Source organism: Pezoporus occidentalis, unplaced genomic scaffold (genome assembly GCF_034315485.1).
Source record: "Pezoporus occidentalis ecotype Australia unplaced genomic scaffold, CSIRO_AGI_Poc_V1 ctg151, whole genome shotgun sequence".
NCBI lineage: Eukaryota > Metazoa > Chordata > Aves > Psittaciformes > Psittacidae > Pezoporus > Pezoporus occidentalis.
The window spans coordinates 3,246,754-3,318,842 of record NW_026913328.1 but is presented as its reverse complement, the minus strand read 5'-3'; the positions used below and the strand labels follow the sequence as shown (position 1 = coordinate 3,318,842).

Here is a 72,089-nt window from a genome sequence, read left to right as displayed (position 1 = left end):
GTTGTCCTATCCCTACATACCCTTGTATAAAGTCCCTCTTCAGATATCTTGTAGGTACCCTTTAAGTATTAGAAGGCTGCTGTCAGGCATCCCAGGAGCCTTCTCTTCTCCAGGCTGAATAAACCCAGCTCTCTCACCCTGTCTTCATAGGAGAGGTGCTCCTCTTCTATGAAGCCCTCTTACCATCTTTGCGGCCTCCTCAGGTCTCACTCCAAGAGGCCCACATCATTCTTATGCTGAGGGCCTTGGAGCTGAACCCAGTACTGGGGGAAGGGTCTCACAAGAGCAGAGTAGAGGGGGAGAATCATCTCCCTTGACCTGCTGGTTATGCTCCTTCTAATGCAGCCCAAGACATGGTTGGCTTTCTGGGCTGCAAGCATATACTACTAGGTCATACTGAGCTTCTCATCAATCGACACCCCCAAGTCCTTCTCCAGAGGACTGCTTTCAGTCCGGTCTCTTCCCAACCTGCATCTGTGCTCAGGATTGCACTGACCCAGGTGCAGAACCTTGTACATGGCCTTGTTGAACTTCATTAGGTTCACACAGGCCCACATTTGAAGCCTGTCAAGGTTCCTCTGGATGACATCCCTTCCCTATAGCATGTTGAAATTAGAAATTGGTTCTTATCTGTTGTACCTAATGGAACTGCTCTGCTGCTACTCGTTAATCGGGTCATTAATCTTCGTGGGACTGACAGCAGGGTTATGTGTGATGCTGTGCCAATGAACAAAATAATGTGTTCTGCAGGTTGAGAAGGCTATTGCAAACTAATCATTGGAATCAGAGTTTTCCCTTGATGAATATTTTATGTCTATTTGCTTTGGAAATTCCTTTCATCTTCTGTTTTGTAGAAAATCTCTTTGAAAGCCATGGATTAAATATCATTACAGTGCTAGATTAAGAACACTATTACCTTTTGTCAAATAACAGTTCAAACCAATAATCAATCTCCTTTTTATAGTTATCACCCAAAGAGCCCACTCTGAGAGAGATAGGTTTTGCAGCTGCACAGATTTTTAGCTCTATAGGCCTCTGTTCTAGGTGAAAGATTAAAAATACTGAATTAAAAGTGAAGCATGCCCATTCAAATCAAATGTATTCTCCATCACAGATGTGGAAAGTTGAATCTGATCTTTTCTGTGCCATCAGATTCACACTTAGAATTATTCCATGCCTTCTGAAGAACCTAGGAACTTTTCTTTACTGCTTCCCTAATGGGAACCATCAGCCAATGCTGCTGGACAGGCACCACTTAACATAGTTTATAGGTTATGGTTGATTAACTGGGCTTTTTTGATTCTAGAAGAGGTGTGTTTACAAAAACTCAGCCCCACCATCTGGTTCCATTGGCTGTAGGTCTGCTGTAGATCAATCACAGTAAAGAAATACTTTTCTCATGTGTTAGCCAGCCTTTCTCCACACATAGCTGACTTTTCTAACAACATTAGGCGCTCCTTATTGTGCTTTTTTTACTGCTACTTATGGATTATTTTATTCTTTTAATGGCTCTGCAATGGTTCGTTTGCTGTCTGAAATTATTCTTTAAAGAACTTGTGCAAATGGAGAAAACGGGGTTGATTCCTCCTGCAAGGAGCTGTTGACAGATTCAGAGAAGCTGGTTGATGAGCACTGCTGTAAATATTCACTATCTCAGCTCTGCAGGTTTAACCTCTTTGTAGGGTGTTTGGGAATATCTGATATTGCAGAATATGAAAGCAGAGCAGGGGAGAAGTGCCTTCAGCTTCCAAATGAAAATGACTGTATTTTAATGGCATTGACTCTCCCAGGGACCTTTTCGAAGTTAAGCCAGCAAAGTCCCAAGCAGACTTTATGACCAGGCATATCTATTGGTTGTATAGGCGTGTCTTATTCACTGGTTTCGTGTGAAACTGGTTTCATGGCTTTATAGCTCTCCTTCCATCTTCTCAGCAGTGCTACCAGATGCAGGGTCCGGAGTGACGGGCTGTCTACACTAGTCATGAACCAGCCCAAGCAGGTTTCCTTGACTCAGCCATTCACTAAAGGATCAGTTGGCCTTGTTGTTAGGAGCATGGTGTGATTATCCAGCCTGCCTCCTGGATGCCTGGTCAGGGGAGGAGCCACTGTCACATTTCCAGGAGGGGAAATGAGAGAAGCATCAGGAAAGAAGGCACAGGTATCCCGCGACGGGAGTGTCCTTTTTCCTTTTCCACAGAAGCGCAGCACTGTAGCATATGGTGCTTTCACAGTGCCCTCTGCTGCAGGCTCATGGTTTAAATCACAGCAGATCTCTCCGTCTGCTGTATCTCAGTTGGGAAAGTACGTATATCTCAATGTGTCAGTCCCCAACTCTGAAGTATGTCTATGCACAAAGAAATCCTTGACACAGTAAAGGGGTTGTGAGTTGAGTGAGCTCTGGCATTAGTGTGTATTGAAGAATTTGTATATTTTAAAAACAAAAAGGTTTACCTCCATCTGTCAGAGTATACAAGTACTGGAATTCTTAGCAATATTGGTGGGTTTTCTTGTGACACTGAAACACTGGGGCGCTCACAGTCTGGCAGAAAGCATACCAGATATACATACATAATTAGAGTACACAGCACACTTTCGTTCATTCTTTTATGGTCTGGTAAGAAATAAAAATAAAATAACCCCAAAGAAATTCAGATTAGAATTGGTATAAACAAATAAGATTTCTTTTAAATGAAAGCCTTCCCCCCCCCCCCCCATATATAAAATTATGCATATATGCAAAGTGCTATTCACTCCTTGTTTTCCAGCTGAAGCAATGAGATCCTTGAACTGCAAAACACTTGGTCCAAACTTACCTGGACGCTTGTCAGTGTAAACATGTGAGTGCTTGAAGGGACATTTTGACATACTTCTGTAGCTTTTGAAGGGGTAAAGATACTCAGGTCCAAGATCCGTTTGCAGCACTTGGCTTCATGCTGACTTTTGTCTGGTAGATGAAGGAAACCTGATTTCAGTTTTCTCAGGGAACCTGTGCAGAAGAATGAGTGAATTAGTTGCTCAGCTCAGAGCAGCAGCCACCTCTGAAACCCTTTGGGCATGGAGGGACCGTGGTGTGTATGGGCAGAAAACTCCTGTTTTCTGTCTTGGAGAGAGGCAAGATAAGAGGCTGGGTCCCCTTTCTGATTGTGTCAACAGGGTTATTGACTCCTTTTTACTTTTTCTTCACTAGAAGGGTTGCAGGTTTTAAGTATTTCTCCAGCTTGTTCATTTCCATTTCTGACTGCGTTTTTAGTAAGTGGTGAGTGTGCAAAATTATAGCTCTTTAGTTCATGAGAAAGCTGCTTGCTGCAATCAAAATGAGACAATAAGACTTTGGGGCTTGCACAGAAGACCGGAATAAATGAGAAATGTCAGGAGCGATTCTGACACCATACCCAAAACTTTGGGTGAGTCTTGCCAACTTCAGGCCGGGTGTTTAACCCTCCCATCTTCTTAGGGCATTGCCACTTGTTAATAAAATGTCACCACTTAAATTAAAACCCAAGCTTTATTTACTTATGACTGTGCTAAATGTTATGTCCTGTGCTGAGATGTTTTAGAGGGTTAGTCTGGTCTTAGGAGAGATTGTAGCTGTACTGCCCTCCTCCTTGTAGGGAATAATTGCTCCTTTGCAAAAAAAAATCAAACATCTCTACTACAGTCTCTAATGAAAGCCTCAGCATATTATCGTATTAATAAGAAAAAACAGTGAGCATTGTTCCTTAGTATTAAAATGTTAGCAAAGATAGAAAAAAAAACCCTGTTCAATTCATGAACAAGGACTTATCGAAGTAATTGTTAAAATCTGGTTAATACTCATTGATATTTTTGACTGTGCCACAGCTAGCTTGTATTTCACATAAGGATGTGATCACATGTAGTTCAGAAATAGTAAATATAATTGATTAATTATTAATAGTTACTTTGATAAAAGCAGACCATCATGTTATTTATTACGAAGAGTAAACAGACCAGCAAATCAGTATCAACAATATATATCTGCGTATTCTGGTTTATCTTTATTTACTTTTAGCTCTCTGGAATTTCAGAGAATTTGTGTGTAAAGCATGCTCTTAATATTTTAATTAATTAGTTTATCTAGACCAGTAATATAAAGTAGGACCTTGTGCAATGATTCTGTCTGGCTTATTATCATCCTGCTATCTTTTTGGCAAACAATGCATAAATTTTGCACTGTAAGAACTCCCCTTGGATTTACAAGGAGTAAGAGAAAAAGGAAAGGATGTAGAATAAGAATGCTACGTTTGCAACTTGTGCTCACTTTTTGTCCCCTGTGACAATGTAGGTTTGATGTAATATTTAAATACAAGCAAAGCAAAGTCATTGATACAATTTCTTCCTTGTGGCATGATCTATTTAGGCTGAATTCTGTTGACAGCTGAATAACACTCTTATCTGCCAGTATGATTACAGCAGTGTCCGCCTTCATTTTCAAATCCAATTTGCATTTAACAAAATGAAAGATGAAAGCAAACTTGCTGAAAGTGCATCATCAGCATCAGCTTGCTGAATAATGGATTTGAAAGACTGGAAAGGAGTCACCAAACGAGCTAGAATGTTGGAGTGGATCTAGGGCAGGGAAACTTCAGCATGCCTTATTGCAAGCTGATGACATAAATCATCCAGGAGAGGCCAGTGAAGACCAGCTACTGAGCTTATATATTGTAGAAGAGATTGGCATTAATGAGTTGGAGGAGCAAAACGCATTCATCTGGGATTAAAATATCAGTGTGTCCTTCAAAGTAATGGTGACTATCTAGAAAATGCTATAGCAAGTCTGTCCAGAAAGACCCCTTGCTCCACAACACAGGAGTGTTTCCTGCTGACTGCAATGCCATACCAAGTTATTACATTGCCCCTCTGCCCAGCATCAGGAAAAACAAGAGCTGGAAGTGGTCTAGCTGGGATAGCATGGGCTAATCCATTGCACTGACAAGGTGAACGGCCTCGTTTGTAGAGTGGGAATGGGGCGGGGGGATGTGAATGCTAGAGCTATTGCTTCTACAACTTGTCTTTCCTGGGTTCAGCTGACATTACCTATTTTATCCTATCTCTGACTGCATTTCTATAGTGCTCCCTGGGTGTGAGGGTTGTGGGGAGAAGTGTGTGGCAGTATTGCTTACAGATTGTAGTAAATAAAAGATCAGTCTCTAGTAAAAAATGCTGGGTATCTGTCACTGTGATTCTTCTTTTTGGTTGCACAGAGAAAATATTTCAGCTTTGGTTCATGCAGGTTGAATTATTGCTGTTTGCTGCCTTTGAGCAGAGCGGTTTGTGGGTTTGGGACTAAGTCTTCATTGAAGTCTTGCTTCTCCTCTGGAGGATAAATATTCAGTACTCAGTTGGACTGGGATATTTTCCAGTACAGTTCTGTTTTCAGCTGTGATTTCTGCTTAGCTTCCATTTCTAAATAAAAAACCCTTGCAATGATGGTTCTGGATGCAAAAAATAAAAGGAAATAGTAGAGTTAGATTGTGGGGGACTAGATGTAAGGCACCTTCCCTGATGATGTACTTATGTTATTTTATTTCCTTTATCTGCTGTACTTGTAAGGTCTGTTACCTACCTGTAATTTTCCTGGCTGGATTTCCTGTTTTCTGTTCTTGTCCTGCGGTATTTATTTCTTTTCTGTCTACAGCTGGTGTTCGTGAGTGTCTTAATTCCACTTTTCCTTGACATCTTCCTGTGATGCTTTATTTCATAAAAGGACACCTGGCAGGGAAGCCTTGTTTAGCCCATCAGTTCTCAAGACCATGTATTGAATCAAAAAACTTCCTGATGTTTCTGAAGGAGTAAATGAGTTTGGCTACATTTAACATTCAGAGTTGTAAGTTATTTCAGTGGATGTCTTTTGCAGGAAATGATAATTATGCACTATTATTTCTTTCAAGTTTTAGTATCACATGGATTTCAAAGCAATGGGGGAAACACTTTGGTTTCAAAAGCCTATGTATCTTAAAAGGGATATGACTTTGGGTATTACTGCTGGCATGGTCACTATAACATTTGTCATTTTGACAAACTGAAGTAAATATCTAAAAGGTAAGCTATATAAAACATGCTTCTAAAGCAAGGAAGGAGGACTTGAATATACCAAACCAGTAAAGATGAGAAAAAAACTGTATAAATCTTACTCTGGGAGCTGATGTAACTAGAATCAGAATATCAAAACTTTCAAGAGCCTGACAGCTACCAGCAGGACCTTAAGTCAGAGGAAGCTTTTGTTCAATGGAGCTGATGAACAGCACGTTGATGTTAATAGGATATTTTCCATGAACTTCGAATTTTTGGACTTTGAATTAGGTCTAACATTCTCACTGAATGTGTGATATTGAACTCTGTTGTTACAAGAATGACACCTTCTTCAGAAGAGATTATTTTCTTTAGAAAGGGAGGGACCCATGAAGGAAATAATTGATAGTCTTAAATCCTGTACTTTGGAAATTCAAGTTCTTTTTTATAATCCTTACAGAATAGGAAAAATGGCTAGCAACTTCACAATACTTAAAGCACACCTGATAATGGAGTAATTATTTTACAGAAGAGCACATTCTTTATTGCAAAGATGAGCATTTAGTTGTATCTATACACAGCTTTGTAATAAGGGTAATAATTTCCACCAGAACACGTATGATTAACTGAGAAACTCAGTATAGAGTTGTCAATCTTGAATGTTCTGGTAGCAAGGAAAGAACAAGGACATCTTGTCTCTGATTATTGTTATTGTGGTGGGGGTGGGCAGAAAGATCTTATGAATAGTGTCTCAACTCACCTTAGGTGTATCCTTTATATCCATAAAAACAGAATATGACTGAGAATGAGGGGTAAGGGGAATAAAGAAGCTAAAATGACTGCCTGCTTGCTGCTGAACAAAGCTATCCCTTGGAAAATCAAACTTGAAGTAAAAGCAAAAGATGGGAGAAATGCATGATCTGTACCTGAGAAAAAAAAATATAGATGTACAGAGAGAAAAATTAGCACAAATTCAAGTTTAGGAGAGTAACATTATCTAAACTAAAATTATAGTGCCTTGAACTTGAAGACAATAAAAATATTTTAAACCATAGTTTTCTCTATTTTGAAGCTGTTGTTTTGTTCTCCCTCTCCTCCTTCCTCCCTTTAAATTAGTGAGAAGCAAAAAAAGTGAAGTTCTAAGTGATTTTGTTAAAAGATGCAAGACACAATGTTATTCTTTCTAACCAGATGTTTCTTAGTACCGTTTTTTTTTAGTGATGAAATTTAGTTTTTTCTTATACAACCTGAGAAGATTTGCTAGGGACATCATTTATTATAACATGATTAGGCAAATAATATTAATCACTATTGAAAGAACCCAAGCTATGCAATAGTACTGTAAAAGAATCAGTGCAAACATTTAGTCACCCTCCCATGTTTGTGAAGCCTACAGGTATAGTGAAAGTAGATTCTTATTAGGTTTGAGCCACTGAAACACGATGTTGCCCTCTGTAACGCTTACCATGTTACTAATCTGGACAGGGCTGTGTGCAAACAAACATTATCACCCAACTACCAAACTGCTGAATCAGGTTAATGCATCTTTGTTCTTTCTTTGCAACTGATTAACAATGAAAGCCATCTCATTTTGGGAATCTGTTATTCATTCTACTTTTTCAGCTCCTTCAATCTGCTGGTGTTTCCCTTTCCCTATTGACAGGACACTTTCAGATCATAGAGGAGTCCATGCCAGACCCTAGCATTCACTGACCCACTCCTGTTCATTCAAAGGTATAGGTAAGTGCTATAAAAATTTAGGGTTTAAGTTTTAAAACTACCCTGTGATGAAAATACAACCCCCTGATTGCTTCACAGCCTAAAGCTGCAGACCAGATTGTGAAGGAAGCATCCTTAGAGGTGTATGCTTTGTTTGACAGCGATGGAAGAAAGCAAGTGGTGTCCAGAGGAACCTCACAAACCTCTTTCTAAAGAGGATGTACTAAATGAAATAAGGTATATGTGACAGTAAAGACAAAGTGAATCTCAGCAAACCTGATGTCCTAAAAACAGAAAGGATGAGACATGCCTATATGCTATATAGATGTGGAAAGGGTTGGGTTTAAATTTCATACTGGTAAATCCTCTTATAAATAGAGAAGAATGGGCTCTGAATCCTGGACTTTTGTTGGCTCAAAATCTACTTGTATGTTTTAGCATATATATGTTCATAGAATTGGTGATTGGATCCTTATTGTTACTGCTAATGTTACTTTCAGACATCTCAGGGAGGGATTTTATGCATCCCATTCTCTAATCAGTTAAAATCTTATTGAAATCCCATCCTTTCTCCAGTAATAGTTTCAAGAAGCAATGGAACATAATGAAGCTGATTTTTTAATTTCTCAGTTTGCTCAGAATGGAAAAATACACTTTAGATGCAAATATTGCATGAAGAAACATAATTTTCTAAAAAAATATTCCTTAAAAGGAACATTTTCAAGAAACACACAATGAGGTCTATCATAGAATAGTTTAACCCAATTGTATTTATGAAATCATGTTTGTAGAAGGTGTTTACAGCACCTGGGATGAGCTTGATGTTTTTAATTCTGAGCAGAATTACTGCCTTTTTCTTATTCAAAATAATTCTATTTCTACAGGATTGTAGCAGTGCTATCAAATGCATAATTATAGAGAAAGCTGCTCATTCTGCACTGCAACTGTTTATGAGAAACTATTCTTTTGTGTATTTTTTCCCTATTTTTTTTGTCTTTTGTTTTGCTGACCAGTCGATCCTCTACAATGAAATAACTAAAACTTTGTTTTAATCATCTTAGTGAGAGGGTTGGATAAGAAACCTGCCTAAAGAACTTTGAAAATAATCTCTCTTGCTTTCCAGGGAATAGTTTAGGAGAACTTGTGCATACCTCTCATTAAGCACGAGGCAGGTCTGCACCAGTGCTCATGGATTGGTATCAAAGCATCCCTAAGATACAAATATTTTAATTTCTTTGGTTCAAAATTACAGCAAGGTGGAAAAAAATGTTTTAAAATCGCTCAGGAAGTTACTCAAATTAAGCTAAGACAGTGAGACTTTGAATACATCCCTAACTGAGCACTTCAGTGTCACATCAAAGATACTGAGGGGTGGTTAGTGGTAACAAGACTAGGGGGCCGAGGGAAGATACAATCATCTTGGTATTTGCAAGAGGAATTTCTGCTCCCAGTGAGAGAAATTCTGTTAGCTCCAGTGGAGTCTCTGTCCTCAGTTCAGAGCAGTCACCACTGTAACATAAGGAAAACTTCAACAAGGAGGACATGCTGCTTATCTTGGATTTGTCTGTAAATGTGTTGAATTAATTTTTTTCTCTTTCTTACAGAGTAATTATTCTCTTTAAGAATGCTTTTTTTGGGTGAGAATGTGTATACCAATACTTCTAGCTTATTATCTCTCTTCCTACGTACAAATACATTAATTATTAAAAAGAAAAAGAAAGAAAAATTGTTTGAAGGTGTAGTGTATAAATCCTTTCAAATTTTGTGTAAAAAATCTCTTTATTCTGATGATAGCTTTGTTGGATCAATATTTGTGTTAAAAATTATAAGTGATCAAAAATGGAAAGTGAGATTAAGTTCTTTTTTTTAAAATGCACGTCTCAGCCACCTGACAGGCTTTAGAAATGACAGAAGTGTCAGAGATACTAAGCAGACTTTCAGTGCTGTAGAAACAGTAGGATGATATCAGTCACTAAGCAGAAGAAAATAACTTCGTTTTCTGAATTCCTTCATACCATGGCATCAACACTCAGAAGTTCCTATCAGTTAAGAAGTTCCTGGTCTGACACTATTCTAGTCAATATATGCAGGTATTCAAAACCCTATTCCCAACAGTATGGCTGAGACTAGACTGTGGCTTTGGAAATACTTGTTCAGTTATGCACATGCCATGCTGTTAGTTCATGTGCTGCTTTATCTGTGAGAACCGCAGTGCTGAATTTTCGTTTCAGATGAAGTTTAGGCATGTAACTCTGGGGGGAGCACAGCTAGTGTGTTAACCACAGCCCTCTCTCTCCATCTGCAGGCTAGGTGACAAACTTCCAAATGACTGTAACACAAGAAATTAAAACATTCCCTCGACAGCAGAGACAATAATTCAGTCTTTGTTTCCAGCAGCAAACTCAAATGCTCACTTGCCACTGCAACAGAAGTAGTTTCAAAACAAATGTCAGGGAGCACTCCATGGGCTCCAGTGAACTACAAGTTTATTACCTTTTGTATCTTTTGTATCATTTTTAATCTGATTGGATTCAGATTACCCAGGAAATCTTGGAAAGATTCCTTTAGATTATATGGGACTGAGAGGGGATAATATTTTCCATATTTGAGGCAAATTATGTCCACTGTGCCATATGAAGTTTTATTTTTTAGCATAATTGACAAACTTTTGCCTTATTTACAGGTAGATGACCTAATGATTCAAAGAGACCTTTTGGTAATACAGAATAAGAAATGTGAAAACAGTCTGGCACACTGGTCAGGATGTTGCAGTCTGGGCTAGGCATACCTAACCAAAAAAGGATACTAACCTTGTTTGCAAGCTGTTTTCACATCTGGCTGAACAGCAAAGATTTATTCTGGCAAAGCTGTTGGTATAGTGAAAGGCAAAATGCAGAAGCAGGGTGCAATAGAAAAATAATTCAAGCAAAAAAGGCAATATCTGGTTTGAGTTGGGTCAACCCAAATACCAGTTTGTGACACCCATTCAAAAAGAGGAGAAAGCAAGTTGGCTGGGGAAATGCATGCATAAAATTGATGCTTTTTAAGGGATGTAGTTTTCTGGAATTCCTGAACTGGAGAGGTTTTTGTAGAATACAAAAATGTCAGCGAAATGGTCTGCTTTATGATTAGGCTCTATATAAAGTGTTATTTAAAATATGCATATTTAAAATCCCTAAGTAATGCAAAAGAGTAGTGAGGACATGGATATCATTTTGCTTGCGCAGGACTGACTAGACCAATGCTTTTCATGACCTTTACTACGCTTAATACACAGAAAAAAACAGTCACTTCAAAGATGGCAAAGTGCATGAGACTGTACTGATTTATACTTGTTAAAATTTGTCATCTTGTGCTGCTTTTCCTTTATCTGAAAAATGGAGGCAAAAGCAATTTTCTTCTACTTGTGTTTGTCTTGTTCTGGCTCTGTTCCTTGATGACAAGGACCATCACTTCTATTCAAGCAGCTCTCTGACCTCAGTAGCCCTGACCTCAGGCTAGTGTTTCCAAGCACCACAGTTAAAACTATAATAATATTATTATTACCAATAATAGGCATGGCATCTGATAAAGGAATAGACCTTGTAAGTATTTTTTCTCACTTTCCCTTTCAAAAGAGAAGTATTTTCAAATTACTGGGATGGAATTTTTTATCTCTTCTTTTTAAGAGTAATGTCCATGGTTACCTTGCTGCTGTCAGTCATACCAGGTGTTATTATCAAGGTCTGACTGTTGCAGTCATACATAATAAATGTGATTGTGTTTTTGGAGGTTTTATTAGTCGAAATTATATTTCATCTGAAAGATTTGCTAAAGATGAAATGGAATTTCACTTTGTATTAAACAGGAAAGAGTATGAAGGAAAAAATCCTATTACAATAAGAGACAATGCACTGAGTGTGGGTTTATAAATTTGACCCTAATATTGGAAATGGATCCCTAATCTTGCTGTGCAAGCAATGCATGCCACACAATAATAGCACAGCCCTAACACCAAGTTTTAAAATCTGCACATTCGATGTGGCAGACTTTGTTGGAAATGTCCTCACTTTTGTGGATGGGGAGTCAAAGGCAGGTTAATGTCGAAAAAAGGACGTTTATTGTGGAAACTGTAGTGACCTACTTTAATGTTGCACTACTATCTCTCCTGGCTTTTTGCAAGTGTCTGGCATTTCCACTGAGACAAATTGCATTGTAGTTAACCCTTGCAACAACTGCTCATGGCTGTTGTTGAGCAAGTGGCTTATATTGAGAGCTAACAGAGAAGACTCCTAGGAGGCCATCTAATTGTCTTTGATACTTGAATTTTAGGAACTTCTCCCCATCCCTATGAAATCTGAATGTTTTACAGGCTTAAATGCACCTATGCTGAAACTGCTCATTTAGAAAGGAAATTGTACAGGGTAAAACTGAAAGCTAGTTCTCTAAGAAAATACAAAACATTTTATTCTTAGAGTCTTAACTCTTCGGTGTCTGATACTTCATAGAATCAGTAGGGCTCAAGGGTGAGATTCATGAAAGCTGCTGTGCTCAGAGCCACTTAAACAGGCCAGGTGGAAATGTCCTTTCCATCCCATAGACACTTAACTCTGGGCTGTAGGATGATGGCTTTGTGCACCAAAGGCTTCATCAAGGGAGGAGGAATGAGGCAGTGTCTCTTGCATGTTCCGTGGTTGCAAGTTGCTAACCTGGAAATGAAGCTATCCAGCAAATCTTATCCCCATTGTGGGGAGGATGAGGTGTGTTGATAAATGCAAGGGCAGATGAATTATAACATCTTACTATTCCTTGGCACATTATCTTTAAAATCCTCAAGGATATTTATTCTAAAGATCCTTTAGGGTATTCATTCCTGCGTAGAGGATTCTTAATTTTGCTTTCCTTCTTCTGTGAACTAATTAAATATTACTTGAAAGAGGGGGATGATGCTCCAATTAAATGGATGACTGCTGTAAACATGGAACATCTTTGAAATTAAATGGGAAGGATTCCTGCTCCAGGTGCAGGCAGTACCATGGATACCAAGGATATGTGCAGTTGTAATTTAGACATGAATAATAACAGTGAAGCAGTTGCAGTTACATTAATGTTACTGACTTACGTATAACTTCTCTCTGACCCACGGAACGGTAAGGTACTTTGTACCAAGATGCTTCAATAAAAGAGAAGAAAGCATGTCTGCAGTGTGTCATGGAGGGGCAGTAGAGGGACACATGCCTTGTGGCATTCAAGCTGCTGCAGAACTGAAATAATATAATTGCATCAGCACGTTGCACATAAGGTCTGCCAAGAGGACTGGCATCATTATCTAACCTAGTGATTATGGAGCTCGGCCAAAAGTGCTGTATTCTTGGTCCCAGTCTCTATGTCCTTGATTATTTCTGGCTTGTATTTGTTTTTTAATCCAGATGCCATCTAATGTTAGATGTTTGAACATCCCAGGGAGCAGAAACTGAGTCCTTGGATCCAGGTTTGTGCTTCTTTATAGGCTCTGCCTGGCCCAGTCCCTGCATTTCCCACAGGAGGTGGAAGCCATAGTTTCAGTCCTCCTCAGCAGGGAAAAGCCTGGAATCCAGGTCTACGACTTCCTAAGCAAATACTCTACTCGGGTATTATGCAAAATGCCACGACTGTGAATAAAAACTTGGCATGCATTAAGATTGCTCAAAGCATCCCGAATAAATCAGACTCTTCAGGAGGGACAGCTAGTTTGTAAATCCCAAACAGCCTTTGTTGACAGAGAAGTGCTTAGATTGTCAGCTCAGCTTGGATTTTTCTGAAATCTAGTGCAAAATCCCTTTGTGTCTTCAGTTTTCATTACCCCCTGAGCTGTGAGGCAGAGCATTCGTGTTCGGCATTCAGGATGAGGCATTTTTCAGCTCTTTGCCTGTCCTGTGCACCTACAGCAGCTGGGCCTCAGAGAGCCCCTTCTCTGTAGAAGGTTTTGTGCCCAGGAAGCAGGAGCAAAGTGACGGCAGGAGCAGTGCTAGCACTGTTTGAGGACACAAGCCTGGCAGTGTGTGTGGACCTGGTCAATCAGGATTCAGCACAGGAGGCTGGTGAATGTTTCAACAGGGAAAACACAAACAGGTCCCCAGTGTACTTGCACATTCAAAAGCTGCTTCTGAAAGAAAAGGAGAAAAGAGGTTATCAATAAAATAGTTAATTTTAAAAGAACAGTATGAGCACAAATGGGTGGTTTGAATTCAGCTCTGAATGGAAAGGCTATTGCCTTATAATACATACCTCAGCAGTTAATGTCTGAACTTTACTAATTTGCTGAAAAGCAGTGCTTATTGGTTCCAAACTGAATGCTCAGAGCAACTGTCCAGAGGCAGTGGTCCATACCCAAGCAGCCAGGTAACTTAATAGCAAGGAATAACAAGTTCTTCTGTGCATCTCTGCTGCACTTGGCTAATTGCTCAGGATGTCCTAGAAAATGATGTCTAATGTCAACAGCATAGGTGAGACATTTGTGTCTTGCTTCTTGTCTCAGAAATGTAAATTGACATAACTGTCCTGCATCCTGTTTACCTCACACAACACAGAAAATTTTACTATGCTTGCATATCTTGTCCTGGACAGTATTAATTCTCCAGATGAGCTACACAATGGGTTACATACGCTAAATTTATTTATGTGTTCACAGTATAAATCTTGCCAGGCCTTATTTGCATTTGTGGTTTATAAAACCTGAACGTGATTTCCTGAATGCATGACACTGCCATATATCCTGTCCTGATACGCTCTGAAAACCAGCCTCCTAATGACTTTTAGTCTATTCCTAAGGCTGCTTACATTATTGTAGTGTTGTTGAGTTACCTCTAACAGAGCCAGCACTCACTACAGAGATTTTATTCCCTTGTGAGATGGCAAAGCAGCTCTCTTTCTCAGCTGCATTAGTTGTCTCACTGCAGATAACTCGGCCCAGATTTGCATAGGTGTTGAAAGTCACAGCGGCATGTCCCAGTGGCTGCAAAAGGCACTGGGGAGTGCTCAGTGCTTTCTGAAAAATGAGACTATTCAGATTTCAAATTTACCACTGCAAATTAGAGGAGTGGAAAATATGAGGCAATGAAGGATGGGATTTATTTGCATTCTCCTGATTCCAGCATACTGGTGTGACTACTAAATATATTTTGAGATCTCCCGAGTCTTTGAGAGCATGTAATATTTTTGTCTTAACAAGGAAAAGAAGAAAATTATAGATGAAATTGGATCATACAAATTTTATTTAAACATTCTGTCATTGATTTGCATTTTATTTCTTGATCCAATTGGAGCAAGAAAATCCTGCATTTTCAGCTCTGCAAGTTCTATGATTACACGCAAACCCCCTGAAGAGCTGATAAAACAAGTGTGACAACTCAAGATAAATAATTGCTTCTGGCTAATTGTTTCCAAACTACAGATGCAGTCATATAGTCAAAAATCATCATGGCCAGTTCATGGAACAGCTGTTTCATGTAGAAATGCTATGATTCATTTTGTATTCCTGTCCGTTATGTGCTCTTGGTGAATTTAGTGCAATTACATGTAGAAAAATATTATTGCTTTTTTTGAGGAAAGCACTGGAAGCTGCCATTTTTCAACAGGGTATTTCTGCACAGTATTATACCCCCCCCCCCCCGACAAAAAGCAGCCAGAAAGCTGTGTCAGAAAGATAGATTTTCTTCAAAAATGTATGAAAGATGGCAGTCTGCTTTCAACACAGTTCTGTGTAATTTATTATTGTTTTCTGTCATGTTAACTGTTAACTGTCCTATTTGGTAAAAATGCATGTTGACAGGAAAAAAATCCAAATGAGAAGTAACAAGATACCCTGATAAAAATTGCTTGAGAGAAATTTTGCTGGGCTGTTCCTTCTAGAGCAACAAATAAACAAACAACCATGGCAATGGAAGAGATTCTGTCCAAATTTGGCTCTCCATTTGTGGGAATGGATGTGGAACCAAAGCTGCATTGATCCTAGCTGTTAATTTTCCTGTTTTTTTTTTTTTTTGCTCTGTTATCTCACTTTCCTCCCTGTAAAATGGGATATTAATCCTTCCTTCTTTCAGTGAATTAATTAGGTTTTGTACAGTCCTTTGGCACAATCAATGAAGGATTTCCTCTGCAATTTAACTTGCTTCTCCCCCTTTGCACAGATACTCTCGACTGCACCAGGAACCTTTCTCTGCAGAGCAAGACTCGTTGTTTTGCATTAGGAGCTGATGAATGTAAAGCTGAGATTTTCCCTGGGAATCTGGAAGAGAAGCTGAAATCACTTCAGTGAAATGTGAGCCAGTGTAGTGAGCCTTATATCCCCAAATTAGCACTGAAAAGAAGGGGAAAACTTAAGAAGTAATTTCACAGTAAAGCCTCAGTATGCTGGTGAGTAGGAACATAAAGTATTGTTCATCCATGAATCATGCTCACTCCTGGGGAGTAGAGATAGATACTTATTGCTCTTGCCATTTACCCTCTAGCCAGCTGTCTGAAGAAGAGTCATGCACCTATAGCCACATGTTGAAATTATCTTATCTGCTTTCTCGAGTTGTTATAATGGTTAGAAGAGAGAGGAACTGTGGAAGACTTCATTATTCTCACCATTTAATTTTGCGGGATGCCCTTTGGTGCTTCTGATCTGCAGTACAGCAGAGTCATCCTGATTGATGTATACATTTGGTGGACACCAAAATAAGGCTACCACTACTAAGAAATACTGACTTTGATGTCATCAATTACAAAAAAAAAAAAACAAAAGGCACTAAGACCACTTAGGAAATGTGAAGTAGCAGTGCTTATTTATTTAGCAGCTATAGCACAGAAGGAGAACACCAAAAAGCAAATAAAAAACCCCTAAAGTATGGGAGTCTAGTGCTAGCAAGCACCAGTTCAGTCTTATCTCCTATGGGTACAGTTGGACGCAGCAGCAGGAGTGTTATTTTCTCCCTGCATGATACGAGTCACTTCCACAGGAGACAATATGCAATCCTAAGAGCTAAGCACTAGGTGTTTCATATTCGCTGAATCTCTTGCTTTGAGTCATTGATTTCTTCGCATCGAATCCCATCTCTGGCCCAGTTAGTGAGCCATTAAGTGAGGAGTCTACTGTGTTGATGAAATAATAATTCTGTTTACAGAGTGCCTTCTCACCAAGGCACTGTAGGTGCAGCACAGTATCTGCTTAATTCACACTCTTTTAATAATTAAAGCTTTTCTACCTAATGTTTTTGTGAAAAACTGAATTCTTGTGCTGTCTTCAACCAGAAACAATTGCTGAAAGGCTGTCTGGGGAGCAGCTCCTAGAAGGTTGCCCATTTGTTTGGCACCAGAGCATCCTTTCCTCTAGAACGAAGAAAATATTTCCTTCCTTTGAGGAGAGTGCTCAGGGCATGTACACATATGAATCAGCTGAGAAGCAGAATGCAGTGGTGCTACATTTCTGACATACTTTTGTCCCATTAAGGACCACCATACTCTGAAAACATAATTCATGTGACACTTCAGTCTTTTTCTCTCCTTCTAAAATTTTAAGGTACACTGGATTTATACATATCCCTTAAAAATAAATTGGCTGATGTTAGCAGAGAAAGATACCAGAAACATAGGAAAAGAAAGGGCTAGGATGACTTGCTGCATGCAGCCAGCTCATCCCAGAATGGCAAGAATTTACCCACACAGCTGAGAATTCCCCTATAGGGGAGAAAATCTTGTTCATACAGTTTCAGACAATCACCTGTTACAGCGTTTATTTATTTATTTATTTAGTCTCTTGTCTAAGTATGGAAAAAAGGAGAAAGGAAGGGAACGAGGTGTGTTAAGCAGCCAATATGCTGTCTTATCCCGTAATACTTGTGCACTGCTGGCTTAACTATGAGCAGTTTCTTGGTGTTCCTCTCATGAATCCATAGGGGCATTTGCAAAGCATGTCTAGAGATTTACTTCCCTGGCCCACCAAAGCACATTTTTTGTATGCTTTGTGAATCTAACTCAGGAAAGAACAAAGGTTAGTTACAAAGGAAAAAAAAAAAAAAAATCCCTTTAACTATAAAGGCTTGGTTCTCCTTTTTTCCCCTCTGTGAACATTCACAAAGTTTTTGTAAAAAAGCTGGATACAGCTCTGAAGTGACCATGAGCAGTGGGATGTGAAAAATGAACCTGTGAAACCAGCTATGAAACATGGTGATTCTCACACCTGGCTGACAGGACTTCCCTTTACCTGCAGAAAAAGCTCCTGGAAACTAGAGCTCTTGTTGCAGGGTTTAAGCTTTAGGTCGCATTACTGCTGGTGTGCAATATGCTTTTGAACAGGCAGAAAGACTAGCAGGGAAAATATGATAGCCTGTGTTGGCAGGAATGAATTCATTTGCCTTTTGTGCTCATGTGAACACTGGCTTCAGGAAGTGGTGTCTGTACCCACTCCCATGGCATGCCCCTTGATAGCTGTCTCAGGAGACTGCTGGCATGCTAGATGAGCTGAAACATCTTGAAAATGTCCAGCTGTCTCTTAATGGGCTTGTATTTCTGTGCACTCTCTTCCTATGTTTGAAAGGCCCCTGGCTAAGGAACAGTGTAGAGATAGATGGTTGTTTCGACAGACATTGCATCATCTCAGATGCTTTTTCTGAAGGTAATAGGCTGTAGCTGTATAGGAATAGTTCTGGTGGCATTGGCCCACTTCTGAGTATGTCCTTTCCTGAAAGCCATAGTGTGACATAGTGGCTGGGTGCTGACAGAAGGCTAGGGCTCATGGGAGAAGGGTCACCAGACATCCAGGACAGGTGGTGGCTGAGAGCAAACCATTGCTATCCAAACTATTCCTGGTGTGAAGGCAAAGGAACAACTAAAACTTGCAATCTCCTCAAACAATGCCTTTGAAAATATTTTCCTAAGATTTTTACTTTGCTTCTGTCACAAAAAGCAAGACTGGAAAATGGTTTGAGAGCTCTTTAAGATAAATCCTTTTGTGCCTTTCCTACAGATGCAGGTAATTGCAGAGAGATTTGGGATCTGTCTAAGTCAGATCCTGCCCATTAAAAAATATATCTCAGGGTTGGATTTGACATGTAGTGTTGACATCCTTCTTTCTATAGTAAGGAATATGATATGTTTAGCAGACAGCTACTTTGACAACTTCCCTTCTGAGGAGCTAAAGGAAAATGCTGAAAATTTCCTGTAGCTTTTGATATTTTATGTGGTTGCTGGGCTAATCTTTACAAAATTTTGGTGCTGCGGGGTTTCACAATTCCCGCTACCAGAGGCAGATGCAACTCCAGACACACAAGTGTAATTGCATCTCATTGCATTTATAAAGCCGGACCTGTCTTTGAAGAAAAATTTTGCCTTGCTTACTTTGAGGGGAGAACAGACAAGCCAGATTCTGAGCTTTGATACCAATTCTGCAGGCAACTGTAGAATCTTTCCAAACCCATCATCTTTTTTCATTAGGAAAAAAACTGCACAAACCTTTCAAGAAATTATCAAAAAATATTACTTCTTCCTCATACTTTAAATTACATCTTGAGTTATTCCCTACACATTTTGTATGTTCTTTACTATTTTCATTTCACTTTGTTACACTAGAAACTACCTCTGTATCCTAACTTTGAATAGCTAAATGCCCATATTATGTGATGACTATCTCCAGAAACAGACCCTTAAGCTGTTATAAAGAGCTATTGAACGAGACTTGAACTGCCAAAGTGCTCATTCAGAATGGAATGAAAGCCAGGCAGGTGCCTTGCAGAGGGAGTCAGTCTAGATATCTCACTTCCTCCTTTAATAGCAGATTCCTGAAGTGGGATCTCAAAATTTTCTTGAAACCTTCTGACTGGTTACTGTGAGTGCATTTTTCAAAAGAATTCTTTTTCACAAGGTGAAATGTATCTGGTTTGTTTTCACTTGTATTGGTTTGAATCATATCAAGATGTTTACCAGATTTTTACTTCTTTGAGAAGAGCGTTTGGCTTGCATATTTATAAAATTCTTAGGGACACATGCAATGAAGTGGCAATGCACGTTGGCGCAGCTACAGCTGTGAACAATTTTAGTGTGTCTGATATTGCTATGCCTGGGGAAAGATACCATTACTGTATCCTTTCTAAAGGTACAGCTAGACAAAGAGGCTTCTTCTCACACAACAACCCTTAATTAAAACTGATTATATATTAATGTGGAGAGATTTCTTCTGTTAAATGGCTTGGTCACGTTTGCCCTCTAGTGGCAGCCAGTTTTGCAAATAATGGACCCCCAGGAGCCAAAGAAGGGCCCTCTACAGACAACACAGCTAATGGATTTTATTTAACTGTTCGGTCTATTTATCAGGGTTTACTGTGAGCATATAACTCTACAGGGAAGTCTTCTCACCTAAAGGTCAGGGTGAAGTGTGAGTAAACCTACTTTCCTGCTGCTCCATTCCCTCAAAGGCAAGGCCATAGAGGAGATCATCAAGTCTCTTATCTAGAGCATAAGCACAGCAGCAGCTGGTAGGAGCAGAGGGGGCTGCAGTTAGTTTTCCTGGGGGTTTGCTGTAGGAGTCTGTTCAGCTTGTTGAGACAAACTTGATTATGTAGTGCTTTCATTGCAACCCTGCTTTCTGCCTAACAAGGGAAAAAGAAGCACTGCAAATAGTATAATGAAGAATTCAGGCAAAAAGAAGAACTTAAAGTAGGAAAGGTCTTCTCATATGAAGGAAATCTTTCTAGGAAGGAAGGAAGTCATGAAACCCAGTAGCTTTGAAACTGCTGTGTGATAACCAAGTAAGCAACCTCTCAGTCTGTCATTCAGAAAAATTATTGCAGTTTTCAGACTTGAGTCTTTGCAATAGTATGGCAGACTATAGCAGGTATGTTATTTTTCATACACTGTTTTAAAAGATCTACCAACATTTTAGCAGGAAAAAAACCTTTATTCCCCCCCCCAGTGTTCATGTTGATGTGGACAAAAATGGTAAGGTTCAATGATTTCAGTGCTTTAGTGCAACTATTGAGGAAATGATTGAAATTCAAGGATGATGTAACATGGAAATTATCAGGTATTTTCCTGACAGGGCCAACCCCGGGTGATTACACTTCATCTTTATTCCAAACGCCCACTGACTCGAGGTCTTTAGGTTTAAAAAATGTACTAGTTTTCACCATTTTATTGTCCTAATGATGAAGTGCTTGTAGAACAGTGGAAATGTAATGAGAGCTTTATTGGATCAAGGATTTGCCGAGCTAAAATATTAAATGCATCTTTTGGCAGCTTGGCTAAACAAATACATTTGCAACTTTCAGTGGTGAAAATCTCACATTGTCTATTGCACAGAGGTTATTGGATGTTATGCAGACAAAAACTGTGGTGGCAGTGCAGTGTTTGTCTCATGTTTGATAGGGATCTGCAGTTAAAAGAGGAGTCACTGACTGGAACAATGGTGAAGAGGTGGACACAGTTAAAGACAATAATTACATTCCCATTATATATGGGGCAGTTCAGGTGTACAGTCCTGATTACCTGATCTCAAAACAAATCAGTTGCATATATAAATAATTGAAAAAAAAACATTTAAATGACACTTTTAAGGAAGCAATGTTGTCCAAAAGAATGCTAATGATAAGGCAAGAGTTCGAGAGGAGCAAAAACGTATACATTTCAACCACGCTTCAGTGCCATGCTGAAGACATGTAGCAGGTGAGTGAAGGTGACATTCAGATATTTGTACTATAAAGGGTTTAGACTTAGAATTGGTGGTAGAAGCTTTGACAGAAATGAGAATCCTTCTCGTATATATTTATATTTATATTGACATGATATAAATCAATACTATAGTCTGAGCTATGACTCTGCCTTGGCTAGGCCCTAATTCTCTCTGTAAGTGTTCATGTAAAGCTTCAGATTTGATAGGACTGAGTAGCACACAGAGGACAGAGCTTTGACTGTGCCCGTAGCCTAAACCTCGACCGTTAATTCAGCTAGTCTCAGCCTACCCATAGAGAGAAAGCTGGAATGGGATGCTGGACAATGGACAAAACGTTAGTGCTTTAGGCTTCAGATCCCTTAAAAAATATAAATGAAGTAACTTCATTACAGCACACCTGAAAACCTCCACTGTCCTCTGCATGAGTGAAGAAAGTGAGGCAGAGAACAGCCTGTATACGCTGCAAAAAGGAACCACATCTCACTGAAGTTTCAGGCTGTCACAGTGCTTTTCACTCTGTGCATGAGGGAGATGTCGGCATCCCAGCATTTCTCATGAGTGGAGCAATCCATTTTGTTGATCCACCAGCTGGCCAAAAGGTATGGGGAGTGCCAGGTTCCCTGTCTGCCTGGTGCTAACCAGCTGGCCCTCGCCATGCCTGGGAGCCTGCAGAGCCAAGCTGAAGGCAGGAGGCAGAGTGGGGGAGCTGGCTGGTTGCTGGACTTGGAGCTGTCAACCTTACCCAGCCCAGGGAGCTGTGTAATCTGCACGGATGCAGCTGGGGATCTGAGGACTTGGCAAAGGGGGAAACCTGCCTGCCAGATTTATTTTGGTCTGTCAGGCAAGGTCACCAATTAATTCCTCTGGAGCATTTCAGTTTGGTTGAATCAGTATTTTCCAATGTAAAGCTGTAGCACTGTAGAGACTGATGCCCAGCTTCACAGAAGAAAGTAAAAGACTTATATGCAATGTGATTGCTTATACTTAAGATTGAAATCCTTAATACTTCCTTCTGTACCTTTAAACAGGAAAGTCTATTTGTGCCTAATTTATGCCATCTGTGCAGCTCTCCAGCATCCCAAAGAACAGGCTTGTCTCTACTCAGAAATGCTGGAAAAGCGGTGTGTCTCAACCCCTTCTCACACATAAGGCATGAAAAGCCTTACACAAGATGTTCTCTCTACATCCCTTTATCTCTATAGGTGAGCCCCACAAAAAGCACAGTATCTGTGATCATGCTCATTCAAAGATACAATTGTGGTTCCCACCTATTTTTAAACAATGATTTAATGGTTTGAACAGTCACCTGAAAATTGAGACTTCTCCACCTCCCCATCATCCCCCACTTGTATTTCAGAAGGGGCAATGTAGCTGTCAGAACCTAGAAGATGATTTCAGGTATGGAAACTTATACTAGGGGGGCTGGAGCCTAGGGAAATGCTATGTGTATGTTGATCTCTTCAGCATTTCCTATTGAGTAGCTTAAGTAGCTATTAGTCTGGAGGGACAGTCCCAATTACAGTGATTAACTCCTCTTAGTATACAAAATTATATATTCTATAATATAAAATTCTATATATAACTTTATAATAGAATATAATATATAAATGTAATATATATATCAATTATATATTATATATTATACTTTGGGCAGAAGATTGGCTTCAGACACATACAAGTCGGGTCTTGTAATGCAGCAAATTGTAATGTCAGAGACAAAGGGGAATTGCGACTCACGGTGTAGACATGTTCAAGTTAGTATCAATTGGAAGTGGTATATCCACATTTCACAAAGGTGGAACACCATTCAAAGATACCAAGGTATCTGCATTAAGTCTGAAATAATGTAGACAGGTTATTAGCTCAGTGAGATAAACATTCGTCTGCCGGTTCTAGACAGAGCCTGAGACTGTCAATCTCTTGCACTCACAGTGAATCTAATCTGTATATCATCCTCCAAGATAGTTTTGTTTTGACCACATAAGCAGGAACTTAAGTAGAATTCTAGCATGTTAGCTTATTCAGCCCAAATTCTTGGCTCTATTTCTTTTTCTATAATTATCTTTTTATCAGCTGGCAAGAAAACAAAGCATTGGAGCAGCTCTAGCTAGAGTAAATTCTCAACCACATGAGAGACAGATATGACCACTATTAAACAAGGCACTTAAATATTGCTTCATATAATGCCTATAAAGAATGTTGAGTTACATCTATTTGCAAAGGTTAAGAGGATGCATGGAGAAAATAATGTAAAAAAGTAATGGAGATAGGTTTTAGGGGAGCTAGTCACATTTGTTTGTCGCCACTTACTATATTCTGAAATTCATTTCATTACTGAGAAGATTTTAAGAGTCACAAAAGTGCCCTGAAGCTTCAGAATGTAAGACAAGACAAAGATGTGGCAAAAGTCTGAAGGCCGTTATTTCAGCACCCTAGTTCAGCACACTGTGTTTGTTAAAGCGACCCTCACAGAGTTCATTCAGGACTTGGGGTTTGGTGATGCAAGTCTCCAATTAGTATTTTTCCTCCAAAGTGCTCACAATTTGCCTAAAGGCAAAATGCATCAAAGATGCTGGAGAACGTAGCTGTGCAGTCACAGGACCCAGGTTTACTTGCACTAGCAGTGGGCACAACCTGATGAATTCCAGGTAGCTTTTACTGTAAAGATTTTGAATTAATTTTGCCTTTATTTTACAGATGGCAATTGGAGTAGTCCAGGATATTTCACAGAAGACTTGGATGTTCAAACTCTTTCTGGGCTCTGGACTTCAATCTTGGCTAACATCAGCAATCAGTTTATACAAATACTGTATCACACATGTCCCTGGCCCCTAGCCTGTTAGATGAGTGAAAGATAATGCAGAAGGAAAGCACAGATGGAAGGGAGAGAGCAACTCTGTAAAGCTCCAAAAGCTTCATCAGGCTGATGTTTTAACATGGGGTGTAATGTGAATTTTGAAGCTGCTGAATAGCCTGTAGATGGGGCATGGTGTACAGCTACAGGGATGCCTGCTTCCCCTGTGAGCTGGGTGAAGGTGTGCTGAGGTGCCTATGTTTGTCCTCTTGAGAGAAGCTGAATAGGCCAGTGGACACAGATAGATATGGAAGGGAAACTGGGACGTCAGGAAGAAAAAGGCTACAGACAATGAAGGGAAGATTTATGATCATATTTATCTATAATATATGCAATATATTATATAAATATAAAGCATAAAATATATATAACATATGCAAGGAAAAAAGAAGGAAAAACAGATTAACAGATTCTTTGACTTTTTATTTTTTATTTTTAACATTAAAGCATTTTCAGGTATGAAAATAACAACCTTCTCACACAGGCTGAGGAAGAACTGTAAGCTTTATTTTCAAACAGCTTTGGATTTTCTTAGTAAACTATTCTCCCAGCCCTGCTTGCAATGTAATTACTGCCTATCCAGCAATAACAGAAATGAGAATGTCTTGGACAATGTCTTTTTCCTCCAGAGACAGTGTGAAATGGTGTTCAGAAAGGTACAGAATTGTAATGGACTTACAGGGAAAAAAATCACATAGTAATCAAGTGTGGAGGTTAGAGGGAAAAAAAAAAAAAACAACACCCCAAACCTTGATTAGAATTTATATAAAACTGCCTGGAATGTATCCGACCTATAAATAAACCTGGAGGAAAAAGATTTAAACGGTTGTTAGTAAGCAAAAAGCCAGTAGATGGCAAGAGAGACCTTGAGATTCAACATAAAGCTCAGATGGCTGCTAATAGCTACTCCCTTCTGCAATTTTCTGTGCTATCTTTGGTTTTAGCCCTAACTACTTTATTTGCTATATTCCTGAGGTTCCTTATTCATCAGCTGCACTTAGATCCACACAGTGCATTTATTTTTAGGGACAACTAAACTTCATTTAATAACTCATTCAAACATGCTGAGTAAAAGCCTGGCTCTGTTGAGGTTAAGCATTGGCTTCAGTTGGGTTAGAATTGTACACGTTATTTTTTTTTTAATGCTCATGCTGCGGAGCAAGCATTTCATTTCCAGAAGGGGTCTGATATTAAGGGTTTTGTCCTTTCCTATCACACTGCAGCTTCTTTCTCCGGAGCAGAATGACCATGCTTCCTAAGGGTCTCTGTCATTTAAAATTAGCGAATCAAAAGGGCCAGGTCTGATGGACAAAAGGTTTGTTGTCTTTGTCTAGGATACAAAAGACTGTGTCTCCAATAGCTTTTTGCCTATCCCGCTGTAATATCAGGATCCAGTTCTAGGCTTTTATGAATAATAATCCACTCAGGTTTAACCAAAGCTGACCATGAACAAATTAAGTATGCTGTTTTGATTTTTTCCAAATGTATAGTTATTTTACAGTTGGATGAATCTGAAAATGAAAACCTTCAACTTAGCAATAAAATATACTCACATGGTTAGGAGATCTAGTGGAAAAATTTGCTTTTCATCTCTAGAATCACTGAAGAACTTGCAAAAAACATATGGGACTTTAAACTCGTAAGCATTTCTGACTCCCAAGTAGGTAAGTAGTCATATCATTCTGATGTGGAAAATGAGGCACAGAAATCCCCAGCCTTATGCAAAATCGCATTACAGGGTTACAAAGGCAGAATTAGGACTCAAACCTGGCCTGTGCTTAGGCCTGCATCTTTTTTTTGACACTCATTTTTTTAAACAATACTGGAGTACTGTAATTGCAAGGTCATATTCCTTGATTACTACAGTTAAGTCCAGAGTTCATTAATTCATATCATTGAGAAGCACTAGGAATGAAAAGTAGACTGAATAAAAACTCAGACTATGAAGTACACATTTTAATACTTGGTAGGCTATATAACTTTGGTTTGCTTTATAGGATAGGACAGGCATGATTTCCAAATGAGGTTTAAATCTGGACTGCAGATATCCTCCCAGATGGATTGAAAATATCTATGTGGTGCACTAGAAACTCCAGAAGGGCTTTTTCACACTTGTACTGCTAATGCACTTAAGTCCTTTGGCAAAATGAGGTGGTTCTAAGTCTTTTGCTCTGCCATGCGCACTGCCAAACTCACACTTTACTAACTTTTGTTATGTTTGAATTTTACAGCTGCAACAAAAAGTGGTCTTTCAGTCAGTCAAAGGCACTCAGCATTCAGCAGAGGGCACTAAAAAGAAACTGCACAGAAATGAAAGCTGCCCCTTCCAAATGTAGATAACACGAGCTGTGTCTCAGCCATGCCCTGCACAGACCAGTGAAGGAAGTGTGCCTGGATTTTGTTAGCCACTGCTTTCCTCTTTGTCTGAGCCTGCATCCCAGCCTGGGCTGTGTTACTGGTAGGGTGATTGTGAGTGAATTCCCTGGCTGTGCTCTGATGCTGTGGGGCATTTTCTCCTTTCTTTCCTTGTGTCTGGGACAATGTGTCAACTAGGAGTTTCTTTAGGACTTCTGGGCTCAAGCAGTCCCATACAGAGTCTTGCTGTTGGGACCTTTATTGCCTGTGAACACCACAGCCAGTGGAAAGTGCTAACAGAGGAGCATGTGTTGGGGGAAAGGCAGACATCTGTGATTTAACATGGGCGGGATACCTTTTTCAAGGCATGCCAATTTAGCAGTAAGAAAGAGACACCTAGCTATTCTGGTGGCTCCCTTTAGCTGTGGCACTGGAGGTGCCTTCTTGCTGCAGGATCCAAAGTAGGGCTTCATCAGGGACAGCTCTGACGTGCCATATTTATTGCTTTTTAATGCTGTACGGTATGTATTATTATATATCGGCATTGTAGAATAAACTAATTTAAGACTGCTGATCAGTGTTTGCCTTCAAGTTCTTTTCCAATGACTGTAACAGTCTGTAATTTTTTTCTAGGAGAAGGCATTTGCCTTTATGAGTTGCTTGTATTTTTTGTACTGTACATCCTAGCTTGATCATTGTTAATTAGTGTCATGCTTCCGTGTAGATGACTGTGTTTTACTACAAGCTGTATTACTTCTCTTACTAATGGCTCTTTGCTGTTACTAAATTCTTGTTCGAGTAGTTGAGCATGAAAGTTCATTTTTCTTCTCTCACTATATCTCTTCTCTACCTTTGTCTTATTTGAAGTGGTTGACTGGCAAAAGTTTCTCTTTTGTAAACAAGAGGATTAAAGGAGAAGGTGTTGGATTAAAGACGACAGTCCAATCCTGTGAATGTCAATGCGTATCTCCCATAAGACACAGTGAAAACAATACTCCAGAAAAGGGCTCTCCAGGTGTAATATAAGTGTGATTTTAAAGGAAAGTGTAATGCAATATTCTTCAACTCTTCTCTTGTTTGGGACTGCCTTTTTGGCAGTGTAGCAATTCTGATGAGTCAGCAAAACACATCTTTTTTACAGGGAACTTGTGGATGCTTTATTACAAATAAAAACAGTGCAAGAATTCATGTTATTAGTCTTAGTTTGAACATAGTTGCATGGAAAAAGCTGTTGAATAGAACACTGGCTATCTGCATATAGATCCAGTACACAAGAACGGTTCTCAAATACAACACATAGACTAAATTAAGGCTGGGGTGACCCCCTTTTAAAGTTTGTTATACTCAGGAGAGATGTTTAAGGGCACCACGCATCAGGGCTTACCCCACTGAGCCCTGGTTTGAACAAACTCCTAATGGTTTACTTTATTCCAGAAATAATGAAGTAAGTAAGTAAGTAAATGCAGTACATTGAGAAAAACTGGGTCTTTTCTTAAAGTCTGTGGTAAGCTGCAACTTGAGAGAAAGGAGTATGATACGTTACTCATATCTCTGCTCTGGGAAATAAAAAAACACTGAGAAATTTTGTTCTGTAATTGTTCAGTTATTTAGTCTTCAATCGTCTTTCTGATAGCTCAGTTTTAGTTATAAAGAAAAGTATTTTCTTTAATGACAGTTTCCTGACAGCATTTGGGCTCAGCAGTGCCTTGCCCATGCTAAGGCTTCTCTTGGAAGAGCATGCTTGCTGCTATTCCCTGTAGTGGAAACCTATCATGGCTCACTGCACAGCTGTTTTGTGTACAAGGTAAAGAGATATTGTGCCATTGTTTGGGGTTAGAGGGTGACACCTATTCCTGGCCTCCTGGGGTGGGAGGGAATTGCCTTTCTGGATAGGCCTAGTGAAAGCTAGCAGATTGACACTTTGCTGGTTAAACACAGTCTAACTGTCCTGCTTGTACTTTATTTTAGCTTTATGATGTTATTGATCTTACATATTTTTCTTAGTATCACTTTTTTTAAGAGAATTCAGGGTGCTACCTGACGTATTATTGTTCCCTGATTTTTTTAAAGGCATCATTTTCATAGGTATACAATAGGAGATGGTAAACAACAAAAAAAGTTCCTATTCATACTTTTAGCTCATGAAGCAACAGCACATCCATTGAAATTTAAATGAAAATGGGGAATGTGTCACACACTATAGCTCTCTGGAAAGCTACAGTGGGAGTCTAGCAGTCCAATCATTCCTTTGTAGAATGTACTAAGGCTAATGGTCTTGCTGGGAGTAAAATGTATTTTTTTGCAGAACAGTTCCAAGAACAGACTTTACTCTTTACCAGAAAACATAAAAGAAAACAAATGCTTACTGTGTCTTTAGTATGCTAAATATGAAATTCTTTGTACAATGGAATGTTAGCAGTAGCCGTAATCATGTTTTCCTTTCATCACCTAGTGAACGTAATTTTAAGAGAGGACTGCTGTAATTATATTGCAGATAAAAGGAAGCAGAATTTCTGGATAATATTATAGTTGGTCTGATTGCTTTGTTGATAGGGAAAAATAAAGAGATGGACCACATGAATACTTATTTAATGAACAACATATTTATTAAGCAGTGCAGACTGTACATAATGCATTTGACTTTGGATGCAATGCAGTAGGCTTATTTTCTGTAAGCACCTTTCTTAATATTTTACTACAGCTATTATGTTCCCTTCTTATCTGCCCAGCTATTCAATTATTTGTATAGTATGTCTATAGCATAACACTGAAGCTTTTAGCTTAACTACAGGAGCCGGTACAGGTACAATCAATGTCAGCATCCACAGACTCCACAACATCCTCAGATGCAGATTTCTTATCGCTGCTTCTCTGCCATTCCAGCAGGCTTACAGCGGTATCTGTCAGAAGAGTGAAGCCATTGTTAACTAACATCAAGCAAATTAACACATTTCAAGGAAATACTGTTTTGATGGCTGCCAACTCCCTCATCAACCAAAGAATGAAATCCTGCCCCCATGACTGACATCTAACTGACTTACTGACTTGGAGCAGGATTTTCATCCATGACATAATTACTATAATACTTCCCTAAACCCAAAATGAATAACATTTCACGAAGCACAAAGACAACAGGCAGGAGGCTGTAAAAGTGATGGAGGTAGCCACTGCAGATGTAAGACCACCACATAGCAATATACATCAGCAATCTCTTTTTATGTTTGTGCTGCATAACACTGCGTATTTCAGCTGACTGTCAAAGTTCATTCTGAAGGATAAGCCCTTTGGAGAATTTTCAGAGGTTCATAAACTTCTAATTAAAGTTTCCCATATATTGTGAAATCTGGCAGAGCATTGTCAGTTGCAGTATTAACCTTACCACACTGCTTTATCAACAGCAGCTTGCATAAGCCATATCCCTTAATGCTGAAATAATCTAAATGGAATAATGATATTCATCCTCCCAATAAATATTCTTAGCTAGTTGGAGGTTTATCATTGCATCTGGAAGAATATTAGGACATCCATTTAGATTAAGTTTGCATAATGAGAATCGGTAAAGCTTTCATAATTTTCCCTCCATTTGTTTTATCCCTTAGTTGGACAGTACATTTATAACATGCCATCTCTCATCACAGGAAAATCTGGAGACTGCTGCATGGGTTCAGTCACTTATGTCCTGAAATGGTAATACTCTCCTTGGCTAAATTACTGCCCAACCTGAAGCACAGGTTTTGCATAGAAAAAATGGATAATAAATGTTTTCCAGAAAGGTGCTGGAGATTCTTTTAACAAATATATAATATTTTCAAGCTGTGAAATGAGAAATACTATGGAATGCCTGATTTATGTTTTTTTTTTTTAATGTACATTAATTCTTTTTATGTTTCTTACTCTTGGGCACACTGTGGGTCTGATCACATTCATATCCATGTAGAAAATAGTTCCCTGGGCAAACAGGCTGAGTAACGACTCTCCCTATGGGTAGGGTTTGTTGCATGTTTGAAATGTAAACTAATATGTGGACTTAAGTTTGGATTGATGTCTGCCTCAGTCAAGATCCTAAGACTACAGTCTCACTGATTTGAGGACAACGGGAAATTCTGCATCCTTGTACTTCATTTTATCCTTGCTCCACTGGTGACAGTGATGGGGTCTCTCTCTTTTGAAATGCAGACTAGCAGGTCTGAGTTCTCATACAAATTGCTAAGAAAAGGTCTTTGTGCAGTGTATGAAAATGTTCTCAGCTTGAGAAAGATAAGGATTTTGTTTCTACTACTTCTCCAAGTTATCAAAGAAAGAAAGGAAAAGTTTTTAAGGTCTGGTGTTGTATCCCTGTTGATCTTTAGCCTGAGAAAAAGCAGTGACCTTGCTAAAAAAGCCACAAATGGTGCCTTTTCCCTTCCTCCTTCTCCTTTTCCCTCTACTCCTCTTCCTTCTGCTCAGGTTAAATAAAAAAACCCAAAAAACTCTTGATTAGAAGTGCTGCTAGCAGACTTCCCAGTCTCTGGTTCAGTAAATGAAGCAGTGAAGGCTGCAGTTGATGTTAAAACAACACTAGCTCTGACAACTAATATATCTTTTTTTTTTTTTTCTGTTTTTTTTTTTCCTGATTTTCCTCTTTACTCAAACATTTCTGTGAGAGAATGAGACAGCTTTATTATAGCCAAATATTCTGAGGCAGTGAGTGCCCTGGGGTAACAACATTTCAGAGATACAGACATGGATACACAAAAGAAATCTGTGGAACATGAATATGGCGAGACTTTGGAAGGTTTGTTGTTTTTTTTTTTTTGTTGAGGGTGGGTTTTTCTTTTCATAAAAGGATGCATAAATTCACATCTCAAGGAGCTGTCATAAAACTATTAGCAGTCTGTGCTACTTGTTGAATAGGTTGTTGTAGATGGTTGACTATTATAGAAAGATATTTATTACTTTATGGGCTGATTCAGCACATATTGCAGATATTAATAACGTGAGAAAAGTGAGAAGTTCTACACAGCTGTTGTTTAAAATCAGACACAAAATATTCTGTTCCTCTCCACTATTACTCAACAGAGGGATTCACTGACTTCAGAAAATCCACACTGGATTATCCCAGCCAGCAATTGATTTGGCCAACAATGGTTAACACAGAGAAGAGACTACATCATTAGATACTCCCTAATGGTAGGCTTCCCTCTAAGGTATACATGTACTGTGTAATTCACTAAAAGATTGAGGAAGGAAATATCTGTTCCAGGCTGGATTCTCCTCTCATGCTTATATAACTTCAGTGTGAATCTGAGTTAGACAATGCATCGTATCCGTAGCAAATTGGTATAAGTGAAAGGGGAAAAAGAACTAGTATTTTTAAAAATCTGGGGCATGAGTGTGTGTGTGTAAAATATGCTCAAAACCAGACTGCTTTTTGGAACAATCTAGAGAACATTTCAGCAATGTGTTTTTTGCTGATGTATTGCACAGTGGCATAGCATGGCAGCCTAATCACAGCAGTCATGTCACACTGCTTCACTGACTTTCAATTGCCTTGCTTGCCCTGGTCTACACACAATTGCAGACTGTAATGTACATAAAAGGACTCGGTGTTCCTTATCTTAACTTTATGGAGATCCTGAAAATGTGAAAAAAAATGTATTGATCACAGCTGCCCCTTTTTCCACCTAAAATGTTTTTCTCAGATGATGCTACCTGCCATCATCTAAACTAGCTTTTAGCTGGCCAGTACTGTCAGTGGTTATAGCAAATACTAATGGGATTAAAAACAACAGCTCAGAGAGGAGCCGAAGCAATACAGGTCTGTGCGTGGCTGTGCTGTGTTTTGTTCTTTTGAATGCTCTGACAGATCTCCTACAGTACATGACACACAGAGAGAAAAATATCGTACCTTTTCGGAAGCAGTGGAAGCCAACCTTAACTGAAGTTTTTTTGATTGGAGTACAGTCTTTCATACATCTCAGTACTGGGTCAACAGAGTAGCACATAGATTCCTCTCCATCAATAGTAGGATTTCGATTCAGCTTCACATAACTGCGCTGCAGCTTGCACCCTAAGAGAAAAAGGAAAGGTACTTAAAATTGTAGAAATAAATCCCAATCGATCCTTACAGTAATAAAGGTCCATATTTTCTCTTCAGCTTTTATTAAAACACAGGTGTCTGACAAACCGTTTTCACAGTAGTGAGGTTATCGAGATAGGGTGATAATAAGTTGGGGGATAGAAGACAGACTCTGAAAGGGGAGCTATTTTTAATATCTAATTGCACAATATAACCCAGATGGAATCATGTATACCCAGTTTTTTAGAACTACATAATACACAGAAAATAACCTCTCATGTCTGAAAGTTATTAAGAAGAGATATTGCAAGCACAATGGCTACTTCATTGCATTAGGAAAAATGTCAACTGTAGTGAATGGATTAAAAAAAATAAAAGCAGCATCTATATAATAACATCAAGGATAATTTTTGTATTGGATGATTTTTATAATGCTGCAATTATCTCACTAGAAAGGTATAATGTAACTTAACAGGATCCCAGACATAACTCTGTTTCATGGCACACAGATAAGTACAATTCTGCTGCCACTGAAGTCAAGGACAAAACAACCGTTAACTTCAATGAGGTTATCTCAGGTCCCAGGTAAATGCAGACCTCCAGAACAAAACTGTACTGATGTTATGGAAGGCCATCATTAGTTGTCCAGTTATATGTGAGAGTAAACTCTGTTACAGTAACAGTATTTCTAAATATTTCTCTGAGATCACACCCTCTGATGGTGCAGAGCAAAAGTGAAATTTTGTGCACTCTGAACATATACATAAACTTCAGATCTGACACTACATTCATAGTCTGCAACTGGTTTGATTAAATTAAGTCTGCAGACAACAGCTGAAACTGCTTTGATTCAGTGGTGAAAATCACACTTCTTTCAATAGGGGCAAGATTAGGCCTGATTTTGCCTCTCCAAGAAAAAAGCTACTCTGTAAGAAATTACAGTAGAATCAATTATTTAACATTGAACTCTTCAAGAAACAAAGACTTTTGCTGTATTATGTATTCTCTATATTCACGGGTAGTGTTTTAATCAGACAGTAGTTAATGAAGTTAAAACGGATATATATTACTATTGTCTTTTCTTACTAAAAAAGATATCTGCTACTTTAAAAAAAAATGTTTTCTAGCTATTGGCAGAGGAAAAGTGGAATTGTTTTCTCTGGAAACATAAAGTGTTTTCAGTTCTACTCACCACTAGAGCAGGATTCTTCTAGCAATACCCATGAATGAACAAATGTAGAACAGCTGTGTGCCAGCTTACGATTTGGCATTAGGAGTTCGTTGTGTTTTTCTCTGTCATTATTTCCACAGATTCCGCAGGTCTTTCCTCTCATCCATGAAGCAACAGTAACCTATAAAACAGCACATCTTTGTAGTGAATACTGAAGTGTTGGTCTGTTACATTGCCAAGGTACTAAACTGAAAGAAAGTAGTAACCTTGAAAGTAAGCCAAATACCTTAAGGATCACACCATCAAAAGTCACTTTCTTCAGCCCATGTGTTGGAGCTTCCACGCTAACTGTTGTGTCATTTTTTGAAATTTTAACATTGTCTGTAAAAAGATAGTGAATCATAAGGTGATCTGTTTAATTTCAGATTAATGGAGAAACTGAGCACAAAATACACCCTAATGCATTTCCTTCACGATGATAATTTTGCTGCTACAGTGGGATTTTTTTTTGAGAGAAAGCAAAAATAAGATAAATTATCTCTTTATGTGTAAAAATATTCTACTGCTGTTACCTATAGTTGAATCTGACTTTTGTATCTAGTCTGCTAAATCTCGAAATGATAATGACATTGCTGGTGCTCCAGCTAAGTATCTGAAATAAAGCATCTAACTGTGATGTTTTTTTTCTAACCAACCACCAACCTGGACATACCACATGAATAAGAAGGGGCTTTATTTACCTGCCAGCTGTGGTGGAGTGAGGTAAAAGTGTATATACTGTAGGAAACAGGAATGTAAGTCAGTACAAATCTTAAGAAAGTCAAGCCTAGATTTTATTTTATTTAATCCCACTTGTATTTTCCTTACACTGAGATATTTCCGTGGAATTTGTCAAAAACATCTTTAACATATTTAGCTTCTGGGTACGTTAAGTCCTGCAAAAGTGAGTATCACAGCTTACATTTTTCATACTTGGAAACTCCACTGCGTGATAGAACTGGTTCTTCATTGCATGTCACAAGAAGAGATGAATTTGCAGCAGGATAGATTGCGATGTTCCTTCGGAGAAATAAAAATAAATTAAAAAGAAAACCAAACAAACCCACAAACCAAAACAAAAAACTAGTGGTTAATTTAAAATATGAAAAGTAGAGATATGTGTGACCAAAGCTAGCAGAGAACCAACTTGAGTATCTGATCTTTGAATGAAAATTCAGTGGAACTTTGGGTTTTGAGATTCAACCTTTAAAGAAAAGACAGCATGGGGACATAATAAGCACATTATCAGATAATGGCATCTGTGAAATAGAAGACAAGAGCAGCTAAACAAAAAGTCTCAGATGATTATTCCTTCTGGAAATCCTTTTTTTCTCCAAATATCTAATTGCAAACCAGTTTTACCTAGGAGCTACAGGTTTCCCACCCCCAGACTAACTCCCTAAAACTTTATACCTCATTTCTGAGCCCTGAGTATAAATCACACTTACGCTGAGGATGTATTTATGTGAACCTCTCTTGAGAAAGACTGAGGATCAACATTTCTCGTAGTAATAATGAATTTTGGGCGCTCAGTACAGTCTTGGGACACTATCAGGTTGCAGCTTTTATTGAAAGAATATGTATGGCTCACATGGTCGAATGTTTTGAAATCTCCTTCTCTGACTTCACATGTGGCTGTAAAACAAAGCCAGAAAAGAAACTGCAGATGTGACAGTGGTGTATGTGTTGCTTCAAAGTATTGAAAGCCACCTCTATGAAACTGAAATACCCAGCAACGGGAAAGAAACTTCATCATTTCCTTGGCAGGAACTTTCAGTGCTGCCAGAGTGTGTAAGGACAGGATAGCACTGCAGAATAATGACCAGATACAGATATACTTGTACTGATTTTCATTACATGCTTAAATTCACAAAACCACGAAATTCAAGGTAACAGGAACTAAATCATAGCAAATTCTTGACAAACTAGAAATCATAACTAAATATGACAAAAATTAGTTCATAGTTCCCACAGAAGTGCTAGGCACCTACCAGCTAGAGACTCATATGACTCCTTTTTGAAAAAAATAGAGGGCAGAAAATACATGATCTGTCCTGTACCATCACCTGATGCCTCTCAATGCAGAGATGGCACCTTCTTAAAGGGGCAAAAAGAGAATCCCTTGTCCTCGAAGACAGGAGTGATTCGTGAACTCTGAATACTTATATCAGTTTGGAGTCTCTTCATACATCTGCCAACAAACTTACTTCTAAGTGAAGGAATGGGCTATTGAGAAAGCAGAGCTAGAGATGCCATGCTTCCCTGTAAGACCACTACAAGGAAAGGCAAGGCCCAGTCATGGCAGAGGGTGGATCTACAAACATTGCTTATTCATGAGACAAGCATATAAATAATATTTACATTGATCTTCTTGTGCTATTTGTGAAGCTATTTCAGGAAAGAAATTCCAGGCAGTGATATCTCGAGTCTCATAAGTTGGAGATGGGCCTAAGGGCAGAGTGAATGGCATTCGGAGTGCCTGATAGTAAAGTGTTACCTGAAAAAGCAGAAATAAAAATACATCAAGATAAATTGAACCATATTGCTCAGGATACGACTGCAAACAAATAAGTCTCTTATCTTGAAAAAAACATCTTGAAGATGCATGTATACAATTGCACTTGTGCTAGTCTCGCTAGGATGCACCCAAACCTGTGTTTTGTGAGGAACCATTGTCTTCTGTTCTAGTCATACTTTTAGAGAAATTGCTAAGGACATTGGAAAGTAACAGATATAGATGAAATTTAAGTGATATTGAATTGACTTCTTAAAAAATAAGGTATCAAATTAAGTAACTGAATAAGTTGATGGATGTGTCTGGAAAAGTGAACAGCATCTATTACAGGCTGAAAATTGGCATGATGAGCAGGCGAGTGTTGGGGTAAGATCCCTCACTGTAGCTGCAAGTCACATTTACCAAAACAAGCAAATTAATGCCTACTGTGCCTGTGTCTTCATTATCATATATTAAAGATCCTGTAGCACTAAACCACCATGGAAGGTTAAAGACACACTAATTTCTCTATGTGTGAATAGCTAGCTGTTACTAATTTGCCAGGGATCCATAGGGAAAATTTTTCAAAGCAGTGCAGAGGGATTTGGTGGAGAAGGACCAATTAATCGTGGGATTCTGCAGATCCAGCCTGTGCAAGCTGCTCTGACAGTGTAACTAACTGCTCCAGTTTGGTTAAGGCAGAGTTGTATTTGTGGCTGTTATAACTTGCTCAGACCTGTCTCATCAAGCATGGTTACTGCAGATGTGGGACTTGAATACCAACACAAATAGATGCTGCATATGGTTGCGACAGAGTGCAAAGCATTCTCAAGGCCTCTGTTATCTGCTCTGGGACCCTCACACATCGCACAGAACTAGTCATATTGGGTAAAATGAATAAAGGTGTGAGTGCAGTACAGTCATACATGGAACAATTTGGGCCTAAGTGCTGTTCTCAGCATGGAAACAAAGCATCTGACTGCAGAGCCTGATTTTCAGCTTATTGATACATTGCGCAAAAGCAACACAAAATCAGAAGTACTCTTGTATATATTTCAAACTCATGTAATGTAGTCAGGCATATAGCAGCTCGTCTAAAATGAAATGTTTTGGTTTTTTTTCTTTACATTAAATGTTGAAATATTATTAGTTGAAAATCCATTCAAGGTAGGGAAAAGGAAAATAAAAATTGACATGTACCCCAGGAGCTTTAATTACTGCATCAATTGTGCGTGGAGATGTTGCAGCCGCCCTTACTATAACTTCACGAGATGGATTTCTCTGATGTGCTTCTGAAAAGCCCAACACAAGTGCTGCACCAGGAACGTATTTCATGAATCTAGAGGTAAACAAGATGTGACAAACTCAGGTACTCGAGGAAATGCAGATGTGGGAGAATGAGGACTACCTGCAGTTCTGAAAAATTAGGGAAACAATGGACAAATTGAAAAGTCAAAGAAATAATACTTTGGGTCAAATTAAATGGTTGATTTTTACCTGGAGGAAACACATTGGTTTTATTCTGCTCATTTTAACTGGTTATTTTTTGCAATTGAATAGAGAACATTTCAAAGTAAAAAGACATTTTGAACTGGAATATCAAATAATTTAATGTGGAAAATAAAACTAACCATGTAAAGCTTTTAAATATTTGAGGTATTTCTGGATTTTCATGTGGAGAAATTAGAACACATTCAAAAAACACTTTCGTGGAACTGAAATTCTTTTTTCCATCCAGAAAAAAACACCAAACATGTTTGGGTTGAAAAAATTTATGAAATTCTTTCAGTGTTTTCATAAAGCCAACTAGCGTAAGGAAAGCAAAATAATAACTTAGGAAAGAACAAATTACATACGCCGAGCTTGTCTTTTTTAACCATGATGGAAGACTTCGCCATTGCACCTTCAGCTGCATAGCTGGCTTCCTTGCCAGTTTGCCTGTGGTAGCTGTAGCCGCTATCCTGTAGTCCTGGCACTCCTTGCCCCATCTCAGTCTGGCCTTTACAAACAGGGAAACAGTCACCCAAATTTCATAAAAGAATCACAGAACCACCCTTGGCCATTTCAAGATGCAAGTTTTAGTTCTTTCCTGAAACTTTATGCTGATCCTTAATGTTTCCAAGTCTTTCTTTTGCTATAAGTAAGCTCACAGAGAATTTTTGACTACATCTGGAAAAAGCTGTGGCATAGTGGAATAAGTTTGCTAGGTTGTGCAGAACTACATATATATATTCCTGTCTTAAAGCAGCTCATAAAACATTGGGTTTCTCATCATTTCAAGATTTCTTTAGACTTGGTAATTTCAGAATCAATATGCAATTTTTCTTTTTAGAAGACTGCCCTATAATTTTCAGTAGCCTTCCCCAATACTTCTTGATATATCCTGAATGTCGGTATCTTGTTTTTTTGCAGATTTTGAAGTGGCTAGGTTTTTTTCTTTTTTATTTTTAATGCAAAAAACATAGTGAAAGAGAGGAACATTTTCTGAAATTTCACAAACTTTGTGAAACATTTCAAAATATGTATGTTTTTCCTGTCTAGTTTTCCTAATCATCAGGTGCTCTGTACTTAAAAAATCACTGGGCTTTTAGATGTCAGTCTGGGCAAAGCTGCCTGTGTGCTTACCTGTGCTTTCAGAGGCAGTATTACAGCATCAGCACATGCTTTCCAATTGGTTTCAGCCAGCTGAACCACAACTAGTTGCACATCAACTTTGGCAGCATCAGAACGAACATATGCTGTAGCTTGATAACCTTGATTTCTGTTGTCATTCCTTACTGCCTGTGCCACAATTGTAATGCCAGGTGGAATTACGTCTCCCAGGAAGTTGCACTGAAAAAGAGCCCCCAACCATCTGTGTTTAAATATTTCTGTGTATACACTGGAGATCCTACAGTCCAGTTTAAGTGTGCTGATAACAGGAAGCAGCTCTCATCCTTCATCTGTTTAGTTTGAAGTATGTGTTTCTATAACCCCAATATTTAAGGATAAATTTGGTTGGACTCTTAATTATTTCATTACCACCAGGAATTTTTAAAGACATGGTTGTTTTGATGAGGGATCCAAGACTCTTCCAAACTATCTCTATGCACATAGTAAGATTTTGTTCAATATTTTAAATAGTTGCATAAATACGTACTAGGTATCTTCATAACAGTATACACATTGACAGCGCATTTTACTATACTGCAGCTCTTTCAAGCCAGTTGATTATTTTGAAAACCTTCTCAGTAGCAGAGTTCCCATAGACATTACCTGCATTTGCAGAGCTATTTGTTCTATTATTGTGTATATACCTTTTCTTAGTACAATTATAGAATACGAAGTGTGTAATAAGATAAAGATGACCTGGGCTTAATGGAACATTTACCAATCAGTAATGACAATGAAGAATCTGATTTCAGTTATGCACTTCATGTACTCATGACCTCAGGTCTACATCTAAATTAGGTGGACTTAAGTTTAAAAAAAAATCTTTAAATAAAACCTATTTTTCCCTCCCCATTTTTACCTTGATGCAATTTATTTTTCATTTGGGCTTTCATAAGAAAATTATTTCCCTTTTAACTTACAACCCCATTCCCTTCAAGTTGCATGATCTCCAAATACAAGGTTTCACATACACAAATACCTTTAGAAATTAAGGAAAACCCAAGAAATCAGCAAACAAAACCCTGAAACTAAGGGAATTTGGAAAAAAATATTTTCATTGGGAGAAAATATCTCAACGGACTTCAACTTTGAATTTACAAAGTTGACTTCAGAGTACTTTCCGAGCCTAAATGTTAGCTGTTCAAGTGCTCGTTTGAGCTCTATCTCAGCTGGTTCGAGTGCCACCACATCTAAAGTTCCTGCTCTGCACCCAGCAAAGCCCAGCTGCTTGTTTGTACCAAGCAGGTAGTAGCAATACCTCGCGTGTCAGGCTGCATCCTCGGCTGCGGTGGCTGCTGTCTCCTCTGCTCGCGTACTTCCTCTTTGAGCTGTGGTCAGTATTTTCTTCATGGTGGTGGCTGCTGCTGCTGCTGCTGTTGCTGTGGCTGCTTTCCAGCTTAGAGGAAGATGACGATGAGCTGCTTGATATCTTACGATCTGGATGCTAAGAAACATGGTTAAAAAACTATGACATGGCCTCTAGTTTTACAAGTATAGACATCAACAACAGAGATATTAGCCTCCCTCTGTAGGTAACATAGACATATCTAGAGTGTTATTTTTATTATCATATGCAGACATGAAATATGTTGGATAGGAATACGCCTTGGATCCATCTGCATCTCTGCTTGATAGGAAGGCTGCATAGACAGTGACTGCAAAGAGCAACATCACACTGCCCATGAAAACTGACACTTTAGAAATATGAAAGAGATCAGAGATTAGTGAAAAACACTGTAAATCATCCTGTTTCACAAGCAGCATACATAATAATTTTAAGGATAACACCTACAAAAACCAGTATGTTGTCATCCTAAAATATACTTAAAATACCTCTATGACATAATGCATACTGAATCTTGTTTCTGATACAGTCCACATACCTGATGATTTTTTTCCATGATTGCCTAAAAACATTGGACATGGTTATTCCCATTGGAAGATCCTGCTGTTTTATAGTCGCCCCCCCCCCCAGTCTTTGTTAACTTTAATTTTGACTGCATTGTACAGCATCTATCCCAAAGACCCAAATTTAAGGATTGCAAGTGCTGCAACAACAGAAGGATATAGTATAATAGTATTTTAGTAATAAATGTTCTTATTTTGGCTATTGTCAACGTTTTAGTGGACAGCATGGCATTCTCAACTGAAATGAAACAAAGTCCTTCAGTAATATGCTTGATCATATCAAACATAGCCATCATGAGAACATACATTTGAATTAGGGACTTACCCAATGGACTTTAGCAGACCTGAAGCGGAGCTGGTATACTTTTGGAAGGTGGTATTCCTGCAAAATTCCAAAAGAAGTTATTACCTACAGCTCAGTAAAGATCACCTCCCAGCAGAAGTCAAAGCATTAGAAAATTTTACCCATTCTGTAGAAACATCATTACTGTGACTGTTAAACTGGGACTTGACATGTTTCATCTCAGCTTGTCTGTCATATTTGCTATGGTGGTGGAAAACACCAGTGCTTTCACTGCTGCTGCTGATGCCACTGCTGGTGCTTCTGCTGCTACTGCTGCTACTCTGTGTTTTAGGCTTCCGTTCATGGACTCTTCTCTCTTCTTCAGGAGCACTGACAAGTGGAAATGGTGTGGTCTTGGACTGCTTCTTAGCCTTCGGCTTTATACCAGATGCTTTGCTACTGCTGCTGCTAGGTCTACTGCTACTGCTGCTGCTTTTGCTGCTGCTACTACTGCTTCTGCTGCTGCTGCTCCCCTTGCTACTGCTACTCGGCCTTTTGCTGCTGCTACTGCTGCTCTTGCTGCTGCTGCTGCTACTGCTGCTGCTTTTGCTGCTACTGCTCTTGCTGGGGCTATTACTGCTGCTGCTACTACTACTGCTTTTGCTGCTGCTACTACTGCTGCTGCTTTTGCTACTACTACTGCTGCTTTTGCTGCTGCTGCTGCTACTACTTCTGCTTTTGCTGCTACTCCTGCTACTACTACTGCTACTGCTGCTACTACTGCCACTACTGCCGCTACTGCTGCTACTACTGCTTTTGCTGCTGCTGCTACTGCTGCCACCACTGTCCCCAAAAGGGTAGAATTTCTTTTCTTTGGCTTTGGACTGTCTTCTTTTCAGATTTATCTGGGTGGCTGCCTGTGACACTCTGTTGTCAGAGTCGCTGCTGGAGGGGCTACTTGCTGCACTTTCAGCACTTCCACTGGCACTGCTCGCACTGGACGATGAGCTTCTGGCTTTTATTATCCCCTGGTTAATGGTATCATGGGAAAAAACAAAATTATTTTTCTGTGCTGCTGCAGAAAACTGTAAGTAAAATCAGATACAGAGAGCTACAAGTCTCTCTGCTGCCTTAGGAGACAAGATGTATGCCTGATAGCATTCTTGCAATACATCACAAGCAGGCAAATTTATAATAACATGTTAAAACTACACAGAAGAATACATCAAACACTTCTGTGATATGCAACATGTGTAGAAATAGTTGATCATGCAGTTACATGGAACATGTAATAACATTACCATAGCTGTTACATCTCAGGGCAAGTTGTCTAGGTAGGCATCATTCCTTTTTGCTCCAGTTACAGTGCTGGAAGGAATGGATTACCTTTTTGAGCACATAACTATTTTGTGTCTTCCAAGAGATTTTCAGAAACACCTAGAAAACCAGCCTGCTCTTTCTAATGTTCTTCACATGCAGAAGAGATGAATGCAAGCAAAAGACCTGCAGAAAGACTGTCTTTATTTTCCAACTTTTTTGTACTATCTAAGCAAAGGAAGATAAAGAAATACAAATAACTAAGTTTTGTGTAATGTCTCCCACAAATCTAGAAGTGGATTTTTATGGTAGTACCTGGTCATTAGTATCATCAAGGATTTTCTTCACTCTTTTAAGTGTTTCTTTTCTGGAAGGTACTTGTTCCTCTGGATCTTCAAATGTTACTAAACGTACCATTTTTGTAGGAGCTTGGTCTCCTGCTTGAATTGTGACTTGTAGTTTTTCAATAGGCGCCTCTGTATAAACTGAAATTACGCAGCAATTAGTGTTACTGTTACTATCAGCAACTGGATGATGGCATAAGCCATTTTTGGCTATAATTTTTTTTTAGCCATTCTTCCCCAGATGAAAAAGTACATGGTCACTGATTATTTTTGGTATTCAGAAACTTTGTTACAAAATTTCTGTAACAGCTAAAGCACATACTGGCAGTAACCGAGTTTTTAAATATTAGCATGATACTAGATTATTTTCAAGTCAATAAACAGTATGGTCAGCAGATTTAAGTCAAGTGCTTAACTACATAATGTAGTAGGGGATAGTGAATTAGACATCATGGAGGAGTTGGGGCTCAACTCTTGAACAGTAAAGAATGACCCAATGGTTAGGCCATTCATTTTGATACTTAGGAAATCTAGATTTGGCAGCCTGCCGTGCTTTCACTTCTTATGGACATGGATTAAGACATTAAGGACTAGATCCTGGCAGGGTTAATCCGTAATTCCCTTTAAAAGTCTACTTTTTACAGTGTAGCTACAGGACACTGCATCAGATCTCTTGCCCATGTCCAATTGCTCTGTGCCTGAATCCCAAATCCAATCATTCAGGACACATCAGACACGCTCTGCAGGCACAGATCAGCTCTGCTTGATGCCAGCCTTGCTGAGCGGCATTGCTGGGAGAGGTGAGGAATCACTGCTCAGATGAGTAGGGGAGAAATGGATTCCTGCTACAAGCATACTCTGTTGCCAATACCAGCAGGGGTGGTAGGTCTAATGGTAGTTTTAGTGGTACTTAAGATACAAAAGATATGTATATCTACAAATATGCATGTACATATACACGCCCTTACTTATACACCCATTATGGTTGTATTTACCTGGCTTGAAGCTCATTCTAAGGGCATGCTCTCCAAATAGGTAATAAAGAGGCACATTTTTTATAAACGCTGCATGTATGCTTTTCCTTTCAATGCACACTTGAACCCCAAATGTACTTGCATTGAAGCACATAGATTGAACAAATGGCTGTTTTCGGGAAGAAGAGCGTCCAAAGTAAATTCCCAGTGAAGCATCTTCTGCAGACTGCCTGTCCTATTAGATAATACAGATGTCAGGTTAAACTGGACAACAGTTTAATCTGTTGTAAGACAAATATTTGAGTATTATGATTCATATTGTTTTGGTAATAGTTACTTATGTTCTGCAGGAGGAATTAATCAGTTTATTGAGATAGCAATGCTGTGACGTAGGATAACTTGCCTTTCAACTGGACAAAATTACTAGTTGAATGGCTCGATTAGACTATCTAGTGTAAAAAGAGCTTCAGGTTATAAGAATGGAAAATCATATCGCATAGTAATTCTAAATATCTAATTTTGTTTTCCTGAAGTATTAGACAGTGTTAACAGGTTATTGATGAATCTGAGAGTGCTCTAGACTGACTGGAGTTCTTTCCTTTGATTTTTGATTGGGTCAAACAACAGAATCTTCATCTGTGTGCATAAAAGTTCTGTCTCGGTTGAGGTCTGACATGAATATGAGACTACATTAACTAGATGGTCAAAGAATATCAGATGTTCGAAATTTCTGCTCAAAACTATGGAATTATACATGTGCTACGTAATGCTTGCAGAAAAATTATGATTAATTAAAACTGGAATCAAATCCATGAAATGAAAACTATGACTTCCTGGAGCAACAAAACAAGTAGCTAAAGACCCATAATCATAAGCTTTCATTTCACATGTAATACGGGTTTGGAATTAATTTTTTACTCAGTTTACCATGTTTCACAAGATTCCAAACTTGTATGAATCCCACTGAAAAACAAATTAAAAACTGGAGTTTCAATGCTATTTGCTTTCCAAAGGAAATTCTAATGATACTGTGGAATGCTTCAGTAAATGCCATTTTTCAATTGCAGTTTATTTAAGAATAATTGCAGAGTGCTGAGTTTTCAGAAGGGCAGCACAGAGGCATGAAGCAGAACTTTACTTGTTCCAGTATATTAGAAACTTCTGCCACTGAAAGTATATTTGCCTATTGACTTCTCCATAGGAAAGTGCCGTACTCATCCTCTGTTCATTTCTCATTTTATGTGAAGAGCCTTCAGAGCTGCAGGACAACAATGAAACCAGAACAGGACGGTGTATCCCACATCTCTGTCAGTCTTTCACTGAATGGATTATTATGGTGATGCTTTCACAACTCTGCCCATCATAGAAAGCCTGTACTGGCTGCTATGGAAAACTGCAGCTCAGGAAGCCATTTGACTTGACGCACAAACTGCCATTCATCCGTGAATCAGGATGTTTAAAGCATTAAATCTGGTTCTATAAGTTGAGCAATGGAGTGTCTTCTGGAATGTCAGTGGCTGCCGTGGGAGCGTGATGCTTGCATAATAGTTGCAAAGTATTTTAAAGATTGTGGGCCTATCCTGTAGATGGCAGTGTAAAATTAATTAATAAAGAAAATGTTTCTACTTTTGAAAAAGTGTGGCAAATCTGATGTATTACGCTATATATTTTAAAATAATATTACTATAGGGCTATTTGTGTTATTAGTTTGTACCTGACTTATTTTGAGATACTTATTTGGTCAGAGGTGCATTATACATTTTTCTATGGAGAAAATAAATGGCCTCCACTGATTTAAAGCCCCCAAAAGAATAGTTGGACACTACATCACTTACCCTGATGTTATCAGTCTCGCCGGATGCAGAATCTGAATCAAAGGACATCTTCATTATGTCAGGCACTGCTTCAGGTAGAAGAACCGGAGTCATCTTACTAGCATCCAAATCCCCAATATTTCTTGTAACAGCAAATGTCTTAGACCTGCAGAAAAAACATTAGAGGAAACCTGTATTGATAGAGCACTGCTGAGGAAAAGACCTGAATAATGCCTTGTAGCATGTACTCGGCAACAAGTGTCATACCTTGCAAATTGCTTTACAGATATTTACAGCATCTTTCCTGCTGTATTTTCAAGGGCTGCTAAGACTGAATAAAGGCACAGACCAATCTCAGAGGCAGATAGCTCAGTTAGGCTTTTAGAATCACATGCACAGATTAAAAGCACTGCGGTTGATGGGATGCCTGTATGCCTAACACCTTGAAGAGCAGACCACTTACTTAGAAGCATGTCTGTCAATTATTGAATTTTTTGAGTCTTCTATTTTGATCTTCTGGACTTTTAAATTTTTAAACTCATCTTCTGTGCGTTCACTGCTAAACTTACTTATTTTTCATTTTCTTTGACATTATATTTGGGAAAATACTGACGTAACTTCAAAAAACAACCTGTGGGACAGGTGGCTACAGAAAGCTGCTTCCTATGCAACTTTTGTTAAAGCAAAATTAAAGAAAGGAGCCTGAAATGATCAAATAAAGTGTCTCCAGCTTGATTTAAATGCACTGGCCATGTCTTGACAAGACATCACAGAGAGATGTGTAGGAAGGTTAAGAGCCTATTTACATAAATGTGCTCAGAACATTGTTTCCAGTATTGTGGACTCTAACAGTATTAGTCAGGACTCAAGAAGGGTGACATAAGGTGCAGCATGAGACTGAGACTCTCACTGCTAAATATCCTGACCCCCCAGCTCCATACCCCATGATCTTCATGGAAGTTGTTATAGTGCTAACTGTGAGTTTTGGTTTGGGTTAGAGAAACATCCTCAACGCTGAACACTTTTGAGAGATGAAAACCTATTTCTCTCAGCTATTAAAGTGCTAACTCTACCTTATTAGCCATTTATCAGTGCTAACATCCAGCTCAAAATTCCCCACGTGCTGTTTCTCAAGTATGAAGTTGATCTGCTTGCCCCGGGGCTTTTGTGGTCTGCCAATGGAGGTGGCCTTTGTGACAGTGAATGGAAAGACGGTCTGCAAAATGGTCTCTATTTTAATACAGTCCACACGGTAGTAGCCTAAGCAATTCCAGTCTAACCTATTTGAAAGATGAATTTGTATTCATTTGATAGCCCTCTCTTCCTCTTGAAGGCTCCTACCGTGCTGTGTGCAGTGTAAAGCACACAATTGCTCTTCTCATGGAACACCTCAATAAAATGTGTGTCACCAGTGGGCTTTGTTTTCTTTGCCATCCCTTTCTTTTTTTAGATAAGGACATGACAGCAACACTCCACGCTGGGTGACAGGAGAACCTTGAAGAATGGAATCTGAAATAAAGTATTCTCCCTAACAAGCTGAGAGGATGAAAGAAAATACAAATCAACTTGTATTTCAGATGGCTCATCTGGGTACAGAGACAAAAAGGAAAATGTTTTTTATTTTAATCCCATTCAATAATTCAAATGACCACTGAACTGCAGGCTGGGTCTCCAAGCAGAAAGCCCTGGGGTTTCTTTACCAATTTTTGTAGTATTTTTTATGCCAATAGTCTACTTCTGCCACCTAATGAAAGTGGAGGATCGATTCCTCCCTGTTGAGTACAGAGAGCCGACAAATGTAGCTGCATCACAGGTGACACATGTCAATGTCTGCAGAATCACACGGCACAGTAAAAATAGGCTACAAGAGCCAGCTCTGGTGCTTTAACAAGAAAAACAGTCACAAAGAAGGCCTAAAGCTATGGTATGAAAGAATCTGTACTCTCTGATCTCACACAAGGGAGAAAAAATAAAAAGGAGATTTTCCAATATGTATTAGTGTATTTTTTGGATGAGAGAAGAAGCTGTGCTATAATATAAGCCAAATTCACTGCAGGGGTAAAGGACAAGCAATTCAGCTGTGTTGGGCCTACTAATGTTTCCATGAGCATGGCCTTACATACATCCTTAACATGGGGACAGAAGAGCTCAATGTCTGTTTAAAAAAACAACAACAACAACAAAAAAAGCCACTCAGCAAAAAAACGTTTTTCCAGGTTTTAAAGCACAGCATGAAATTATACCCAGATAAATGAGGAGCAAGGGACTGTCCTCCAAACAGATCTTTAGCATTCTTTCTGCTCTGGCGAAACAATAATTTCTGCCTTTCCTATGCCTCATCCTTCTGACCTTGGTTGAAAGGTGTTATAAAACCAGCAACTTGGAGTACCAGGCATTTCCCTTCTTGCTCTCCAAACACACCATGCTGCCTTGTGAGCTTACAGTGTTCACTGGCTCTTCTGCATTTTCAGCTACCTGAGTTGTATACATGTTGTACACAGTGCTGTAATTTCATAATTCATCTGATAAAATGCCTATGTGAAGCAATTTGTGCTTATCCTACAGTTAAAACAAGCAAAAAAAGCTCTGTGATACAAACTGTATTCAAGCTTATGTATATACTTCAGTAGCATGTTATTATAAATATATATTTGCAAAGTGCATTTCCTGGCAGCTCTCCATATTTATACTTTAATCACAGGGCTCTAATTTTCCCTGAAATTTATTTGATTTTTACTTCTTCTTGTAAATTTTGTTAAAAAGTATGTTTAAGTAGCCATCTGCTAAATAATTATGTTAAAAGAGCCTTAAAAATAACTATTATTTTTAATTAAATTTAACTTTGATAAGATTGAATTGAAACACGTTATGTATTCTCTCTATGGTATGATTAATTATTTTGCTCTGATTTTTCTATAAAGAAAGTTGAGTTTGTAATGTGCTGATTTATCTTGGGAATGTAATCTCTCTATTGCCAAAGGTTTCATTATTTTTTCTTTAGAGACTGTGATAGCCCACCTGAGTTTCTCTTCAGCTCCTGAAAATTTATATAAATCCCCACAACTGTGACAGGTTATAACCTGTATGGTATGTAGGATATAACCAACCTTAATGCTATTGAAGACTGCTTCCCTTGACTGGATTTGAGAGATGAAGTGGAAAATAAAATCACATCCTGACTTCCTCTAATGACATAGTACTAGCGAATGTAACCCACTGACCACCAAGACAAAGTACCCAATGCTAAAATATTTTTAAGAGAGCTCACAAACAAATGAAAGAGCAATAGCTTCTGGAAATGTTTCTTTAAATGGGATATTTAAAGCTAACAAGGGAAGTTGTCAGAATATCTCTAAAATATTGAATTCAACAGGTCCTTTATTCTTTATAGGATTTATGCAAAAGGAAGAGAAAGTCTATGTAAAACTGACTCGCTCTATATAAAGTACACATGTACACTTTCTCTCTCTATCATGCCTGCTTGTTTCTCTTCATAGCTGTAAGATTTTACGTTTCTTGGTCTTTGACCTTGCCAGTGATGTAGTTCAATGTTATATTTGCTAGTTATTGCTTTACCTTCACTTATTACATTTTCATTGCTCTTTCATTGCTCTGTGTGGTTTCCACTGACCATTTGTTTTGTAACAGTGAACACGAATACTTTTTGGAGAAAATTTGATGGTACTAAAAGTTAGCTAGTGAATATTAGTTTTCTCACATAGTTAGCATTATAGAGCTATTTCCGAGTGACTACTTCACTTTATAAATGATAATGCTGCAGGGTCTAAAACAGTGCTTGGGCTGGAACTCATGGACTTCTCTGCTGTAATCCCTCGTGTATGATACTGACTTGCTTTATGCTTTCTGGCAATGCATTTAACCCTTTTTATGTCTGATTTGATATCCCCTTAAGTCAAAGGAGGAAACTATTTTTATTTTGCTTTGCAGGGAGGATCCTTCTGCTAATACCTGCAGTTCTGCTTGGGGCTCTGAACTCCATATCACTGTTCAAAATTCTCAGTTCGGCATCCTTATTGAGCACATTAATATCCACCTCACCCTCTCCAACACAGGCCTAGAGAGAGCAGGTGCCTGCTATCCTGATGACCCTGGGAGCAGACTGTCCTGGTCTTCACAAGAAACAGAAAAAAAGAAAACACACAGCTAATTTTAGCTCTATGAACTGCCCAAACCTTCCCCAGTCTGCACAGAGAACCTGATTAGAATCACATTTGATGGAGTAGAGGGATCATCTTAGGGAGGAGTATGCAGAATGGTCTGTGACCATTAAAGGGCAAGGGAGAATAATGATTAGCCTAACCGGTGGTTAAACTGGGGGACCTGCAGAGCTTCTCTGGGCCAGCAGCCATGAATGCTAATTGCAGCTGGATCAAGCAACTGAGCTCTTTTGTTACGGCTGTATTCCTAAAGCAGAAACTTGTTAACATTTCAGCGGATTGTATAATAGCTGATTTCTGTTGTCAGTGATGCTTTTTCTTTTGTGATGAATTTTCGGGTTGTCTTTCTCAGTATTTTTTCATGTGTATGTGTGAAGGTTTTCTTTGGTCTACTGCTTTGATTCCTTGGACATACTCTTTCTGTTTCCTCCCTCTCTTTGTAGTTGTATTTCCATCTGTTTTCATTTGTTTGGCATCTGGCTGCAACAGTTTTCTAGAGTGTATTGTAACTGCATGCACTGATAATGAATCAAGTAAACCTAACAGGTAAGAAAACCAAATGGCAGCCACAGGGAAACAAGGTAAAAACACAAGAAACACAAAATCCTCTCTGCTTCAAGGCTTTAAATGCAAATATATGTGGGTTATCTGTTATAAATGGTAGTATTCATCTGGCTTATATCTTACTTAATTTCTCCAGTCCAAATATATGCACTGGATTAGAAATTTTATACCATTTGTGTTTCAAATAGCTTATGGGTCTCAATAACTGAGAAATAGTCCTAAGTAGCATTCTCAGGTGGCAGCCACAGGAAGTAATGCATATTTTCAAGGAAAGCTTTGGTACATGTCACTTCATTTAAAAAAAATAAACTAAAGTGATCACTGCCAGTTACCCAAGCTGTCGTTCAAAGACAAGCAACTGTTCTATTTGTAGACTCTGCATTGCTATAAAGAAAGATAATAAGTGCTATGTCTTACCTTAGAGTAATTATGTTAGTCTCATCTTTACATGGTGGAATTTCAATTTTGATATATTTTTCCTTCATCTGGACAGTGGCAACAACATTCACAGGTACATGAGCATTTATTTTGGTGTGTGCTTCCAGCCCTGCTTGTACTATGTATGTGTTGATCCCCATCACAAAGATCATCTCCTTAGCCATGCTGAAAAGGTATAATGCAGGTAAGATTATGTTCAGACAGCTGTGAATTTTTATGGCGTCTGTCGCTTAGAAACATTCTTTTATTTTATACTAAGTATTTACCTTAGACTCATTTTGGATCGCAGCCTAATGTTGGCATTTAGTAATTCAGTCAATCTGAAATCAGATTTTGGAGAAGGTGTAATCTGTGCTTGAACTATTACAGAGAGAAAAAAAAAAAAAAAAAGTGTTAAAAATCCCGTCCAGTCCTGACAAGAATGTTTGTATTACTCAGGTCTTGAAATCCATTACCGTTCCCTGCTACTTTTGTGATGGAAGAGTAATAGAAGCTTGTCTCTGTTGGAAACCCAGTGCAGGTGGGCACAATACGACGGATCTCAGAGGAGAGTAAGGCCTTGGTCCACTGCCTTGCTACACCACTTTGAAGGCTACTGATTATTTTCCTTATCGAAGGGATTTTTTCTTCAGGTCCATACCATGCCTGCAGTTACAGAGTTCAAACTGTGTAAATAAACAGAACTTGAATATCATGATGCATGTCATTAAATATGCCTCAGAGGAAAGACTGCTAGCAATGATTATAGCTTGACCTTATTAATACTAAAGACAAAACACCCTCTTGAAATCAGAAATTGAAAGAAGAGTCAGAATTTGTGAAAGCATAAAATTTTAAAGCATTTGATGTGTTGGTGGTGGTGTTTTCAAAACTATACCTGCAATGCATTTTGAATGGCATTTTTATCTAGTCCACCGAAAAACAGCTCTTGGCCAAACATCTTCAAGTAGGCTGATGCAAAAGGTTTGTCACTGGAGAATGCCTTCCAGTCAGAGAGCTGCATGAGAACAGGAAGAAAGCCTGATTATTCATAACATTTCAGGTAGCAATACCTTAAAGATTCTCTTTTCCTTGAGAATTTACCTTTTTCAGGACTTCCTTGAAGTCATAGTCGGTCTCCCAGTCCCTGTCAGGAGAGTAACCTGTAGCAAATATCTCCCGCAGTCCTTCAACTGTTATTCCAACCTGCAGGAAGAAGTAAAGTGTAAATGCTAACTGGATGATGGTCATAACAAGGAATAAGAGGGCAAACTGCAGGTAGACCAAATTACCTCCAAGGGATCAGCAACTCTGCCTAGGAAATGTGTCCGCAGCTGGGACATTGCCATCGTTGGAATTAAACTGCCTGCATTGTTCAATACCAAATATTTAGCTGCCAGTCCACTCATAAGAATCTCTGAAGAGAAATAGGCAGTAAGATACATCACAGTTAGTTTTTAAAGCCACAGTACACAGATTGTATCAATTTACTAATTGCATAATTCAACTGATACAGCACAATATGAGAAAAGCCAGAAAACCCAGCTATAAAACTGATGTTATAAACCAATTATAAACAGAATATTCTGCATTTTTTAACTATTAGTGGGTAAAATTACAAGTCCCCTGCTCATTGCATGGTGATTATGTTATTTTTCCAATTGCTTCTGCTATATCATTTACACCCATTCAGATTCTGTAACGTCAGCTTATGAAATGCTTTTATGAGACATCATTTAGGGCAACTTGACAAAGGGGATTAGAAATGAAAACAGATTTGCCATCCTTTGCTAATCATTTAGGGAAAGTGATATAGATGTCCTATAAGGACAGATCACAAGGTGTAGATTTGTCTCTCAAATGACTCAGAGGCAATTTAATACATTTAGTTCCAAATTCTGTAACTCCTTAGATGAAATGTACTAATTGTTAAGTAATTGTTAACTATTGAGTGAACTTTGAGTAAGCATAGTTTGAGTCTATTTATGTTCTCTACATTAGATTTGTCATCTATAATGTTCTTAGATACAGACATTATGTGCAGAGCACAGTCACCTACTCTTCCTGATCTTGGCACAGGTCTATACAGTCCTGTTTTCTGAGTTAAAGTAATCCAAAGGCTTTTCTAAGTTTCCATAGGTTTCAAGAGGAACAAGGCTGTCATGATATGTAGGCATCTCTGTTATGCTTCCTTTTTTCCAGCCTTCCTCTCTCTTCTCATCCTACACTAGTTGGAAGACGGGGAAGTATTTTAGGAGTCCCTATGTTAACTTTCTGCTATTCTCATTTTATACATAGGCACCAAATACTTAAATCCTAGCACCACCAGAAATAAGCTTTGGGAAGCCAGTACAGCTAGAACAATTGCAGAGCCCTGGAAGATCCAGACCAGTAAGTTTAGTGCCTGCACGGAAATTATTGGTGAATATATTTTCAAATATTATGAGAGGGAGTGAGTCTCTGACCTCTTCCCAGAAAAGCAGTGCATAAATTCTCATAAATTATGTAGCCAAAATTTAAAGAAAAGATTATTGCTCGGTTCACAAATGGGGGTGTTATGAACACTCACACCCACATTACTTCTCTAGTGCCACTCTCTGGGTTTCAGATAATATCTCACTTGTGTGTCAACACTTTCTTATTCTCTTCTGAATCCATGCATGCAGATAGGGATCTGGATGATCCTTCACCCTTGTTTACTCCTCATGTTCAGTTGTTTCCTGTCAGATTGCTAGGACTAATTTTGATTTCTAATTTATCATGGCAGATTCCAACTTTTTATGCATTTGAGGAATAGTTTGTTGGAAAAGCAATCCACTTAGCCTAGTAGGTCTGTATGAACTGGCATTTTACTAAATTGTTTTCACCGTTTTGCTGTATATAGCTCCTGCGCTAACCAAAGTGCTAGGCACTACCTACCTAAAACGTACTGGTTCAATAACAGCTCTTACAATCAAAATACAAGTATTTATGACACCTCCCATGGCATAAGAGAAGAGAGCATGGATATTTTCCATACCTTGGGCATTCACACAGCGCTAATGCTCATCATAGAATCATACAATGGTTAGGGTTGGAAAGGATGTTAAGATCATCTAGTTCCAACCCCCCTGCCATGGGCAAGGAAACCTCACTCCGGACAATGTCTCTCAATGGAAAATCCAACTGATACAGTCAGATCATGTACTGTAACCACTTTACTGTGAGAGTGTGATGGCACCTGGATGTACCTGACTAAATGTCTTGCCCTAGGGAAGGGGGGAAAAATACCAGTGATCAAAGAAACCAGTCTTTGGTACCTATGAACATTAGTACACAGACTTAATAATATGAGTCTGTGCATATTGAGAGTCAGATTCCATTAGTCCTCACATTAAGCAGAAGCTGGGTCATCCCTTAGATTTCAGTGGCAGTGTGTAGAGCAGGAAGCACTGTTTGTGGTGACCATGTCTGACAGATGCTATTTACATATCCCTCTGCCAGCTACCCTCATGCATACTGCACCCCTCTTTTTCACTGTGTGAAAATCCAGATAGCTCATTTTAAAAGCAAAAATAGGATGAGAAAATGAGTACCTAAAACTAGAAACACACATCTGCCTATTACTGGAAAATGTATTGCTTCCTGAATGCATTTTAAATGGTAAAAAATTGACTGTATTTATTTGCGTGCTGTCTCCACCTTTGAGGCAGCAAGCATATGTATAATTTATTACTGTGATTGTTGTGGTATGTATTACATTTATTTTTGTTATTGAGCAGTTTAAATGGTCATGTAAAAATGATGAAACAGGGGCAGGAAACAATAAGATCTACAGAAATCTTTCAAACAACTCCCCTCCCTCCAAAAAGAAGGCAAAAGAACTTGTACATTTAGCACTGTGCATTTCAGGTGTTTCAGAGTCTCTTTTTCGGTTGATCACTTTGAAAATAATGTTTGCATGTACCAGTGAATAACAAAAACACTAAAAACATCCAGGCCCTCTTATATAAACAGCATGTGTAAGGAGACTGTGTTGGTAGATATGATCTCCCTAGTCTGCCACCTGCATATGCCAAATCACTGATGCTGTCATGGTCATTTACATAGGTGAGTTGCTTGAAAAATCTCTATTGAGAAAAATAACACACATGGAAAATAGAAATAGCTACAATTTGGCCTAGCAAGAGCTGCTTTCTAATCTGGCCCTCCTGAATACATTTTCATGTGCAGCTTCCATTGATGTAACTGATCAGCCTCCAGATCCCTCCCATATGTGGATCTGCTCATTCCAAAAAAGAATCCTGGTAGGAAGATGCAAGAAAAATCTTTAGACAATAAGCCTGAGTTAACTGCTTATGGGTGCAATGAATTGTCACATCTGCAGAGTTTCTTTTTCACTGGGCACTACTGTTGGGGGTGAAGATTATTTAGCGTCATATTTGAATTCAGTAAGAGTTGTAGGTGTTCAGCACTGGTAGAAATTAATTCACTTCAGCAGTAATTTAGGTCCCTTCTGTTTGTTTGGTGCTGAACAATAGTATGAAATTACTAAGCACCACTGAGATTACAGCATTAGATACAGGAGCATGTGCCTCTCTGGCTAATGAAAATGGAAGGTTAGAGCCCCACAAGTCCTCTGGTAATTTCATACTGGCAGTGTACAATGCAAAACACATGGGGACATAAACACTCTCCAAATGGAAAGCCTGAGATTGTTATTTCTTTATTTATTTTTTCATGGAACATGAGAGAAAAGGGAGGAACAACATGCAGCTAAACAGCTGGCTAGGAGAATTGGGTTCTCATACTGTACAATTTTTTTTCATTGAACTGTATATATATATCTACAAAATCTTCTGAATCTTACCTTTAAACATACTGAACCGGAAAACCTTGCTGAACTGATATCCAGATCTGTCAAATTTGGCACTTAATGCTCTGATGGCCATTCTGCAGGCAGAAGCCCTGGAAAAATTCAGTGAGCACATTAGCACTTCAATTAGTTTGCAATTAGTTTTTCATCTAAGGAAGGGATCCAGATTTTCCTTACACTGCTTGAAGATCTGGAGCTGTGCTCCTACCCAGGGCCCTCACGTGAGAGTAGATGAAACTTGCCACTTGCATGCTAGGTTCCTTCAGGACAGCATCAGCTAATGTCATTAGTATTGGAAGACCTGGCTTGGTTTCAAGCAAAACCACCGCAGCTAACATTCGGACCCGAGGATGAAGTTTTTGATTCAGGAAAATCTCAAGGGTAATAGCCTGGACCTGAAAATAATAGATGCGCTCAAATTTACAGTGTTTTTGAACATTTTGCTAATAGCCATTCATCATCAGTGAAATTTGTAGTATTTAGTTATTATGGCAATACTGTGCCTGGTTTCACAGTCTGAGGGCTGAAAGAGGCATTATGGTAATGTAGTCTGACTTCCTACACAATCAGACTTTGCTGGATAACTTCTACATCAAGATCATTACCTCTTTTTGAGCTATAGCAAAATGTATCTGGAGCATAACCACACTAGGTAAAAGAGATTTCACAGATCCATTACACACCTGAGAAGGGGTTTCAGTGATCACTTATCCCTACCCATAAAGGTATGCCTTATTTCTAATCATTTGGTATGCCTTATTTCTAATATTTTGATCTCCTGGGGCCACTTCTGCTAAATAATGGAATAAAAATGCAATTAATAAAATCCAGTTTATTACCAGAAATCTCTATGCCAATTAGGAAGCTTAAAACTGAAAGTTTATGCAACAAATGTAATTTCCACAGTACTACTTGTGACCAATATGACCAATATATTTGACCTCAGCAATACTCAGTATCAAGACTAATTCTGTACTGGAACCTTTGCAGTTTCCACTAGTTGTGCTGAAGCCTTTAACCCTAGCTTCGAAATGGATGTGAATGGTGTAACACCGTGCTGGTAGTCCCTCTGCAAAGTCCTGTCCTGACTGGGACGATACACACCTAGCTCTCTGATGAAAGTCTGATCCAGAAAACTCCCACAAATTTTGGAAGCACTCTGGTTTTATTGATTTAAATATGTTGATTATCAAATACCAAGGTAAAAGTGGTCAAGGATGCAGTAGCCTCTTTCTAAATTTTACTACCATTTCAAATTAAATGTTAAACAAATAGAAAAGGGAGACTGTGTATTAAGTCTGTTTAATGCAAATATGGGTGTGTAGCTAGCTGCAAACCAGGCATTAAACTAGTTTTGAACAATGAAAAATCCAGCCACAGGCATTGACTTTCTCCAGATCAATTTTCTCCAAAGAAAACGCATAGAAAATAGAACTAAACAGTGGTCTGGGTCACATGTGGAAAGCCAGGCCAAAGGGCAATCAGAGACACAGCATCATTTTCAAACACTAAACTGTTTTTTTTTTCTTCCCTGGCAAATACTGTAACTCCTACCCTTGCTATTCTCTCCTCCTCCCACTTTTCCCTGTCTAGCTACTGCACTCTGGTAAATTTCTTTATTCTTTAACTTAAAAGCATACCCTGGCACACTATTGTCTGTGGATCAATATGTTCACTCAAACCTGGGAATCATATGCAAAAACAGTATAACGGAAAAACGGACAGATTAGTAGCAGAATAGTTAATGAAAGCTTTTCTTTTACTTTTTACATTAAGAAAAGACATGTAAAACAAAAAATCAGTATCAGAAAAAAATATCTTGAAAATGCAAAGTTTTCTTTTTGAAGCAGTTTGTTTTAAACTGAAAACGATTGTAAAGTGATGTCTGTGGTGGATGAGAGTGTGCCTGTGTAACCATTGTATGTGATATCTAATCATTATCCCGTTCAGGGACAAAAGTCACATTTAGTAAATGTTCTGCTTATGACTTAAACCCACACAATGTCTGTAAATTTGTAATTAGGATGCAAACCTCTAGTATCTATTTACAGTAAGATCTGGTCTTGAATTACAATTAGATGTGACAGTATTAAATGTCAATTCTCTGAAAACCTTGTTTTGTGGTTCTTTCACATACCAAAGTTGAAGTAGCACTAAACATATTTTGGTCAATGATTTAGCTTTCTGTCTAATGTGCTTGGAAAATAAATGTTTGCAATGGAAATACTGATTTGTCTTCAATAATAGGGTAATGACTATCATTTTAATGGAATTTTTGTTGCAGTCTGAAATACTAGAGATTAATGTCAAAAGGAATAAGACATACCAAGGAATGACTAAGTATTTTAAAAAACCCACAACATATTAAAGGTACACTTGAAAAAATTAAAAAAAAAAAGAAAAAAATCTGCTCATCACCCATTGATTGTCGACCTTGTGTTTGGTTGTCATAGGTGCAAAGGAGGCAGCTTTGTTTCCTTACCAATTTTGGATCTTTCATGCCTACGTTTTTCAGGGCCATCACAGCAGTTGCATGGACCTTGAGAGGCAAATCTGAGGCACCAGCTGCATATCCTGGCAAAAATTTCTTGATGTGCTTGATGCTGGCTGGATGTCCTACATTCCCAAGGGCTTTCAAAGCCAGGGAAATGTCTTCTGTGTTAGATTTGCTCAATGCCTCTCCTGCAAAGCCATGAAGTAGCTGAAAAAATAAAACAGATTTTCTGTTGAGTTCAATTCCAGCTCTTATCTATATCCCATCCCCCAGCCTATTTTGAGGTTTGACTCTGATAATTTCAGTTTGTTCAATTCACTTACTTTAAATATTTTCAAATTCTTTCTGTCCTCATGAATAGGACATTTTATTCATAGAACGAGCATAGCCAAGAATGCTGCAATGAACAGTTTCTTCATCACTGTGCCTTAAAGTTATCAAGTAAGAGCTTTAAAATGAAAAATAATGGCTAGGAGCTAGTTCCCACTGCCTTTTGGGGTGAATTAGGAACCTTGCAATAATGCTGTTTGAATATCTCTTGGCTGAAGACAGATGAAAAACGTAGATACAGCTAAATTCTTCAGACCCTTAAACAAGATTCCTGAAGATATAGCTAGTGGAGATGCTCTAAACTTCAGCTATGACAGCCACTTTTTAGTACGGATTAATAGCTGGCAACAAGATAATCAGGTCATCCCTCAGCCTTCGTTGTAAGCAACTTGATCACACTAATATTCACGTGGCAAGATTAGAAGTAGTTGTGTGAAGGCTGAATATAAGAACTAAATCCTAATAGAAAACTGTTTTCAATGTTAACTAATGGCTCTAAAAAAAACCCTGAGACATTATAGAATCATTTCAATACAGTTCCTATGCTATAAAATATCACATTTGAGATCCATTGATGATGCAGAAACAGTCTATTTGATATTACTAATCAAATGAATGGATATTTGAAATGCATTGAATAAGCCTATACAATCATTTCCTTTGGGAAAGAATTTTCATTCCTGGAACCGGTCTTTTCAGATTTAATTAGCTCAAGAGCATTGGTGGTAATCGTAACACAACAGACACATGTAGGAATGTTGGCCATGTCTCTGTACTACAGGAAAAAAATGCAGGCATGGAAGGCACATCCTGCTCTTACTGGGGTTGGTGGACTGACCAGTGTTAAAGAAAACACCTATTTCTCTTTTACTCTCTATCACTGCAGAATGGCCAAGCTCTGTATACCATGATGCGCATCTCTAGAAACAGCAAACGCTATTTACTACCTCTTTAAATTGTTTTCAGGCTTGTTGATTAAAAGCAGTGCAGAACAGGGAGGGTATTACTATTATTTAAAGCTTACAGCCTTTGTGGATGACTGGGCTCTGCTTCTGGCTGAGAAATGGCTGGGCTACATGACTCCGGGCAAAAACATGGGCTTTTGTGTCAGTTTATTTATAAGTATGTATAAGTACCTATATTTAAAATATTTCAGAGCAATGCCATGCTCTTTCATTACTAATTGGCAGTGAAGCACTCAGAGATACTCAGATAGAAAGTGCTGTGAATTATGTGCTTCTTCCTCTCACTCTTTCCTGTGTTAATCTAGAGATAAAAATGCTGTAGTTAACCAACTGGGGTTCCTTTCCCCAAAGAAAACACTGTAGTGAAGTGAAATACAGGTTTCTAAATAATGAAGAAAGTACTCATGGCTTAATTTTTCTTTTAAAAGATAAATAACTATATGGTTACCTGGAGACATTCAGAGCAGGAGTCTGATGAAGAGCACTGTTTGTGGCACAGTGACGCATAGCTGAGATAGCAAACCTTTCCAAGTACAGTACTTGAGCGTGGGCAATGTTTTTTCACAATGAGCTGGGAAGAAAGCAGTTATTCATTACCACCATTAATGAAAAGCAAAAAAATTAAAAAATATGTTTCTGCCAAATGCAAGGTAAAACCAGGCTATTGATATTTTTGTATCAATGTATTTACAGTTAATCAGTGGATATTACTATATTTGACAATGCAAACATAAAGTAATTCCAAGTAACATCTGGAAGACTGATCTCTTACTTTTATAGAGTTTCAGATTTAAATTTGGCATAGACTTTAATCCAAAGGGAGGAAATCACCCAGTTATGGAATGGAAGGAAAAACACATATTATTCAGGAAACATTCATCACTGTTTTATAATTGCTTCACCTATAGGTACAAAAACCTTGAGGTACATTGTGAATGGACCTCAGTACTTTGGGCAGACAGGAATATTTCATACAAATGTAGGAGCTGACAGGAGGCACCAGCGCACTGCTTCCTTGAGTGGGAAGTAGGGCCTTACTGCACAGTAACAGCCAGACTGTCATGGCTTTTACAGAGAGCAAAACTCTGGTCTGAGATTCATGCTCTCTACCTAGGGTAGGCAGAGATAAGCTCCTGTGTCTGAAGATAGAATTAAACCCTGCAGAAGAGTGAAAAATTGTAAAAATCATTAGACTTTCTCCCACGTGGGGTCCACACTGACATAATTCCCTTGATTTTGATAGATCCGCTCTGATTTATACCCATCCTGCTAGGTCAATCAGGACAAATGGATATAACAAATATGTATTTCTTACTCCCCAGTCTTTGTAGACACTCAGAACTCCAATCTGATGTAACTATAAAGTACATTTGGACAAAGAGACCCTAGACACCATTGTTTGCAGCAATAACTTCTGTCCCTGAGGGGTACTTTTACTCTTTCTTTCCCGTTTCTTTCTGGATTCATTTTTTCCCCTTTGATTTGCATTTTCCTCCCCTTAAGACAGACAGGAAATAAACTCCTTTCAACCTAACTAGAGGACATAAAACCTTTATATTTTCAAAGACTTTGCCATCCTTTCAAAGTAACAAATACAACAGATGCTAAAATCAGTAGTGACTGGAGAGTGTCTAGGGAATCCTACCGTTGCTTCCTCCATTGTGTCCTTAGTTGGTGTGCTTGAGTGCAGAGCCACAAGCACCGTCTGAGCTGCTTCCCAGTTGGTGAGTTCTTGCCTTTCCATTTTATGCCTCAAGAACCTGAGTGCACGGTGACTGGCAACTGCAGGAATTATATCCAAAATGTAGCGCCTGTAATGGGAAAGGCAAGGACCATTTTCCAGATCTGCATTTAAACATAATTATTCCAGATGGTCTTCAAGAGTTTGTCAGCGCAGGAATCACTGCTTGTATTGCTTGTACCTGTACACTGGCTGGCTGGAGAACTGCTTCCACACCGACTCATAATCCTCCTCATTTGCTGCCCGGAAGAGGTGCATAAGCTTGAGGGCTTTTGCTGGTGCATCGTTGGGAAGCTGTTCAGATGTGGTCTCTACTAGGTCTTGCAGACTTTCCTCTATCTGCAGGAGGATTGAAATGCAGGAAGCTCACACACATTGTTTCCCACATGCACAGATTCCAAGCTCCTACAAAGAGTCCATCCAGTAGCTGAACATTACCTGGCTTTCCACATTTTTTATTCTGAATAAGTGGACAGGAAGCTGAAGCAATTCACTGCCAAACTGGTATTGAAGTGACCCACGATCCTGAAATTCTTTTGGTGGGACCTCTGCCATTTCCTTCTGCACATCAGTCAAAGCAAGTTTCTGCCTGGAATGGAGAAACCCAGGGAGATACAGGGTACAAATAAAAAATAAATCAGTAATTCTGTCTCCCTTCATCACAATGAAACTTCAATTTTATCAAAAGGGTTTTGTTATAGAGGGAAAAAAACAGCTACATTTGGACATGATGCTCAGAACTGTACTCTGAGAAGGTCATCACTTACAAAGCAGGGATCAGATCAGAGCCAGCCTTTGCCTTCCTTTGGGAATAACATGGCTTGAGAATTTAAGGATGAAGAGGGAGGTGAGAAGCTGCTGCCTGAACATCACAGGAACCGTGTGTTGTGTCTTAAGGAGGGAATTAAGGATTATAGAAAAATAAATGGTGGAAACTTTTTTAGAAATCATCACTTAATCTAAACATTTTAAGAAGTTCATAAAAGCTTTTATGTCTCTGTGCCTCCTGGAAGCTTCAAAAAGAATTGAAAATTGTTAGATACAATAAGAAATGTTACAATCTTTTTACTTGCACTATTACAATTCCCTCCCCATTTTTCTTGGCAAGCTGAATGTCCTGGGGACTGCAGAAGATAAAAAGTTCTCATGAAGTTTCAAATTGGATTTCCCAAACAAAAAGGGCCAGATAAATTCAGGATTAGTCTTTCAAAAAGTACTTAAGTTTTTGGAAACTTTTCAAGGAGAACAGAACCTTCATCCTTTGTTATTAAGAGTAACTGCAATGAGAGACTGTCTTTGTAAATATTTTCTATCATCTTCGCTACATTTTCAGCTAAAGGGATGCACTTTATCCCCCCAATTATGTTTGAAATAGGTCATTTAGGACACTATAATAAAGTTAGGCATTTGTACTGAACAACTGAAAACATCCCAAAAGCAATGTTACTATACTACACAGTATCTCAAAATCTCTATAGAAAATTGGCATGTTTATTTTGGAATCTCTATGATGATCTTCTGTACCATTTCTATCCACTCCTTCCATATGGATTGCAGAGAACTGCTGCAGAAAATAGCATATAACTGCTTTGCAAGCCACTGGAATTTGAATAGAAATTGCTACAGAAACAGCAGAGATTTTTTTTCTCTCTTGAAATTTTACACAATATTATTGAAAAGGCATTTGGATGAGAAAGTATAACATCAGGTACACTGAGACAGATTTTACTCTCTCTTCCAGAACATGATGAATCTATCATCTCTTGATTCTCATAATTTTAGGAAGATATATATCTGCCTAGAATAGATGGGAAAATGTTATACTCTGAAGAGAAGAGTAAGTGAATACTAAAGATAGGATTAAAACAGTGAAACAATAGTAAAACCTGTCTTGACTTTGAAAGGTGCTGCAAGAGGCTTATTTTGAAGAGGTCTGAAAAATCAGCTCTGAATGTTTTAAGTCCTTGAGGTTAGATTTTTTAATTTCTTTTTTTTTCCCTCTAAGCACAGAAAGCGCATTGTGGAAATAACTTCTGAAGACTTGGGTGACATCCACATCTTCCCAACTATCTCATATTTGGCCCCTTCTGCTGCGTTACGCAAAAGATCCACAGAAAATAGGAAAAGGCACTACCCTTTCTGAGGGCTTAACACCTGAGGAAAAACAGTGTATGCAGGCTTGCAGGACAGTTTAAATCAGCAAAAGTGCATTGGCTCTGGACTAACGCTTGGTTACAACAGTGTAATTATGTAAAAGCACTACAACTGTACCTATCTTCACCTTGATTGCATGAGATAGTAAAGCCACTTTCAACTTTACTGTTTCTTTGTTGTTGTTGCCTTTTTTTTGGTTGATTAGCTAAACTGAACATGCTTATCATATTAATGAGGTTAATCAGTGATTTATTGACATGAACTTTCTGATGCTGCAGTTTTCAAAACTGTATATTATACCAACAAGATTCTTGCAGAAGCAATGGAGCAATGCAAGAATACAGAAACTGAAGAGTGGGATTGAGGTATATCTTCTGTACAGTGACTTTTATGCAAAAAACCTCCCTCTTCAGAAGGGCACTCCACAGAGTCCATCACTAAAGCAGGTAACTAAAAACTTTTCCAACTGATGTTGATATAGACAAAAAAGTTTTCAAACGTTGAAAATCTGGGGGCCTGAGATAAAAATGAGCAGTGGCAATATTTCTTAGAAAATCATATTCTCATTTTGCCCAAACCTGTTTGAGAAATATGCAAAATTTGCTGCGGAAAAGCAAATACATTTTACATGTCTTGTACCCAATCTTTCTGCAATAAAACTCAATTTCCTATCAAGAAACAGTTTTGATGGTAGATTTGCAAGCAGTCTGTGCTTAGGAAGTAGATCAGAATCCAAAGCTCTATCTAAGTTTCTTGTGAAAGTCTGTAGGGTCTCTTACTGTATTATTATTTTCCAGGAAATTCTCTTTCAGTAACTGTCTTTCAAAATATTTTACTGCAAATATATTAGTTTACAATTTTTCAGATGGAATTACATTTGTTTTGGCTTTTCTGACATAAATCAAATATCCGTGCAAAATAAAATAGTCAAACCCTGCCAAGTTTAGCTAATAAAATTTGGATAGTGATGTGAATGTTTCAGATTTACAACTAATAGTGAAGGTTGTTTTTATGAACTGTTTGGGACTTTATGTAATTAAACATTGGCAAACAATAGGCTGTGGAAGTAAAGTATTTCAGTTATGGACTTTGACCAGATTACCGAGATGCTGAGTTATTTGGTGAATTATAGGCATATGTACAGTACCTTGCTTCCACTATAGCATTTCCTCCTGTTATCTCATTGAAGGGTGCAAACTGGTGGATTTCCTCAACATCAGCTTGTGTAATTACAGCTTCATTACGTGTATACTTGATTTTGTAATTGTAAGTAGCAGTTGCCCGGGAATTCCTGTTTCTCTTTATAATATAAAGAAGCAAAGAAACAAAGAGAGTCATTGAACTTGTAAATTCTGTGACTAGAAGCTATCATATCACTCACTTCAATCCATTCATTTTCTAGGGCTGTTTTGTTCATTTGCCCTATAAGGGTTTATGTGAATTCTGCTTGCACACTTCCATGGGAGAGGGCAGGAATGCTGGTGAGTCCCTCACTTTTACTACTAAGAAGTGTTAGCTTGTTTTAACTTTCCCCAAACATAAGTAATTGGTTATTCCCTTAAGAAGGAGATGTATTTTCTGAGGAAAGCAGCAGTATAAGCCACACAATTTTTTATTTCAAAGGCAGACTTATGTGAAGATGCAGCAGTACCTATCTTGAAGAGCAGAAACTGGACATCATGACTACCTGGCTTACTCAACAGAGTAGGTGAATTAACTCATGCTGATAACTAATGGTTTCCAAGCCATCTAGTTTGAGCTACTTGAAGTGTGCCTGCAGTACATGACAGTTTGCAGCACAGACCTCTGCTGCTCTGTGATCTGATTTTTCACACAGAAAGAAAATGTTGATAACTAGATATATCAGGTCTGACTCTTCTCTCATTTTTAAGTGTTACAAAGCAAGAGATAGTGTGGATGCCAAATGGCTGTCTGCATATGAATATAAAATACATTTACATAATACCACTCTAATTTACCTGCTGGCAGGTCTGGCATGGTTGAGTGTATGCTGAACCTATGAGCAGCTGCACTTTCTCTTCACAACTGTTCAGGTCCTTGGATTTGGTCACATAAACTAGATTTGCTCTCTTGTTTTCCTGAATTGCATACGTTGTGTTACAAATACCTCCAATCCCAGCCTGGTGAAAATGAGAATGTGATCAGAAATAATTGATGAAGCTTTGCACTTCTATGCAAAGCTTCATCTATTCCCCACATGGAATTTCCTGGTTAATTCTGTATTTTCAAAATTCCTAATAGAAATGAATGCTTTTTTATTCATGGCATTTTTCAGAAGCAAAATTGGGATGATTGTTACTTTCACCTCTTTTTCACATGTGCAGGTTTCCAGCAAGCCAAATCAGTTTCACTGACAGAACTAAAATTCTCAAGAATTTCACTGAGACAAAATTTGGAGCCTCAGAAAGGTGAGAAACAGTCGCCAGTTGGAGCTGTCAATTATGAAATAAGATTTCAGGAATATTAATAAAAAGTGCCAAAATAATTTGATCATACAGAATAAAATCTCATCAGCAAAGTATTTTAAGGTTGGAGATGACATTCTGCCCTTAAAATTTGCTTTTATAGGCAGTTTATACATGCCTATGGAACAAGCCTTGAAATATCAGATCTGTCATAATATGAACAGCAATAATTAAAAAGAATTTCAAGGCAGCAGAGTTTTGATTGTGGGTTTTCATTTTTAGTTCAGATCTTCAATAATATTTCAAGCATATATATTTATAAGAGCTCTTGAATCTCCTCAGTCAATGAGAGTTTTGAAGAGGAAAGTATTAGATTGCATTTTAGGAGGAGAGGTTATTTTCATGATTTTTTTTTTTATTGTTATTTATAGCATAGCCACTCCAGAGAGCAGCTCTGGGCTATGTCAGAACAGCAAAATAGTCATGTGGTGGTTAGGAGGCAAGACATACCCACTTCATCTTTAGCTTAACAGTATTCCTAAAAACACTATGACTTCGGTAAGAGCTGGAAATAAGAATTGCCCGTGCTTTCTGACAGACTGGTACTCTGTGAGTATGGGTGTGAGGCTCCTCTGCAGACTGTAGGGTGTGGCAGAGACAGCTATACTTCAAATAGGAGCTTCCAGCCCACTGGGCTCAGTGGGAAGAAGTAGCCTCCTGCCTAGCCTAACTTTCTAGCTGTGTGCAGTTCATGGCTAGTTCAGATACTCTTGCCCGACACCCAGCAGGATGCAATATAGACTTTTCCAGGTAAAGTCCTTTAAACCTCTCTGCATTTCAGATTTTGGGACTAATAATGCTTATCTTCCTTTACAGAGTGACTTGAGATTGTCAAGGAAGGGTGCCAAAGCTCATTAATCAGTTGCTGTCCGAGAAGAGCAAAGAAAACTTGGAAATTATTCTAGGAGGTGAAGTCACATATATTGCCTAACAGCAAGAGTAGGACATATTGCTAACTGAATTAGAAAGAATGAAGATGTAAAATGAGATATGAGAAAATAGCACTGCAGAATACGCGACACCACCAGCAGGATTTTTATGTACAAAAAACAGCATGAAAATATTAAATCATACAGTTCTTTTCCCAGAAACAAATCTACATACATAAAAATAAATTAAAAAAAATAAAGTTACCCTGGTCTGCATTTTTACTAAAGATAACATGAAAGTATAAGAATTTCAATTTTTTTGCTGATCTCTAAATCAAATGTAGTCTAATCAATGTAAATATGGTTTTGCAAAAACTAAACACATTGCAATTTCTGTGGTGAATAGTAATATCAGATGATTTACCTTGACTAAGATATTAAAACCTGAAAAACAGTGGAAATTCCTACAGCATCAACTGCAACTGTTAAAGCTATTACAGCAATCATAGAATCAGAATAGTTAGGGCTGGGAAGGACCGTAAGATCATCTAGTTCCAAGCCCCTGCCATGGGCAGGGACACCTCACGCTAAACCATCTCACCCAAGGCTTTGTCCAAACTGGCCTTGAACACTGTCAGGGATGGAGCATTCACAACCTCCCTGGGCAACCCATTCCAGTGCCTCACCACCCTAACAGGAAAGAATTTCCTCCTTATATCCAATCTAAACTTCCCCTGTTTAAGATTTAATCCATTACCCCTTGTCCTGTTACTACAGTCCCTAATGAAGAGTCCCTTCCCAGCATCCCTATAGGCCCCCTTCAGATACTGGAAGGCTTCTATGAGTTCTCCACGCAGCCTTCTGTTCTCCAGGCTGAACAGCCCCAAAAATGTCATGGCATATATACTGTTTCCTTCCTAAAAGAGGAGCTAGAAGAGATTAAAGTATATATGATTGGCAAAAAAGTCAAATTACTATTATTTTAGCTTTAATCTTGTGCTGCACATTTAAGCTTGTTTTAATACACTATTCAAATTTTATTTAGGCTTCAGCTTTCACAAAAATTTGCTTCCTGTAGAATCAGAAGCCCGATTTGCTAAGGGTCTAATACTGTACATACATTTACAGAAATACTTTGATCAACCAGATTAAAAATCTGCTATTCAGTCATCCTGTTTAGCTACAGCTCCATCAAATCTTGTTCTGTAAGGACAACTTAATCATGATTTTCCAAGCTTAGGTGGTTTTTGTTAGTGAAGAAGCTTATGTCAAGAACAAATTCAGAAAATATGGTATTAAGAATCTGAAACGAAAGTGACCACAATGACTAAAACAAGATGCTCACCTCTTGTAAGCTGTATGAATGCTGCATCTTCTTTAGACTTAGCTCCAGCACATTCAGAATTCCTCTGTAGATGTTCAGAGCATCATCCGAGACAGAATCAGGAGCCTTAAGGTTTCCAACATGGCCATTGCTATACTCAAACTTGATGGGAGTACTAAGTTCCCCAGTTAATACTTGGGTCAGTTTGAGAGACCGAGAGAATGAGCTTGTAGGCCAGACACCATTGTACTCTGCTGCTTCGATTGAGTGGATCTAGAACAAAGGGGGAAAATAATTCCTCTCTAATTTTTTCAAGTAGCTTTTTTAAATGCATGCAAGCATCTAGAGCTTTACTCACATCAAAAATACACTATTAAATAACACAGAGCCTATTCAAAGAGAAATCTTAAAAGTTACAATTTAACATAGCTAGTATCAATATGCATATTTCCATATATAAAAGGAGAGAGAGGAATGTGAATGACTGAGATATTTCCACAGTCACTGCACTCTGTTCTGTTTCATTGGTAATCCATATTGCCAAAGACTGACTTGTATGAAGAAATGAGCCAGAGAGGAGGTACATGAAGCAGGTTGCTACCCAAAAGTGGTATGGAAGATCTACAGGAAATTGCAGGAGAAAGTTAATGTTGCATAAAGCAACATTAACTTCTGTTGTGAACTCTGTCGTCTCTCTCCCTGGGGTCACAGAGCACAGACAGCAGTCAGAAACTAATAACAACATGGCTGCTGGGCCAGCCAGATAGTCGTAATTAGTTTGAGCAGTGGAGAGTAGATTACAAAAATTGTCCTTCCTTATGCATTTTGCTGCAGAGCCAAAGGCTTAGGCACCAACCCCACTTTGTACTTCATACTCCAGCCTCAACCTGGGGCACATCCAAGCAAGTAGAAAGTTGTGCTGAACTATGAATAACTCAAATGATTTCTACCCCATGGGAATAGGGCATGCTTAGCTTAGTTTCTTAGAGGACCCTTCCCTTCTATATATTTTGACAATTTAAAGAGACTTTTCTCTGACACCTCAGGCTGGTGATGTGATGCAAGATGCGGATTAATTTCTCAAAAAGCCACACAAACTAAATCCTCATACAGCAAACCTCTGGAGATTGCACTTTCATATTTATTTTTGTTATTGTTGGTGGAGATCACTGCCAACCCCAGTAACTGAAGCTTACAGAGGAGGCTGTTACAGAGCAAATCCCTCATGCTGCCTCTCGGACATGCTTCTGGCATATTGCACATGGGCAAGTTTGGGAGTGCTCTGCAATATCAGGATGAGGTAGTTTTCCCCAGCCCTCAGGGCCCAGTCAGGACTTATGCTCTCTTCCAGTTTTGAACACATCTGGCAATTCATACCTGCAGGTTTGCGATGAAAAAATTGTCAGCTGGAAACTGCCCAGGGAACACAGGTTTTTGCTTGGGCTGAATGCAAACTACTAGGCTACAGATGAAAGATTAATTCCCTGAACCATCCCTCTAAACTAATTTAAATATAACAGCAGCAAAATAAACTTTTCCCAGAGCAGAAGGGAAGAAATGTATAGTTACATTTAGAACTTACACCTTAGAACTTGCCCCAAAATATCTTTTTTTTTTCTCTTCTTTTTCTTGCCTGAAAATATCTCTGTATTTATTTTTGAAATGTAAACTTTTTCCCAAAAGCACTGGGGAACAAGAGTCAAACGTTGAAGACTTACCCAAGAGCTGTTTCAGTAGGAATGGGGGAGAATGTGGGGTAAGCACAAGGTGGCTTCTGCCTTCTGTCTGCTGGGGAAGCCTTCTACTCACCAGTGTAGATGTGTGGCTCTTATTTATTTGTTGTTTTGCAAAAAAGTCCAGCCACTTGCAAAGGTTATGGAAAAGCAATATTTCTCATCTATATCTATTAGAATTTGAACTTACAAAAATATCTAGTAACACAAGGCTAATTCAGGCTGGAAGGCTATACATTTACAAGCATTTACCAGACAGTCACCAGTCTTTTTAATCTGCAGTTTTCAATTTGCCAAATAAAAGCTTTTAAAAAGATCATTTTTCTTCCACGTATGCAGAAGACTAAGTGGAGTTTGTGCAAAGCAACTGAGGGATGCATTTCAATACACTCATTAGAGGCACGTATAGGCTTCTGTTAAAGCCAAGTGTTTTTCACATAATCAAAACTCTTAGTAATTACTCAGCATGCAGTAAAAATATACAATTGAGGATAACAAAGAATGTCATTTGGGACCCTGCAGAACAAGAAGCCACCAGATGACATTAATTATGCTAAATATTGAATCACATCCAGCGACTGTCGCATGTTTTATTGCCTTTCATTTGCTGGTTACAAAATCAGTTGATTAAATAATCTTAGGTTGTACAGTTTGGAACAATTGGATTGATCCAGTAATAAATTATTGTGCATCTCAAATTACATTCCATTGTCTCCCTGACCACAAAGCAGAAGAAATCCTTCAAGCCCAAGCCTGGCTTGAGCTGAGAATTACCTGACAAAGTGCAAATAGAATTTAGGGCACTGCATGAAAAAAAATTAGTGTTACTTGCATTCTCCCTGAGTAAGCACAACACATGATGAAAATTAATTACTTCCCAAAAGCTTAAAAAATAAGTCAAGTACGAAGAAAATTTTACCTTTCAAACTGAATACATTTTCTTACCCTAATAAGACAAAGTTTTGGCCCAATACCACTAATTTCCACTTTACTTTTTATTCTTATTCCAGCTCTTGCAAGTCCTTTCTCTGGAAGTCCACTGAGAAGTATGCTTTCATAATTAAATGAATAAACCTTGTTTTCACTGAAATCGGGTTCTGCAAAGAAATGGTTTCCATAAAACATCATAAAGACTGTACAAAACATATTAAAGTACCTGTATTAGAGTGTATGGAACAAAAAAAGATGAATTTGTTCATTTTTGTATTGCACCTGAGAAAAATTAGCTGTTGCAAAATTATATTAAACATTGATATACTTTTCAGATTCTATTTTGAATTTCACTCATTATAATTATATTAGCTGATAGGGAAATTACTTACGGTAATTAAGATGCTGGCTCCCTGAAAGAGAAGGAAAAAAAAAAAAAGAAAGAGTAATGAAATGACAAAGCAAAAAAAAAAAACCCAACCCCAAAATGTTAATATATTTTAGTATGAAAGGCTATATCTCATCTTGTACATATAGCATAACTCTTTCTAATTAACTTCTAGTTCAGCACATAGCAAAATGCCTTTTTTCCCTAAACAAGAAAAAATTGTCATAATTTTTCTATAAAATGTTAAAGTTCATGTTTGTAAGTGAACCATGTTTAGATTCTGAAACATTTTCCTCAATATATTATTTTAAATTCATCAAAGCAGATAAGTTACTTACCCACCACTGTTAAAACCAGGGCAAATGTCAAGCCCCTCATGATGGAGATAAAGTAAAGGTGAACATGCTGGGTTCTCTTTTATAAAGGCATGGGTTATCACATGTTTCTCTTGGCATGTTAGTTTGATAAATAAGTGTATTTTAGAATGCTTACTGATCAATCAAAAATAAACATCTCTGAGGTCATGAATGCGGACAACTTCAAATCACCTCATGTTTTCTACTAACTTTCTATATGAAATAGAGATTTCCTTTTCAAAATATCTTGTTTCCCCATTTCTCCACATTGTAGTTATAAAATTTTAAGGTAAATAAAAATAGATCCTCAATCATACCTGAAACAACTTAGCTTTCTCCAATCATGTCTTCAGCCTCCTGATAATTTGCTCTTCATAAGGGTCACAGCTTTGGAGACACACACCTTGCTGTCATATTGAAACTCTACTTTTAGAGAAGAATTTGTGATTGATTTCATAGACTTAGGATTGAGATACCTTAGAGCTCATAGGCATGCAATGAGAAACTGTTTTTCCCCGGTTAACTGCCACAGTGTCTGCAAGCACATCTTGTTACACACACCTGGGAAGAAAAACCTTGTCATTATGACCTTCACATTAGCTTCTGGCTAATGGTGAAAGTTTATACTAT

The 72,089-nt window shown here is 38.4% G+C and overlaps 1 protein-coding gene across 1 annotated transcript; it reads right to left on the bottom strand.

Annotated features, from left to right (window-relative positions):
- Positions 1-29,202: 29,202 nt before the first annotated feature.
- Positions 29,203-71,506, bottom strand: LOC134159851 (vitellogenin-1-like). Its single transcript, XM_062611283.1, has 35 exons — positions 71,442-71,506; positions 71,108-71,128; positions 70,731-70,882; positions 68,074-68,325; positions 65,353-65,514; positions 64,521-64,672; positions 61,658-61,808; positions 61,401-61,558; positions 61,124-61,289; positions 59,927-60,049; positions 58,172-58,390; positions 55,867-56,084; positions 55,684-55,781; positions 52,127-52,251; positions 51,939-52,040; positions 51,733-51,852; positions 51,311-51,500; positions 51,122-51,215; positions 50,835-51,020; positions 45,697-45,841; positions 43,883-44,096; positions 42,859-43,028; positions 41,409-42,254; positions 41,269-41,325; positions 40,294-40,479; positions 39,009-39,215; positions 38,240-38,382; positions 37,584-37,722; positions 36,251-36,386; positions 35,338-35,524; positions 34,812-34,909; positions 34,137-34,231; positions 33,872-34,031; positions 32,509-32,670; positions 29,203-29,521 (listed from the first exon to the last, which is right to left on the bottom strand). The coding sequence occupies exons 1-35, from the start codon at positions 71,479-71,481 to the stop codon at positions 29,403-29,405; spliced, it is 5,793 nt and encodes a 1,930-aa protein (XP_062467267.1). The 5' UTR covers positions 71,482-71,506; the 3' UTR covers positions 29,203-29,402.
- Between the last annotated feature and the right edge of the window lie 583 nt (positions 71,507-72,089).

Excerpts from the sequence above, each read along its gene's own strand:
- LOC134159851 (XM_062611283.1), bottom strand. The coding sequence starts at position 71,481 with ATGAGGGGCTTGACATTTGCCCTGGTTTTAACAGTGGTGG. Across the intron at positions 68,326-70,730 it reads CAAAACTTTGTCTTATTAGG|ATCCACTCAATCGAAGCAGC; the intron begins GTAAGAAAATGT and ends CCTTTGTTCTAG. Across the intron at positions 51,501-51,732 it reads CCATTCAAAATGCATTGCAG|GCATGGTATGGACCTGAAGA; the intron begins GTATAGTTTTGA and ends CTGTAACTGCAG.